The 60,948-nt window shown below is 35.2% G+C and overlaps 6 protein-coding genes and 1 non-coding gene across 8 annotated transcripts in view; 2 read left to right on the forward strand and 5 right to left on the reverse strand.

The window, feature by feature from the left end:
* Positions 1–230, reverse strand: part of LOC107631392 (transcription factor bHLH93) — a 1,967-nt gene extending 1,737 nt beyond the window's left edge. The window contains exon 1 of the mRNA XM_016334821.3: positions 1–230. This exon is cut by the window's left edge and continues 516 nt beyond it. Coding sequence (XP_016190307.1) covers positions 1–102 — 102 coding nt within the window. The 5' untranslated portion in view covers positions 103–230.
* A 6,746-nt stretch (positions 231–6,976) lies between these two features.
* LOC107633809 (uncharacterized) lies at positions 6,977–9,886 on the reverse strand. Its single transcript, XM_088507591.1, has 3 exons — positions 9,586–9,886; positions 7,669–9,195; positions 6,977–7,041 (listed from the first exon to the last, which is right to left on the reverse strand). The coding sequence occupies exons 1-3, from the start codon at positions 9,884–9,886 to the stop codon at positions 6,977–6,979; spliced, it is 1,893 nt and encodes a 630-aa protein (XP_088363717.1).
* A 5,907-nt stretch (positions 9,887–15,793) lies between these two features.
* On the forward strand, positions 15,794–18,808 carry LOC107633808 (putative beta-D-xylosidase 6). Of its 2 annotated transcripts, none has more exons than XM_088507605.1 (6): positions 15,794–16,546; positions 16,705–16,871; positions 16,948–17,045; positions 17,131–17,478; positions 17,585–18,010; positions 18,091–18,808. In XM_088507605.1, exons 1-6 carry the CDS (start codon positions 15,902–15,904, stop codon positions 18,666–18,668), a joined length of 2,262 nt encoding a protein of 753 aa, XP_088363731.1. In that variant the 5' UTR covers positions 15,794–15,901; the 3' UTR covers positions 18,669–18,808. The 2 variants fall into 2 exon arrangements, with proteins under 2 accessions (XP_088363731.1, XP_088363732.1); XM_088507606.1 differs by having other exon boundaries at positions 16,714–16,871.
* A 3,039-nt stretch (positions 18,809–21,847) lies between these two features.
* Positions 21,848–27,781, forward strand: LOC107631391 (nodulation receptor kinase). Its single transcript, XM_016334820.3, has 15 exons — positions 21,848–22,305; positions 22,500–23,010; positions 23,354–23,826; positions 24,010–24,160; positions 24,292–24,363; positions 24,447–24,515; positions 24,736–24,807; positions 24,929–24,997; positions 25,083–25,258; positions 25,514–25,740; positions 25,988–26,114; positions 26,191–26,259; positions 26,414–26,603; positions 26,738–26,870; positions 26,991–27,781. The coding sequence occupies exons 1-15, from the start codon at positions 22,209–22,211 to the stop codon at positions 27,324–27,326; spliced, it is 2,772 nt and encodes a 923-aa protein (XP_016190306.1). The 5' UTR covers positions 21,848–22,208; the 3' UTR covers positions 27,327–27,781.
* Positions 27,782–28,096: 315 nt separating this feature from the next.
* LOC107631389 (organellar oligopeptidase A, chloroplastic/mitochondrial) lies at positions 28,097–34,760 on the reverse strand. The gene is made up of 16 exons (XM_016334819.3): positions 34,361–34,760; positions 33,979–34,102; positions 33,712–33,788; positions 33,164–33,307; positions 32,763–32,993; positions 32,594–32,684; positions 32,175–32,296; positions 31,229–31,336; positions 30,888–31,133; positions 30,335–30,480; positions 29,812–29,929; positions 29,288–29,447; positions 29,168–29,199; positions 28,980–29,045; positions 28,677–28,748; positions 28,097–28,582 (listed from the first exon to the last, which is right to left on the reverse strand). Exons 1-16 carry the CDS (start codon positions 34,643–34,645, stop codon positions 28,502–28,504), a joined length of 2,103 nt encoding a protein of 700 aa, XP_016190305.1. The 5' UTR covers positions 34,646–34,760; the 3' UTR covers positions 28,097–28,501.
* An 18,020-nt stretch (positions 34,761–52,780) lies between these two features.
* LOC107631388 (serine hydroxymethyltransferase, mitochondrial) lies at positions 52,781–57,916 on the reverse strand. Its single transcript, XM_016334818.3, has 16 exons — positions 57,685–57,916; positions 57,543–57,593; positions 57,357–57,443; positions 56,985–57,106; positions 56,761–56,837; positions 56,281–56,405; positions 55,825–55,917; positions 55,454–55,546; positions 55,163–55,360; positions 54,916–55,020; positions 54,440–54,505; positions 54,249–54,326; positions 53,733–53,844; positions 53,546–53,656; positions 53,244–53,413; positions 52,781–53,051 (listed from the first exon to the last, which is right to left on the reverse strand). The coding sequence occupies exons 1-15, from the start codon at positions 57,772–57,774 to the stop codon at positions 53,265–53,267; spliced, it is 1,557 nt and encodes a 518-aa protein (XP_016190304.1). The 5' UTR covers positions 57,775–57,916; the 3' UTR covers positions 52,781–53,051; positions 53,244–53,264.
* A 1,239-nt stretch (positions 57,917–59,155) lies between these two features.
* On the reverse strand, positions 59,156–59,229 carry TRNAN-GUU (transfer RNA asparagine (anticodon GUU)). The gene has a single exon. It is a non-coding gene; the product is annotated as a tRNA-Asn (tRNA).
* Between the last annotated feature and the right edge of the window lie 1,719 nt (positions 59,230–60,948).

Here is a 60,948-nt window from a genome sequence, read left to right on the forward strand (position 1 = left end):
GGAAGAAGGTGAGAAGACATCATTACTAGTACTACTAGTCCATGTGTCTTTTCTTGGAGCAAGCATAAGTTCCTCAAGGAAACCAAGTTGAGATAGCTCCATAACTATCTAACTTTCCACTTCACTCTCTCTGTTTTCTTCTCTTTGTTCTTGTGTGCTGAGACTTGAGACTTGAGACTGTGACTTAACCACACACACACCGGGTGCTCAACTTCCCCACCATTTTCTTTAAATAATTCTAGGTAATACCCTCCCTTCCCCTTGCCTTACACATGCCTTTTTCTTTTTTATCATTTTCTAATTATTATTTAACCTTTCATACAATATATAATATTCAATAGTATAAGTATAATGTTATATTAGTAATTAATTAATTTTTAAGTTTATTATTAAAATATTATTTAAAATTTGATTAAATAATTGTATAAATTTTTTTACGAAAATATTATTTATATACTAAAATCAGTCACTAAAATCAGCTATTAATAAATTTGTGTATAAATACATGTGTGATTTAATTTATTTTCAATATATATTTGTATTCTAACATATATTTTATACTGATAACTAAATTTATTAACTAATTTTAATATACACATAATATAATATAATTTTTTATATTATTATTAATGAATCAAAATTAAACTCTTCAAATATCAATTCATTACTTGTAAATTTCTTTTTATAAGTAGTTAATCTTTTCAATGAAAATAATATATATATATTCTTTTCGAGTTTAAGTTTCATATATGGTCATTTAATCGAATTTGTTCATTTAAATGATTATGGCATAATCAATGGTTATTTTATTGACATGCTGTAAAAAATATATTTGTAAATTATCTTTATATTGAGAATATTTTTTTTTCAACTTATAGATTTTAGCACAAGAAAAAACTACTTATAATTGGAGAAAAAAAGTTAATAGATAAATTAGTCAATTGAAAGATAAAATTTTTTTAAAAGATTTTTTCAATTAAATTGATCCTTCAAAGATTACGAATTAATCATATATATTTTTTAGTTATTCTGTTCACAATTTTCGTCAATAATTGATGATGTGAAATGTTAACTGATACATGACATATAACATGTTCAATTAGACGTTGACTAAATATATTTACGAAAATCTATTAATTTAGTCATTAGGTTATATTAGGAATATGATTTTTATAATTGAAGAAAATGACTAAATTAATAAATTTTCATAAACATATTTAGTCAATATCTAGTTAGACATATCAGATATTATATATGTTAATATGTTATCAATTAATATTTTATAATATTAATTTTTTAAGACTAATTTAACTATTAACGCTAGAAAAAAAAAAGAGAATTCAAAAAAAATAAAAAAATATATATGGAGAGAGAATAATGAGACAAGATAAACATATAAGAGCATTTAACAAGTAATTAAAAAGATGAGGTAGCCTAAGTAAACTTTAATGAAGTTCAATATGATGTAAAATAAAATAGAGGTGTCGGTAAAGGCTTTCTTGAATGTTATTCTTATACTATAATACTATCAGGGTTCAATAATCCCTTCATCGAAGTTTTGATCATTACAGAATGTATTACAGTTGAAAAGTGCATTGTAATAGCACCCAGAGAAAGATTTAATTAAGATTGAAATGGAATCTCAATCTCAATCTCAAGGTGAATTACAGAATTAATGTCCTTTTCATTAAACTAATTACATACGCAGACAGAATTTGTATTTAATTCCCTCTTCGATTCCTTGACAAATTTCTTTGACCTTTTTGTCTTCTTGTATGTTCTTTTACTCATTACTCCCCGACCTTTTCGTTGGATTTTCAAATGAAAGATCATTTTATTTTGTTAAATTGTATTTTTGTCTTTACCTGTGTATTTATGTCATTTGATGCCCGTACCTATATTTTTTATTTAATTAGTTCCGAGCACAAAATTGGCAATACTTAAAAAAAATAAAAAAACAGAATTTATTTTATTTAATATTTATTAATTATTGCGAAGATTTGATTAGTAAATTTATACAATATATATGTAGGTTGTATTGGATAAGTGATGGATGATAAAGTGAATAAGAATATAGCATGCATTATTGTAATATATGATTATTTTGAGGCACTCCCGAGGCAGAGTTGAAGTGTGTGATGGATCACATTGATTGAGGTAATATAATACTATACTACTATTATGCGACAACATGTAGCACATGCATGCAATGCAAGAACCCTAAATTAAATAAAATTGAGGCCAAGAACATACAACATCAATACACAGTTGATTGAAGACCGACCTATGGCTGATTCAGCGTTGTAGCCGGGGAACATGAAAATGAACAAAACCATAGTCACGAGCTCTTTCAAATTCTTTATATGTCCTTAATCCTTATAACAAGAACCACGAGACCCTCTTATGGGACAAGCTTCTACAGTATGTATACTTAGTAGTGAACGCATGTGAATGTGTGATCAATGTAATTTCCTCTCTTAATTCAATTACATACATGTTAATATACAAAAAGTTTATATATTAATGTGTCTTTACTCTTTACCAAATAATCTAAATTTGTTAAGGAGAAATTCATAACATAGTAATCAATTATTATAATGTTTAAAATAGAATTGACACTAGGCCCACACACCACTGGTTTATATATATAGTGAAAATTTATTGGTTGAGTTGGCTACAATAAGTGAATTATTCGTTAGGGAAATAAATTAAAAGTATATAAAATGGTGGAAAAATGAGGAAGATTGGGTGGAATAATGTCTGATATGTCCATTTAATGCTCACATAATTGATACCTCTCATTTTGCCATGACAATAACAACGAATTATTAACCAACTTAGTTCGTCAAGTGGTGAGCTCACTCAACCACTTAAACAAGTGTTGAGGTTTCGTTTTGTATATGCAAAAATTTATTGACTATCGATAAATTTTTTAGATAAAACGCGTTCAGATTCGCAACGGATTAACTCTTAACCTACCAGGTTGAAAAATATCGCAAAAAAAAAAAAAACAAAAAAAAAACAATGAATTATTCAAGAAGAGAATCTGCATTGTTCACTGATATGATGAAGAATGGGTGTATGATGTATGTATAGTTGTGCTTCTGAATTTCTGATTTACATACGGATTCATCATAATCATGCCCTTTCGGAATAACCTCATTTTATTTTGTTTGTAAGGTAAGGACATTGTTGACGGGTTCTTTCAAGTCACAGTTCCAATATTCTTTGTTGGAAATAAAATCAAATTGAGTAGCTAGCGACATATTATACTAAGAGAGGGACAAACAACTGAAACAAGCAGGAAAATTAGTAGTAGTAATGAACACTATTTTTCACGTGCTAATTCATGGTTTGTAAATTAATTAAGACATTCTCTCTCTAGATATATATACAATACGCATAATTAATTAAAATTGTAACATTTTCTTTCATTCCGTCATTACTCTATCTTATTTCTTTCCTCTACTTAATTTTCCTTCTCTTATTTAATTTGAATTTTGAACATATGCGTGATGCATGTATGTGATGCACCACTTCAAAATATAAGAATACATTTTTCCTGAAACCCATCTTTTTAATAGCTTATTAGTGATTAGCCAATGAAGTTTGGTTCAATTAATTGCAGTGTCCACTAATTAAAATACATAATTAATAACACTCTCACTTACAGACTTTTCATATTTTTACTTATCGATTATTATAAAATAAAAAATAAAATATAAAATATAAAAATATAAAACAATTTTAATATTATTTTTATCTGATCATATTAGAATTAACTAATAAAGTATATAGAACAATTAAAAATAATGGATAATACTAGATATAATAAATGTGTAATTATAAATGTTATATGCATGTGACATTATCAATATTAAAATAATATTGTTATACACTTTGCAAATAATATGTTGCATGGAATTATTATATATAATATGTATAAATATGGATGTTATTAACGATATTTTTTCAACAACTTCCATTATATAACTTATGATTGTGTACTAAAAATATAAACTTTTTTTTTGTATATAATTAATTTTTATAATGACCTACAAACATGGTCAAAAAAGAGTTAAGTTCCTCCTAAAAGTATTGGGCTAAAAGAATGGAACCCAAAAGAACACCTTGAGGAGTTGAATTTCTCTTCAGTGAGAACTATATTGGTAGAAATGGATTGGTTGGATTTGCAGTGTAAAGGTGTCATCTAGTTGAAAGAAAACCAAACTAGATGTCTCTTCACTAATGTCACATGTCAAGAGCTTTAGTTTAACGTGTGGGAATCAACTTTCTACCTTTTCAGTTGACAAGACTTGAGGTAACACAAATACCTAAAGATATTTTGAAAAAAGCAGTAAACCAAATGTCAGACTAAAACCATTGGACAATAGATTTTCTCTTCATCATAATTTTACACTATAAAAAAGAACTCAAGTCACCTCTGTAAAGCATCCTTCACTTTCACTTTTTCACCTTCACCTTCATCCTCTTCTGAAAGCTTCTTTTCTTCATCCTCTTCTGAGAGCTTCTTTTCTAGAACATTCACCTTCACCTTCACCTTTTTCTAGACCTTTCTTATTCCTGAAGTTGAAAAGTTAGAAAACCCATCTTTTCCTCTCCCAAAATTTCTCTCATCGTTCTTCATTTTATTTATTCCTTTCATGAGTGAAAACTGGCATTCGGGTGTTCCACCAGAACACTCGACAACCATTAACCAGCCCCTGTCCACTTTAAACAAAGCTCATTCATCTTCTTGTGACATTAGTGGAGGTCTCAATACTTGTTCTCCACCTCTATTTTTCATCATTAGTTCTTGTATTGCTTATTCGTTATTAATAGAAGTGTTTCCCTCACAAGTATACTTACCCTAAATCTCTCATCTTAACTATTATTTTTCACTTAATCTATTTTTTACAAAACTCCCCTGAATCAACTTATTATTTACATAGATGGTTATAAGTAAAAAATAAAATGTAGAAGAAAATTATGAAACAAATCTTAAAATAAATATTGAAAAAAAATAGAAAAAGAAAAGAATATAAAAAATACATCAAAGATTAAACACTTACGAGATTAAAATGAATGATAAATATTTTCTACTGATTATTGGGCGATTTTATGTTTTGGTGCTTGTGTTTTGTTGACATATTAGCCTTTATATAATATAATGAAAGAGAATAGAAGAGAAATATTGATCAAAACAATGAAAAAAAGAGAGAATTAGTCCGATATTTTAGACTTATTATTATTATTATTATTGTTATTACATTATTTCAGCAAATTATGTTATTATTATTATTATTATTATTTTATTATTTTATCTACGGTATTTTTTAGTCCGACAGGCTAAGGACTAATTCGTTGCGAATTTAAATTTCATTCAAGGATTTTATCGCTGACCAATAAATTATTGTATACACAAGACGATATTCGAACATCCCACACTTACTTAAGCTAATGAGTAAGCTGACTATTCGACCAAGGTAAGTTAGTTTCATTATTTTATTTTATTACTATTAATGCATATAAAAAGCATTATGATACATATCACCATTCATATCACATGGAGTGTTGAATTGAAGCTCTAGCGCGTAAGAAGAAGAAAGTTAAGAAAGATGTTATTTAATTAATGAATGTAAAAAAGGAATTTTTGGGTTGTTTTGGGCTGTTATTTGTTGTATCTTAAATATTTCTGCTATAATTATAAGGAATAGAACAAGTTGCAATTTGATGCGTGTGAAGAAGAATTAATTAAGCATAGACAAATAAAAACAGAAGCAGCTATGCTACACGCCGAAAGAGTTAAGTTAATTATAGTTATAGATTTAGAGCACGTTAGAAAAAATTGGAATTAGGCGTAGGGATGAGTCATGTATGATGTTCCATAAATAAATCATAATAATTTTGCTGGCTCCCATGCGTCAAATAATATTCCAATGAATAATGTTGTCTTGTTTACTCAAACTAGCAAATTAGCAACGAGCGTCTACGCTTTCACATGTCATCTATTCTATTTCCAATCACTTCTTCTACGTAACACAAAAATTCATAAATATGAAAGGAGAATAAGAATATATCTCTGTCTCGATTTTTCTTTTTTTTTCTTTCTTTAGCTTAACAAGCAATCATTAAATTAAAGAATTCTATGATAATAACAAGTGAGATAGAAGATAAGCTAATAAGTACTTTTTTTTTTCTAGAAATGAAATGATTATGAGTATGACACGAAAAGGACGAGAAAGGGGCACATGTGTTGTGTGTATGGTAGAAGAAATGAGATTTGCTGAGGTGAAGAGAGAAGAAGAAGAAGAAGAAGAAGTCACAAATCAGGAGGAAGCGCCCACGATATATATCCAAAACCGCTTTTGGGTTTTAACTTTTTTGTCTATTTCGTCTCTGTTTTTTTCTGCTTGGTTTATTTAATTTATTTTCCTTTCTTTCTATTTTACTACTTTCGGTCCCACTCTCCCCTTCTATAGTCTTCTAGATCATATACCACTTGAATCAAATTTGGTTATCCTTCGGTTCAAACAACAATCTTTCATTTTTGTGCTTAGATTTATAAGCATGATCGATTATTGTGGTTATTAATTGATTAAAAAAAATGACTAATTAACAAGTGTAAAATGAATGATGAATAATAAATAAGATGAGAGGAGGGGGCCGGGGGAAGAAGTGGAAGAAAGATAGAGATTGCATGCAAGTGAGGGTAATGTGGTGAAAGTACAATGAGTGTGATGATTCATGATTCCATGTATGTCAGATAATTTGATTGCATTGCATGTGTTATACTCAATGATATAAAAATCACATAAGTGTTGCCTGTTGGGGATGCAAGGTTTGGTCACCAATTAACGTCAGAAGCGCCCCTTACCTTTGGTATTTTGGATCAATCTACCTGAGATACATATATGTGTCAAGTGGGGTACCATGGTGGTTGTCATACATCATCACTCTTATGTATATGGGGTCATCACTCATATCCCTTCCTCATAGCCTCATACCCATCATTCCATTTCACGCCACAGTATATTATTGCTATATGGAAGATTTTCAAATGTACCATCTTACCGGTATGCTAGTAATTTTTAACTATTAATTTTAATTATATATATTATATATATTTTTTATAATTAAGATCAACGGTTAAAAATCACTGAAACATCAGTACGACGGCACACTTAAAAATTTTTCTATATTATTATATAGAAAATTTTACTAAATTAATTGATAAAAGACATGTACATTACATGTGATTTTTTTTGTTATTCAAAAACACTTTTTACTGCAATATTGGGTCGATTTTTTTTATTTAACCTATCTTTTTAATAAATTGGTATATGGAAGGTTACATGTGATTTATTTTGTTAATTTAATATTTTAATTTGACTTTTAAAAATATCAATGTGAGTTAAATTGATCATTTTGATAATTTTCTGTTTCGTATTATATAATTAAATATCACGTGACATGCAGTGACGAATTCAGAAAATTGGATAAAATAATAAAATAATAATTCAAAATAATAACAAATAATTTAGAATTCCATTCTTCTAGGTTTCATATTTTAAAAAAATTGAATAATCTTTTCATTGTCAATACAATCAAATGTCTCTCTTTCTATGTATGTCACTAAACAATCATTTAAAAATTTATCTCCCATACGGTTACGAAGTCGACTCTTTATGATGTTCATAGCAGAAAAAGTTCTTTCAACTGATGCAGTTGCTACAGGCAAAACTAAAGCTAACTTTAAAAGAAGAAACACTAATGGATAAACAATATTCTTTCGAGTCTCAACCAACTTCTGAGAAAGAGTACCAATTCCATTTAAGTCCGAGAATTGATCATCAGAATGCACATCTAGTATGAAGTTCTCAAGTTGACTGTCAAGTACCAAAAGTTGAGTGGAAGAAAATTCTAATGGATAAAATTGAGCTAACTGGATCAACTTCTCCTTATCAAATGCAAAAAATGAGTGTCTTGGATTCAAACAAGCTATGCAAAGAAGCAATTCAGTATTCACCTCTGTAAAACGATTATTGAATTCTTGAAGTTGTCTATCAACTACTTGATAGAATATCTCAACTTGAAAATGATGCAAATTTGATATCTTTTGAGCTTTGCGTCTTGATCTTTCTTGTGACACAAATATATCATCTATGATTGGAACAGTAATATCATGTTTGTCACAAAACAGTGAGACTTCATCAAGTAAAAGAGACCAACCATCATCTCTTATATTTTGCAATCGTTGCTTAGACACTTTGACTAATGCCATAGCATTTACAATATCTTGATTATTCCTTTGTAAGACCTGAGATAACTCATTAGTAACTCCCAAGATATTTTTCATCAAGTGCAAGTTGAAAATGAATTCAAAGGATTGAATGACATTCAATAAATGACATGCTTCAACTCTTTGTTCTGAATTATTTCCATCTTCCTCAACATATTCAAGAACATTAACCACAGAAGGAAATAAAGAAATTAATCTAAGTATAGTTCCATAGTGTGAACCCCATCTAGTGTCTCCAGCTCTTTTTAAAGCTGTTTCTTGATTCAAACCACGCCCACTAGAAATTTCTCCACTTTTTAGTACTTCAATTGTCTTAGTCATCTGACTATCACAAAGCATATCTTTTCGTTTACACGAAACTCCAACAACATTGCACAAATTGGTTAACAAATTAAAAAGCAAAGCAATTTCAACTTGTTTTTTTGCAACCATTATAAGAGCTAAATGAAGTTGGTGGGCAAAGCAATGTACATAGAAAGCATAAGAATTTTCTTTCAATATCAAAGTTTTCAAACCATTAAATTCTCCTTGCATGTTACTTGCACCATCATATCCTTGTCCACGTACTATTGATAAACTTAAATTATATGTTTCTAATAATGACTCCAATGCTAATTTTAGAGATAAAGCATTAGTATTAGAAACATGAACAAGACCAAGAAAATGTTCCCTAACTTGTCCTTCTTTGTTCACATATCTTAAGCAAACTGACATTTGCTCCTTAATAGAAATGTCGCGGGCTTTATCAACCAATACAGCAAATAATTCATCACCAAGATCATCAACAATAACTTTTGTCGTTTCCCTTGCAGCAGCTCTTACAATGTCTTTTTGGATTGAGGGTGCTATTAGTTTAAGAGTTCCATGAGCATTTTTGAAAGCACGATAAATCTCTTCATTATGTGCGCATGAAAGTTTAGAAGTTCCAAAAAATTTCCTTGGTTAACAGAATCATCCGTCTCATCATTACCACGAAAGGCCAATCCTTGTCGCAAAAGAAATCTAATACAATCAATTGTTGCTATCAAGTGAATTTGATAATTCTTTTTAACTTGCTCAGATTGTTTTTCAATAGCAGCAGTGATGTATTGTTTTGGTCTCATAAGTGCTTCACATTTTCTCCAAACTTGATTATGAGTGCCATCATGAATCCCAACATGAATTTGTAGTCTCTCCTTTTTTTTTTCAATTTGAAAAGCTATTAGTTACAAAAGCATCACCACCTTCAGTCTCGGGTTTCATAAGATAACAACAAAGACAAAAAACAACATCTTTTGATATACTATACTCTAACCAGTTGCCATAGTCATCAAACCAATTAGGATTAAATCTTCGAAAAGTAGAACCACAAGCAGTTTGTGGAAAATCATGATTCTTTGGTTGACAAAGACCTTTTTGCAAATATGCACATCTAACTTTGTCTCTGTCATTCGGGTGATAACTTGAAATCTTTGGTCGTTGTCCTGGATCTGCTATAAGACTCTCTACTTCAAATTCTAAAAACCTCCTTTTATTAGAAGAGATCAATAAATTATTTTGAGATCCAATCTCCAATGATGAGGTTCTTTTGAAATATTTCTCCATTACTAATAAGATAAAATTATATATCTAAGTTAATTAATTAATAAAAAAGTTCACAATTCTACACAAATTAAAAACTATAAATACAAAATTGATATACATATGTCATTTAAATAAATTTCCAACAAAAACAACAACAACTAATATCCCAATCTATTCTAAGCTCTTGCGGTGCTGATGCACACCTGATGATGAGACAGAATTGCTATAAGCCTATAAGTCAATGAGGTAATATTACTCATCGAGTCATTGTTCAACATTAGTAGAATAGTAGTCTAGACTCCAAAAACAGAAATTGAGCATATAAACTTATTTCAAAGACCCTGTAATGAAATTTAAACAATACCATATAAACTTATTTCAAAACTCATATAAATAATACCGTACCATATAATGAGTCTTTACATATCAGATATTAGTCTCCATTTTTCCCATCTTAAGCAAGTAGGAAAGACGCAATCTTTATATATCAAAGAAGAAAAAAAGGAGTACAGTCTAAGTGAATAAAATCCAATCACAATTCACAAATTAACAAACAAATTAATCCAAGAAGTGAATAAGTGAATTAACAAACAAATTAATCAAACTAAACTTGCAAAGTTGTAATTACATCAGAACAAATTCAATCACAAATTCACAATTAACAAACCAACTAAATCAATTATCAAACAAATTAATCCAATTAGCAAATAAGTGAATAAACAGAATTGCAGATCGCTGAATCATGATTCATGAATGTACCAAGAAATAGAATAATCTAAGACTGAATCTGAACAGCTAAACTCTAGGAACTAGGAAGCAAAAATGCAGAACCCAATAGGCAGTAGCGGTGCGGGCGTGCAGCGTTCAGCGGCAGCAGGACGAAGGCGAAAGGTAGGCGTTCTCTGCTGAAGTCTGAAGAATAAAAAGTGAAAACCAAAGAGAGAAGAGGAACGCAGATTCGCAGATTCGCAGTATTCGAAGAAGAAGAAGAAGAAGAAGAAGAAGAAGAAGAAGAAGAAGGCACAAGGCAGAAGCCAGAAGGGGATGCGGAGACGCGGCACGGCAGCAGTGACTCTGGACTCTTGAGACAGGAGGGCGGAGACGTTAGCAAGGAGAGAACCGTGACACTGTCTGAAACGCGGAGTGGTGGCACGCGACACGACAATAGCAAGCCAGTAATGGACTAATGGCTCTTAGCCTCTTAGTGCGGACTGCGAAGGCTGGAGCTTGGAGGGAGGGCTGGAGCAGATGAAGAAGATTGGAGAAAAAGAAGGGTTAGGGATTTAGTTTGGGGTGGGTCTGAGCCCTGAGGTCAAAATTAATTATATAATGAGAGCAATTAAGACATTTCACTAAAAACTACTAAGTTATTTTTGGAATTTCACTGGGGCAGTTGCCCCCACTCCCCAATAAATACATCTGTCCTACTGACATGTGACAAATTTTATCTTTAAGTTAAATTAATCATTTTGATTTACCTTATACATACACCAGCATAAATTAATGGTGTGATAAATTTATCTCATGGAAATGTTGATTCTTTTTTGAGAAAAACCAAATCAGCCCCTGACAATTATCTCGAAAGACAACGAGGTCCCTGACAAAAAAAAAATCCCAACCCGGCCCCTGACAAAAAAATAAAACCCAACCCGGCCTCTAACAATTACTTCGAAAGGACAACGAGGCCCCTGTGCCAAAAAAAAATAATGTTATTTTTTTTGGCACAGGGACTAATCAGTCCAAAAAAAAAATTATCAGGGGTCGGATTGTGTGTTTTTTTTTCTTGGGAGCCTCGTTGTCCTTTCGAGATAATTGTCAGGGGTTGGATGGGGTATTCACTCTTTTTTTTTTAAATATAGGAGTGAGATTCGAACTCGAAATTTTTAGGTGAGGATGAGAAGATTATGTCATTTAATTTATAATTTATTGGTGAAAATGTTGATATCTTTTTTTTTACTAAATATAGGAAGATTCGAGACTCCTTAATTGAATATAGGGAGACTATACCATTTGAATTATAATTTATTGAAAAAAATGTTGATATCTTGTATACACCAATACTTAACGATGATATCAATCATCACTAATATATATATATATATATCGCCAAAGAGAACTCTAAACAGAAGCTAGCTACCTATGTATGTGGGTAGCAATAATACCCCAAATAATGATGCCATAAAAGTCCCATAAAATAGGTGAATGTAACGAACATAGATGTAGCTAGGGACACCTGCTCCATTTTCACTTATTATTATTATTATTATTATTATTATTATTATTATTATTATTATTATTATTTTCAATGCCACATTTGATGACATATATAGCTAACTATTTTGTATTGTACCGTGCTATAGCTAGCTCTCTATAGTCTACTCCAATCCCCCAGTCCCATCAATAATTTCTTTCAAGCAACCATGCAAAGTTTAATGTACTCTAATATAGGTTGAAATTTTTGTATATTCGTTAATGAAATGGTGACAATGATGATTAATTTGACTTTGGTCCTTTTTGGTAAACTGAAAATTGGAGATAACATATGTATGACAAATTGGTTGATGATATTATATTTGCTTGAGATGCAAGTCACTTCCCTTGTTCTTCCGTTTTGAGTTTTGACCCTTTCCTTGGTTCTTAGCAAAAATTGCGGTCTATAAGGAACGGAATTAATAATAGTATGAGACAGAATCTATAAAAGTTTTGGGTCAGGAATGGATATATGCTATAGCTAGCTATGATATTCTTAGATATATAGTAACAACAAACACATGAAGACAAGTATATATGTCTATTCTATTTTTTGCTCGGCTGAATTCCCGGGTAAATCAGTTTATAGATTTCATATGCTTCTTACGTTGCTCTGCAAGTAAAATCCACCAGTGTCTCGACAATCCTATTTCTTGGATTTTACATACAACACACCACCTTCTTATACGCCAAATATTGTCTCTCTCTCTCTCTCTCTCTCTCAATTCACTTTAATTTGTCAACGTAACAAATTAATAGATCCTAGTGTTGGTTATTGTATCCCTCTTCAATATTGGGTTTGGTTAAGATGTGGGCATATCTTAAAAAAATAAAAAATGTAACTTTTTCATATTTTTATACACTTTTGAAATATTAAATACATAAAATATATATCAAAAGTTATTATTTTTAGAGAAATGTTAGGAACCAATACTTTTTATCAATATTAATCAACACTTTGAGTCAATACCTTAGTTTTATATATATATTATTAGAATTTAGAATTTAATATTTAAAATTTAGAATTGATTAAAAATAATAAATTTTATTAGTTATATAATATTGTTTTTATTTTTAATGTCCATATCACGTGTTCTATAAACATGTATTAACTAATTTCTAATTATATTCTATGTTTTCACTCAATTACAAAAATATATACGCACATATATATACAGGGCAATTTCATGTGCTAGAATTGAACAATAAGTCCTTTAGCTTTCACTGAATGAGAAATGATAGGGACAAGAGCGAAAAAATGAAAAATTAACTAGTATTTTTTCAAATATAAAATAAATATAAAATAAAAATACTAGTCGCTTAATATTTGTCATATATAATCAAGTGAATATGAGTACGTCACATACATTACAAGAAATAAAAATGAATGAATAATTATTATATATATTACTAAAGGCGCAAATAATAATACTTTATACAAATATATATATCAAATTTATAATTATATGGTTGCTAATTAATATAGCTTATAGCTAGTTATAGATAAGAACCCATACACGAGACATATAGGCACTAAATAATTTATCGCTTATTAGCTTGCAATGCAACTTGTACATTCGCAATAACGGATGTAGAATTTGGAAACCCACCTTGCAATTGAAGTCAGATAGATATATATTTATAGATGGGACATTAAGACAGAAAACACAATGGGAAATAGCTATCATGTTTATCTGGAAAATCTTTGATGGTAGTAATGATAATGTCTAAGGTGATGATTGCATCCATATCGCTTGGATTTAGTTAGGACTTTAATGCTGATCCAAAAAGGTGAATCTCTCAATCATATATAAATATTCTAATTCACAAAGTGACTTTTTTCGTTTGCTAAAACTCCAACTTAGATTTTGTATTTTGGTATCATTTCCGTTTTGTTTCTTGGGCTAAATTGTGGTACCACAAACCACAACTTCCAAAAAATTTCCAACCGTTAGAAACTTTATCTACTATAGTAATTATTAAACCTAGCACTGCATGTGGAGCCATACTCCCAACTGCTTCAATATATATATCAACAAGTTTCCATGTCTTTTTATGTGTATTGTTGCTTACATTTTCTTTTTCATGCCACTATAATTAATTCTGACATTATACCTTAATCATCATTACTGCTGCTAACTTTGTCAAAATTCACACGATAAAGTCTCGATGGGATTTTTTTTATTACAGAAAATTTTCCAAATTAGATCATTACAACAAAAAGCTAACAAAGAGAAACTCTAAATTAGGTGATCACCATATATATATAATAATAAAAAATTAATCATAGGGATATGTGCAGTATAATGGTGATCTTGAGTCTTATTTGGTGTATTCTTGTATGAAATAGAGTAATAATTAATGTTTTGGGTAACATTCGAATTAAATTCGACCACTCCAAAAATAATATTTTCTCTTAATTTTTTTTTAACATACACACAATCTGATATGATGAAAAAAAGAATATTAAGAACATGTATATGATTAATAATCGTCCAAACTCTGATTCAATATTAAATTTGGTTGGTTATTATATTATTGTTTATGCTAGACTGTTAATTATTCGATAATAATTTCGTCAAGTGAGTAGTATCTGGCACTTCAATTAGACTCTGATTGACTATTGGTCAGATTGGGTCAAGATTCCTTGCAGCAACAGCAACAGCATGCAATGCAAGTAGCATAAACTATGAAAATTTCCAGTACGAATATACATTAAGCTAATCAAAATTTATTCATAAGTTATGCTTATCGGATTGGTATTCTATATTAATTAAAGATAATAATTGTAGGTATCCAGATTAGGGGAGAATGTCGTTTCCATATATAATTTTTCTAGGATCAAGATTGTTGTGCTCATTCCAGTCCATCAAACAATTTTATTTAGTTGTTCTAGAAAATTGTGAGGGGAATATGCCAAAAATACTCTCTTCGTTTTTTTTTTGTCGGTGGATTGAATAACTCTCAATCCTAGGTACACCATATACACCCACACACTCCTCACATATTTAGCAATTTTTTTTTTCTCGATTGCAGCTGGTAGGACTCGAATCCGAGACCTTTGATACGGGAGGGGGCAGAATGTCGTATAAGTTATGGCTCATTGGCCTCTCTTCGTCCAATCAAGGCTAGAAAATAGAACCCTATGCATCCATGCGACACAATCCAATTGCTTTTTCTTTTTCTTGTTTTGGGTCAACAATCTGAATATGGTTTCACTCCAGTGTATGGCCCTAATTAAATGGGCCACAAGTTCTGTCCAATGATTGTGAAACTGATTGCAATGCCCAAATAGATTTTTTTTTTGTTTTCTGGGTTTGAAAGTTCAAAACTTGAAATCTTGCAATGCCCTGGTAGTATTAGGTATATGATTGGTCTAGGGTTCAAACCTTAGAGAATGCAATTGAGAAAAAATGTGATAACATACGTGAGGAGTGTGTGGGTGTGTTGTGTATCTAGGATTGGGGTTGTTCATCCACTGACCAAAAAAAAAAAAGGTATATGATTGGTCAAATAGTCAACTCACTCATCTACTTAAGCAAATGTTAGTGTTTTAAATTTGCTTTGTGTATGTACCAATTTATTAATTAGTGGTAGACCCCTTAAATGAAGTTCAGATCAAATTGCCTGTGGAATGGGAGATACCGTTGGCAACCAAACAAATTAAATCTGTTTGTGAGTGAGAAAGGTCACGGGCAGAGTAGTATGTTGTGGATTGGAATGAAAATGAGCATAGTGAAGTAAAAGTAAAAGTAATGAAACATTGAGAAAAAGCAAAGAATAATAATGTGCAAGTTGGTGTGGTTCATCATCCTTGTTCTTCTCTTTGATCACTTGACTTCAGAATCAGAGAGTGTTGAATTCGCATGCAAGCCACCACGCCATAGCACCTACCCTTTCTGCAACACCTCCCTCACCATCTCAGGCAGAGCTCAATCCCTTATCTCACTCCTCACACTCTCCGAGAAGCTTCAGCGCCTCACTACCAACTCCTCATCCATTCCCAGGCTCGGCATTCCTCCCTACCAGTGGCGTAACCACGCTCTCCATGGCGTTGCAGCCACCACTGTTGCTTCCGCAACAAGCTTCCCTCAGGTGATACTCACAGCGGCTTCATTCAATAGGACGCTTTGGTATTTGATTGGTTCTGCCATTGGCGTGGAGGGAAGGGCTTTGTACAATGCTGGACTAGCTGGTTTGACTTTTTGGTCTCCAAATGTCAACGTTTTTAGGGACCCTCGGTGGGGGAGGGGACAAGAGACCCCTGGTGAGGATCCTATGCTTTGTTCTGCCTATGCTTCTGAGTTTGTGAGGGGCCTCCAGGGTGGTCCTCATGATCATGGACTCTTTGTCTCTGCTTGTTGCAAACATTTTACAGCTTATGATTTGGACAAGTGGGCCAATTTCACCAAGTATAACTTCAATGCTCTTGTAAGCTTTTACTTTCCTCTCAGGTACAAATATATTCATATTCAAAACTAGTTTAAGCTGTTAGGTAGAGAGTAGAGACACATGAATGGTTATATTAACTGGCATATTCGATTGTTAGCTCAAAACATATAGCTATTATTTGATTGCTTGTGTTATAGGTAACACAGCAAGATTTGGAGGACACTTATCTGCCCCCATTTCGTAGTTGCATTCAACAAGGCGGAGCAAGCTGTTTGATGTGTTCTTTCAACCAAGTTAATGGTGTTCCAGCTTGTGCCAATGAGGATCTACTTGGACTAGCTAGAACCAAGTGGGGCTTTCAAGGGTAACAACCTTTCTCAAAAGAACAGGATTTTGATTGAAAATGGAAAAATAACTGTCATTGCTTGTTCTGAGTGTAGGTATATCACCTCAGACTGTGATGCAGTGGCCAACGTTTATGAATATCACAAGTATGCAAAATCAGCAGAAGATGCTGTTGCTGATGTTCTCAGAGCAGGTGTTTTATTTCCCATTTTCATTTCAAGTGGATGAATGGTTTCACTGGATTCAATACACAATTTTTGTTATTGGTTTATTTTTAGGTGTGGACATTAATTGTGGAACATACATGCTTAGACATACTCAATCTGCTATCAAACAAGGGAAGGTAGAAGAAGAGGAGCTAGATAGAGCTCTTTTCAACCTATTCTCAGTTCAACTTCGCCTAGGAATGTTTGATGGCGACCCCAGAAAGGGGCAATTTGGGAAATTGGGGCCATGGAATGTTTGTAGCACAGAGCACAGAACCCTGGCACTTGAGGCTGCAAGGCAAGGGATTGTGCTGCTGAAGAATGAGAATAAGATCCTTCCATTGGATAGAGATTTTATTACCTCTTTAGCTGTAATTGGTCCAATGGCAACAGAAACTAAATTAGGTGGTGACTACTCAGGTATGTTATGATTGTTTTTTGCTATCAAACACGGACACACCAATGATGACACGTTATTAGTTCTATACATCTGACTTTGTAGTAAATACTAAATAATAATGGTTAGGAATAGCCTGCTCCTCAAGAAGCATATATGAGGAACTCCAAGAGTTTACAAAGGGATTCTTATCGATTTCATATGCTTCTGGTTGCCATGACATAGCATGCCAATCAGTTGAAGGTTTCAATGAAGCCATTGAAACTGCTAAAGAAGCTGACTATGTTATCATAGTTGCTGGAATTGACACAACACAAGAGGGAGAGGATCTTGACAGAGATAGTCTTGTATTACCTGGTGAACAGATGGTACTTATATCCGCCATAGCCGATGCTAGTAAACGTCCAGTGATTCTAGTACTCACTGGTGGAGGGCCCCTTGATGTTTTGTCTGCTGATAGAAACCCTCTCATTTCAAGTATTCTGTGGGTCGGGTACCCTGGTGAGGCTGGTGCAAAAGCATTGGCTGAGATTATATTTGGACTCGTTAATCCAGGTTTGAATGAATGCAGTAATCTTATTACCTCTGAAAATTTGATGACTTAATTACCTTAAGAGTTGGTATTTTTGCTGCAGCTGGAAGGCTTCCAATGACATGGTATCCAGAGTCATTTACCAATGTGCCCATGAGTGACATGAACATGAGGGCTGATCCATCTCGTGGCTATCCAGGAAGAACATACCGATTCTACACTGGCACTAGAATTTACGGATTTGGACATGGCCTGAGTTACAGTGCTTTCTCATACAAGTTCTTATCATCATCACCAACTAAAATTAGTTTGTACAAAAGTCTAAAGGCAGAGAGATTAGAAGGTGTTGATGAGGTTCTAGTTGATGACATGCAAGATTGCAGCAAGTTGAGATTTGGAATGCAAGTTTCTGTGATGAACCTTGGTGACTTGGATGGAAGCCATGTTGTGATGTTGTTCTCTAGGTGGCCTAAAGTTCTACAAGGTTCTCCAACAACACAGCTGGTTGGTTTCAGCAGTGTGCACACTGTTTCTTATGAATCTATTGAAACAAGCATTTTGGTAGATCCTTGTCAACACTTGAGCCTTGCTTATGAGAGTGGAAAGAGGATATTACCCTTAGGCAGTTACACATTCAGTGTAGGGGATACACACCATATACTTTCACTTCAAATTTATTGATTGCATATTTTTCTGTTTCTTTTCAAGGCAAATTACATGTCTCGCACTTCTCATATTCTAATACCCTTATTAGACAACATGCATGCATGTACTTGTTACACTATGAATTAATAAATGCCATGAAAAATTTCTATTCCAAATTTTCTGTTGACATGACCAAAAAGTTCGAGTAGACAAATTCAACTAGGCTATATTTGATTGACTTTTTAATTAATCAAATTTTAATTACATGCTTGCTTACTCTCTAGATAATTCCTTGAGAAAAAACTAAAAAGTCTTCTGCTATAGATTTATGCCAATTGCCCCTCTCATGATTATTTGTTTATCAAAGATAATGGAGGTCAAGTTTTCCCTCATAAACTTTTTCCTTTTTCTATTTTTTTTTGACAAAGATCTAAAGGGAATATTCCAATAAATTAAATATAAACGAGGCATCAAATTCACTTTGTCGCGTATAGGCAGACCAACTTTAATAGCCTCAGTTTATCATCATAAACTAATGATTAATTAGTAGTGAAAGCAGTAAGGAACGTCTTTAGAGATAGTAGTTATAACAATATATTATACAGGCTAGTAACAACTCTTAGCTATACCAAAGAGCCTTATTTATCAAGATTAATTTTATTATTATTTCAACTTTTTCTCTTTCATGCATGCTGAATTTTAAGGCTTGATTAGAGTAGGGGAGGCATGATCGGTGATCCTAATTAAACTACTAAGTCATGTCTCTATTTAATTAATGATTTGAAACGTTCTGGCTTTGAAAATACCGACAGTATTATGCAACTTCTTATCAAATCTTTTTTTTTTTTTTCTTTAATTAGGAGTGAGACTCGAACTCAAGACTTTTAGATGAGAATGGAAGACTTTTAGATGAGAATGGAGAAATTATACTCGTTGGCAACTTCTTATCAAACTTACTAAAATTAATTAAAATTATTTTATTCGTTTAATAATTCAAATGTGTTGTATACTGTGAATTGAAAATGGACCAAGTAAAAAGTTGTGTGCCACAGCCCACAGTGCCAGAAATATCAAAATTCCAAAATAAATGTAATTTGGCGAGCCAACATGTAATATAGATTCTTATTTCATAGATATCTGATGCTTTATAGCTATAAAATATAACATTCATACGAAACACCACACAATACAAAATACATAAACACATTAATTTTAATCGAGTAAAATATCGTTTTTGTCTCCAACGTTTGGGGTAAATACTATTTGTGTCCTTAATGTTTAAATCGTCCTATTTGTATCCCTAACGTTTGTAAAAGTGATTCAATGTTATCCTACCGTCAATTACACATCATGAGCGCTTTAGTTTGAGTTTTAAAATTTTTTTCTTGAAGTAAGAATACAAATGTCTGGGATAGAATCGATGATTCACTCCCAAAAATAGCTCATCAAATGTTGAAACTAATTCCTACAACATTTACATAATTCACTTTTTTAGGGACATAATTGAATTTAAACACATGGGTATAATATTAAAATCGAAAACATCTAAGTAAGACCTAATTGAGAATGAATACATCCAAGTGAGATTGATTGAAAAATATAATCTGATTTGTTAGTATAATTGATAGTAGGATAACATTGAATCACTTTTATAAACATTAAGGATACAAATAGGACGATTTAAACGTTAGGGATACAAATAGGACTTACTCCAAACGTTGGGGACAAAAACGATACTTTACTCATTTTAATTTCTTGTGAGACAAAAAAATAACGTATATAGATAAATTATAATAATATCTTGATGTTCTATTGATATTAAAATAAAAATTATTATTTTTAATAGTATTTTAATTAGATAAAATATTTTAAATATTTTTTATTTAATAAATAATAATATATATTATTTTTAAATTTTTTTAAAAAATAAATATTAAAAATAAATTTAAACACATTAAAATTTGATAATATTTAAGTATGTTAAAATATGTCAAAAAATGATATTTTTTTATTTAATTAAAATCTAGTTAAAAACATGATGAGAAGTGCTAGGGGACAGCATTTTTGTTAAATTTTGGCCAGCATTTAACCATCAAAAGAAAATTGAATGATTTTACACTATTAGATGCAATCTCACACCAGTAAAAATATCATTGATAGCTAATTGATGGCTAAAAATCACAAAATTTGCTGGTCTTCTAGACTTTCTCAAACAGGATATGGATAAATGTTAGAGTGTTAGATGAATATGTATTCAAGATACGTTTGACACATAGAAGTATTATGCTTCATAACTTTTTTTTTTTTAGTTACTAGATACTTGATAAGATTTATTTTAAGAGTGAAAAGTCAAAACTATACTAAAATACCATAAGGTAAATGTTATATATTACCATTGTTCCTTCACTTCTATAGACAATAACCCACCGAAATGCATGCGTCTCAGTAAATTGAGAGAATGTGGTGGTGGCAGCGTAATCGTGTACGTAGAAGAATACGACACTTTGTTAATACTTTAGTGCACCTCAAAATAACAATAAGAAATCAACTGAGAATGCCGTTTCCAATTAGAAATGGAATTTGTGATGATCTCAGGTTGATGAATATGTATATAACAAATGTTACATTGCCCAACTTTAATTACTTGCAAGTTTAGAATAACGGAAGCTAGGGACAAGTTTTGATGAAGCTCAAAGTATAGCGTCTTCGTTTTAATTTTTAGACCAATTATATACTATACAAAAATACTAACGTAGCTCTTTTTTTTTTTTAAGTTTTATTTACTGGTAACTCCTACTGTCCAAGTCAATGGGGGGTGCATGCTCTTTCTGCCTCTGATTGAGCCACTTCTGATCATCGTGTTGATTTCTCATCAGTTTCAAAGTTGAAAATCTGAAAGGGAATTACTGTTAAGCATAATATAAGGATAGTTGCATTGACACTCTTGACAATACAATTATTTATTCATTTTATATTATTTAACTCTATCTCCACAAAAATACGTACAGAAGAAATAGTTCCTTTTTTTTTGTCTTATGTTTAATATCTTATTTTCAATCATGTTGCATCCATCGTTAGAGTGAAAGGGAGGGGGGAATGAAGGAAGAACAGGACCAATCAAGGACATTAATTACTCTCTCTAATTATATTAAATCACATAATCAAGTAAAGCAACAACAATTAATAAATATGAACCGAAGAAAACATATTTAACTAAGGATTTTGTACATAGTGCAAGCTCCCTAGCTAGCTAACTCCTCTTCTATCTCCTTGTTAGGAAGTTCCTACACGTTTCAAGTCAAACCCTTTATTCTTAATATCCATTCGAGTTCTATGATCTTCCATCTAACATTTGGATAAGTAATGATTTCAAATTCTTCCAATAGAAGAATTTTTATTGAGGTTCATGGTAGTAGTATACTGTAGGGTTGACCAAGGTGCCTTAGTTTTTGTTATCTGAATTAATAGTAGGACTAGTGAGTGTTGGTTGCATAAGGCAGAGAAAGAAGTGAGAAATTCAAGAGATTTGTATAGTGGCATGGCTTCATGTTTAGCAACCCCATGGGGTAACCTATAATGATGGAGAAATCAGATAATTTGGTATTATTAAGACAGGTTGTGCCATATGTCTTATGTTTGTGCATATTTATCAGATCAGCTTCTGCAAGTGAAGGTTAGTATTACACTATGGTCATTATTACTAATGTGGAAAAACAAATCTTGTTTAATAGTTGCATATTTTACCATCCTTAAAATTTTAACAATATCATTTGATAGTTTTAGTCTGATTTTGCTTAAATAATTAGTCTTAAGGGGAAGGGTCAGGTTTGGATAAGATTGTATGATATGCAGTTTTTTTCTCTGCAGGATTTGAGAGCATAGCATGCTGTGCTGATTCAAACTATAAAGATCCATTGACCAACTTAGATTACAAAACAGATTATGCTTGGTTCTCTGATACAAGAAGTTGCAGGCCAATAACTAGTGTGTTAAAACATTCAGCCTATGGAAGATTAAGAGTGTTTGACATAGAAAAGGGAAAGAGATGTTACAATTTGGCCACAACTAAGGATCAAGTGTATCTGATAAGGGGCACATTTCCATCTGAAAATGAACCAGGTAAAGGTTCCTTTGGTGTTTCTATAGGGGTAACAGTGTTAGGTACAGTGAGATCATCATCGCAGGACTTGAGAATTGAAGGAGTTTTCAGAGCCACAAAGAACAACACAGACTTTTGCCTAGTGACAGAAGAGGGTAACCCTTATATATCTCAGCTTGAGCTAAGATCAGTGTCTGAAGAGTATCTGCAGGGTTTGAATTCTAGTGTCCTGAAGCTGATCAACAGAAGTAATCTTGGGGGAAAAGAAGATGACATAAGGTACATAAATCTCTTGAGAATCCTAGGTTTAGGGGGCACTAGGTGGCGTCGCCTACATGGATTAACATTGATTTTTATAGAGAATAAATACATCAGTAGTTGTAATTAGTGTTGTGTCCTACCAGGCTTTAGACCAATTCGATCTAAGTAACTTGATGCATGAACCTATAAAACATGACACAGATTACATGCATCATTTATGATATACATATTTAATGTATTAATATTAAGTGATTTGTGCAATTTATAGTCTGTATCCTTATTTTGTTGCTCTTATGCTGTGAAATCTACAAGGACAAGAAAGACTTAATAATCTTATAATATGGGCCCATACTGGTTTTAGGTACCCAATTGATCAAAGTGATAGAATCTGGAAAAGAACTACTACAAGTCCATACACTCCTATATCATTCAATATTAGCATTTTGGACCACAAATCTAATGTGACACCTCCTCTGAAAGTTCTACAAACAGCTTTGACTCACCCTGAAAGGTTGGAATTCAATCACAATGGCCTTGAGGTTAAGGAGGATTACGAGTACCTTGTGTTTCTCTACTTCCTTGAATTGAATAACAGTGTTAGAGAAGGCCTAAGAGTGTTTGACATCTATGTTAACAGTGAGATTAAGAAGGCTAGTTTTGATGTATTAAGTGAAGGGTCAAATTATAGACACATTGTGTTGAATGCTTCTTCAGCAAATGGATCACTTAATCTAACATTGGTCAAGGCATCTGGATCTGTGTTTGGACCCTCTTGTAATGCTTATGAGATCATGCAGGTGCGACCATGGAAGCAAGAAACCAACCAAACAGATTGTAAGTATCATTGAAGGAATCATACAATGGCAATGATGACTTTAAATGTAAAAAAGAGAAATGCTTTCTAAACATAGATTTAAGTAACAATACTGATTCACTAATGGTTAGCATCATATTGTTCCTTTATATAATTCCACTTAGGTAACTAAAATCTATACTTATTTGTGTATGGTTCACTAGTGGTGGCGATTTTGAAGATAAGAGAAGAACTAATCACTGAAAACCATGATAACAAAGTCCTACAAAGCTGGACCGGTGACCCATGCATGCTTTTTGCATGGCAAGGAATATCATGTGATTTTTCCAATGATGCACCTGTTATCATTAAGCTGTAAGTCCTTTTATTCTTCTTGAAAATATGTTGCTAAGTTCATCAAACTGAGAGCAAGAATTACATCACTGAACTGTGGTTCTTAATGATTTGATAACCGCATAAGATGTATATTATTGTTGGTTTTGCAGGGATCTTTCCTTAAGTAATCTGAAAGGACCACTTCCATCCAGTGTCACAGAGTTGACTAACTTACAAATAATGTATTGCTTCCTTATAATAAGCCTTTGTTCAGTTGCTAGCATGTGTTTGTATTTTGGGACTCATTCCATTGGTGCATGTGCAGGAACCTTAGCCACAACAACTTCAATGGCCATATCCCCTCATTTCCAAGTTCCTCAATGCTCACTTCACTGTAATGACTCTTTCCTCGATGAATTTTAACACCCAATTTTAGTTTTGTTTGCTCTTACCTCTTATTAGATATCGATACTTCAATAGACACCTACTTTCAAATGTTGAAAAATAACTTTTTTTTTTTTGCTAAGAAAATAGTACTTACTTCCTCATCATAGAGCAATGTGCTATTTGAAATTTTTCCAAATATTGATTAATTAGACTTTTTTTTGGATCAGAGATCTGAGATACAATGATCTTATGGGGTCACTTCCACCGTCATATAACTCACTGCCACATTTAAAGTCAATGTAAGTTTTAGATTTTGCATTGTATTTCATCTTATATATTAAGATGTTGCTTCAGAATTCTAATCACTGTAAGTATGTTTGAGCAAACTCCATTATCTTGTATTCTATTATTACTTTGCAGATATTATGGCTGCAATGATCGCATGGACCATAAGCTTTCAGGAAACTTGAACATTTCAATCAATACAGAGTAAGAAGTATCTTCCTAAACAGGAAAAAAAGAGTAGTTTTGAGACAAAGGAAATAAAATTGATTGTGCTGCATTGATGTTTCAGTAATGGAAGTTGTCAGAAAGGGAATGATTTTCCACAACAAGTAGCAATTATTTCAGCCGTTGCATGTGGCTCTTTCTTGATTGCTATGGCTGTTGGAACAATTTTCATTTATCGTTATAGACAGAGATTAAATCCATTGGAAGCATTTGGAAGAAAAAGCAACCCAATGATAACAAGTAGGCATTAATTATTCTCATATCCCCTAATGTTTGGTGTTCTTGGTCTTTTTGTATTATATACAAAATCAAGATTATAATTCATCTCATCATTTTTAAACTATCTCATAATGTTACTTAGAGTGTTCATTATATCAAAGAACATTGCTATCATCATATGATTTATTCTGTGTAGCATACCATATATTTTGGTCCAAGATTCCAATCCAAACTGCAGGATTTATTCTGACATGTATTTCCACAAACAAAATGCAGATGTGATATTCTCATTGAACAGCATAGACGATTTCTTGATAAAATCTATTTCAATTCAAGCATTCACTTTGGAATATATAGAGGTTGCAACCGAAAAGTACAACATTTTGATAGGTGAAGGAGGCTTTGGTTCTGTCTACCGTGGCACCCTAGAAAATGGTCAAGTTGTGGCTGTGAAGGTTCGGTCAGCCACATCAACGCAAGGCACTCGAGAATTTGATAATGAGGTGCACAAAACTTTTGTTTCAAATTTAATTGCTATATCAAAGTTCCAATAGCATTGTTTAATGATGTATAATAAAGTGACAGTGACAGATAAAAGAAAACGAATGGAGTAGTTTTTAGATAGCATAAAATAATGCATATGCCAATGATGAAATTTTGCTACTAGTCAATGATTTCTAACCAAAATAAAATTTGATACTAGTGGTATCTACACAGTGCCATCTAACTAGTCTATGATGGTACTTGCAGCTAAACCTGCTTTCTGCAATAAGGCATGAGAACCTGGTGCCTCTTCTTGGTTATTGTAATGAAAATGACCAACAAATTCTGGTTTATCCTTTTATGTCCAATGGCTCTCTGCAAGATAGACTATATGGTAAGTACCCAATGATCATTTAAGCTGAAATGTTTTGATGGATGGGTTATGTTTCTAAAATTTCACTTGACAACAGGAGAACCTGCAAAGAGAAAAATACTAGACTGGCCAACCAGACTGTCTATTGCTCTTGGTGCCGCCCGAGGCAAGTAAATTTGATGTTGTATTTTTTACCAAGTGGTTCCAGATGCAAATATATAAAATCCATGCATCAGATTCTTACCTAACTGACTACACTACAAATTCATATACAAGATGTTGGGACCACAGGAATATTTACTAGATTTCTGGTTGAACAGGTTTGGCATATTTGCACTCGTTCCCTGAGCGATCTGTAATTCACAGGGATGTGAAATCAAGCAATATACTTTTGGATCACAGCATGTGTGCTAAGGTTGCAGATTTTGGTTTTTCAAAATATGCTCCACAGGAAGGAGACAGTGCTGTTTCGCTTGAAGTAAGAGGAACTGCAGGATATCTTGATCCTGAGTAAGTGCACTTCTAGGATTTTGCCTTAATTTATTCTACTGATCTCTTAGTAACTTTGGGAACAAAATATTTATTTCTGCAGCATTCTGTGTTTATTCATGAAAGTTAAGGTCATCACAAATCTTCCTGTGCAGGTACTACACAACCCAGCAATTATCTGCAAAGAGTGATGTCTTCAGCTTTGGTGTGGTTCTTCTTGAAATTGTGAGTGGCCGGGAGCCTCTCAACATCCATAGACCGCGGAATGAGTGGAGTTTGGTTGAATGGGTACGGAACAACTCCAAAAGCATGAGACTAGTTTCACCTTATTGCACCTACAAATGCATTCCATTTTTGCTTAGACTTTTTCAATTCTGTGATTTTCTAATCATAGAACTTCGTGTGCAGGCTAAACCGTACATAAGGGCATCAAAGATTGAGGAAATTGTGGATCCTGGCATCAAGGGAGGGTACCATGCAGAAGCAATGTGGAGAGTGTTGGAAGTAGCACTGCAATGTGTTGAACCTTTCTCAACAAATAGACCGGCCATGGATGACGTCATGCGCGAGTTGGAGGATGCTCTGATCATAGAAAACAATGCATCGGAGTACATGAAGTCCATAGAGAGCCTTGGATCCAACCGTTACTCTATTGTCATAGAGAAAAGGGTGCCACCCTCGACCTCGTCAATGGTAGAATCAACCATCATACCTCAATCCTTGAACCATCCGCAGCCGAGGTAGTATAAGGAAAAAACACTTGAGATGCACTTTCAGGGACTCCATAACGCATCTGGAAACTAAAATAATAGTTGTCTAGGACACTGGCATTCAAAGCTCCAGTTTTATTGTGACTCAATGTTTTCATCAATGCATTCAAATGGATAAACAAGTGGTAGGGTTGCCACATACAACTAGGAAAAGATGCACCAACTTGCAAGTTTGACAACAGAATGCTCACTGTTTAACACAACTGCATTGACACCCCCTTCGTCAATTGTTTATGGGAGAGTACTAGTAGCAATATAGTTTGTTGAATTGAGCTAAAAGTTCAGACTCGAATTGTTTTCTTACACTTAGAATAGAGGCTGGTATACCCTTAAGTAAATCACGTTCTTGGGTATTGAATTTTTATTTGATCTGAGTAGTAAATAATTGTATGGTAGGTGAATACAGATTAAAAATATGACTAATTTTTTTATATAGATTAAATATGCATTTAATACATTGTTATTAGAAGTGTGGGTGTTTTTCTTTGATATGGAGTTTTTTTTTAATTGATATTAATAAAATCGATTAAAATCTTTTATTTTTGAAAACAAAAATCAGAAAATCTAATTTCAATGTTAAAAATTTTTTAATTTTCAAAAACGTAAATCGCACAGTCCTGATTTGTGATTCTTTTAAAAAAAGGTTAAACAACATAAATCCATAGATACGATTTTTTGAATACCACTGTACAACCGAAAGATTAAACAACATAAATCCATAGATACGATTTTTGAATACCACTGTACAACCAAAAAAGAAATCAGAGGCACCGATTTCTTTAATCCCATAGCATTGCAATCATATCTTGTGTCTCATCTTTTTGTCATACACACTCACATGCAACATAGAAAAAATAATAAGCGTTAAAAATGTACCATGTGACATGTCTGAAAATCAGGTGGTGATTTTAAAGAGTGAAAAATGCTGTTCCTGTTTTTTTTTTTTTTTTTTTTCCGATTTTTATCAATGACAATTGGACTTTTTTATTGATGTTTTCTGATAGATTAAGGAAAGTAAAGGTTACTTTTTGTTCAGTTGCACAGATTTGATATGGCAGTGTGAAACAAGCCATCTCCAAATCTCATGTATTGGTGATAAAATAACATGATGTTCTGCCTCGGATCTTCACCAAACATTAGATACTATACTCAAGCTGCAGCTGACACTAGGCCATTGTGCCTGAGCAATGCATCCGGTGTTGGTTCTCGCCCCCGGAATTGCACAAACACCTGAATACAGCAGCCAGACACGTTTCAGACATGAGATATGGATAAACATCAAGACAAGTGGATATCGAAGATACGTTCAGATGTGTTATCTGACCTCTAGGGGTGCCTTGCCGCCTCCAAGAGCAAGAATCGTCTCGCGGAACTTGCACCCTGTTTCTTTAACAGCCTGTGTAAAGAAGCATCAATCATGTAACTAGCAAAGTAGCATATTCTAACTAAACAAACAGTGAATACCAGATTATAACGGAGAAAAACATTTCATAGGTTTGAAAAAAAAAAAATAGCGTAACTTGCAAGTCAATAGGTAATATAAGAAGAATACTGTTTATAATATTATATGTAAATAACAGGAGATTGGATATTTTGAAATTGACAATTGTTTTGCCATCAAATATACCTTGATGTCATCTAACCCAGCATCCTCAAATGCAGAGAAAGCATCTGCAGACAACACCTCAGCCCACTGCATCAAAGTCAAATTTACAAGAGTTTAGAATGTTTAGTGTTAAAAAACACATAAGTGAACTATATTGGCACCTCAAGATTTGAGAAATGTTGTTTAGTATTAAATCAACATATAAATACCTTGTAACTGTAATATCCAGCTGCATATCCACCTAAAAAATACAAAAGCAGACATAGAATTAACAAGAACTTTTGTAAGATAACTGAGTGATTTCAATAAATACAAGCAGCATGGCAAACCTGCAAATATGTGGCTAAAACTGCAAAGAAACCTGTCCTCTGGCAGTGGAGGAATCACTTGTGTTTTCTCAGAAACTCTCCGGTCAACATCATAGATAGATTCTGGTCCTCCAGGAACATATTTTGTATGAAGCTCTAGATCTACAGTTGCAAATCTTAACTGCAAATACAAAATTGGATATACATTAACAAACATATATAGGATTAATCAGGTAAGACTAGTGTAAGATCAGAATCAGCATAAAATATATATTGGAGTTACATTGACCCATGAAAATAGTTTTGTTAAATGTAATTAATTCTTTGAAAAAAATAACTAAAATAAGTATTTTGCAAAAAAGTTTCACGCTGCAAATAAAGTATGTATTTCTATTAAAAATCTATTCCAACTGGGGTGTGTTTTAACAGTCTTGATCCAACGATGAAAATCCAAGACAACAATCACAAGATGCCATCAAAAAGAGACAACAAATTTCTAAAATAATGAGCAGAAATAAGACGATTAAGTGTTAAATTTTACCAACCTGCCGAAGACTTAGAGACCCAGCACGATAAGTCCTAGCTGCCACAAGCTTCAAGTATACATCTTCGGGAAGAGACTCCCCAGTTTCAAAGTGCTTTGCAATACCCATTAGAGTCTCTCTGAAACAAGAGACGACGTATCAAAATACATAATAGCAGTTAGAAAACCATTTTTTATAAACCAAAAGGCAATGTGAAACAGATGACATATGAATGGTTAAAGATGGCTCCACTGAATAGAACAGTTGAACCAACCTGTCAACGAGCACAATAATTTGGGTGCCCCGTAGATAACAATGAAATGAGAAGAAACGGATGTCAATTCAAGAACATACTTTACAATACCCCAAAACAATGGTAGCAAGGAAAAGATGCACCAGATAATTAATTATATAAAGGGTTTCACATATAAAGTTCACTCTATTTTACTCTAATTTTGCCAAAAGGAAGGCTTAAGCAACACCCATGTACACAAAGACCACAAAGGTATAAAAACCAGTAAACCACACACCGCATAATTCTTACCTATGATAGCACCAATTTTCCATGAACTGAGAAGGTAGCTCAACAGCATCCCACTCTATCCCTCGAATACCAGCAACCAAACCCTCATCCTGCTTGGTAAGCATGTGTTGTAGTGCATGACCAAATTCATGGAAGACGGTCTCAACCTGAGAAAAAGGCAAGTAAAAAGATTTGTTTGTTAGTGTTGTATTAAATGAAAAAGGTAGATTTGAACCTACATGTTATGCCCAATAGTTAAAAATCAATTTTAAACATAATGAGATTACAGTATTACACTTAAAATATGACCAAGAGTACATAGTCAATTGTAAAGATAGTGAGATTACATGTATGTTCAAACCAAAGCTTAAAGGTCAGAGCCAATCAATAAATGTCAATCTATTACAAACTTCTTATAGTCTGGCCCTTGACAGAGTCTAAAATTTGTGAGAACAACATGACTAGATACTCCCAGTTACCATTGCCTAATTGGTTTGTTCCATTGTTTCACATATAATGATCACCGGTTCAAAAATATAACATGGATAAATATGTTAAGTACAGCTGACTTTACCTCACGGAATGTCATTAGGCTAGGCTTGTCCCCTACTGGTGGTGTTTGATTGCACACCATGTGGGCAACAGGTAACCTTGGCGAGATACCATCATGTGATAATACACGACTACGAGCAACAACTTCATCCATCCATGCACCTTGTTTTTTTTCAGAGGGACGACTGTATGGATCAAAATAGAAGTATGCAATTGGACTACCTAAAGAATCTTTAACACGGAAGAACCTGACATCCTTATTCCAAACCTAAATATGAAAAAGAACAATCTTGCATGAGTAAAATTAAAATACATTGACACCTAATATAAGAACCAAAACTGAATAAAAACAATTTAAGTTACCGGGGCTAGGCCATCAGCTGCCTCAATTTCAATACCAAAAAGAGTTTTTGCAAGGTTAAAGAGCCCATCAATAACCTTTGGGAGAGAGAAAAATGGGCGTAATTCTTCCTAAAAGACACAACAACAAAGATCAGAGAATTCCGAGGAATATTTAATAAATTAAATAAAAAAACACAATTAAAACTTAAAAGCAATGGAAACTTGAACGGTCATTTTATCATTCAATTGAAACAAAAGACCAGAAGCTCATATACGGTTGATATTAATAAAAAGGATGTGTATGAGCATATCAGAATTTGAAAAGAACAACAGACCAAAATATAAACTTATCGTATGATCTATATTATGTCAACATATGCTTATTATATAGGAAAATGCCAGAGGGCCAATACTTTTAGTGGAAGAAAATGGAGAGTTGGCCAGTGCTGGCTGAAATGCAAGGCAATGTAAGGAAAAAATGTTGGTCACCTAACATTTCTCAAATATACATCAGAAGACAGAAGTATAATTTTATTTGATTTTATTTTTTATGTTAAAATCACCAGAAGCATAAAATCAACAAAATACGAGTGTGTTCTTGATATATGATATCTCAAATTTAAATAATCTAACAAATTTTAGAATCAATTTTAACTGCAAGGGAATAAAGGTTCCATATACTGAATGGCAATAAGCAAAAGCCAATTGAAGATTTTTGGAGCTTCTTTGGAAAGCCTTGGTACATCAATAAGGTTGATTATGATGCTGTAGTTATGTATGTCTTTTTTCAATATAAATGATTAAACTTTTGGCCTTCCATTTTTTCTTTAAGAAAATAGGCAACGTTTATATCCAAGTAAAAAGGTTTTGCAGTTCATCCAACACTTCCTTTTTTTTTTTTTCGGGTTTTGGGGGGGGGGGGGGGGGAGTGTGTGTGTGTGTGAGAGAGAGAGAGACAGAGAACTACCTCATTAATATCATACTTTGATTCACGTAGCCTCTCACTCCAAAAGTTGATGTCCCAATGTGTCAAATCGTCAGCTTCAGCTGCACCTTGACTTTTGGCAAATGTCTTAAGATCTTCAATATCTGTAAGGAAAAAAGAAAGAATGGAACAGGTACCAATTTTCAAAATGCAACGAGTTACAGGACAATATTTAGAACTTAGTGTTATGCTTTGAATTCCTGCAAGAAGACACCTATGCCTTTTCTTTCTTGGAATATTAAATAAACAATATTGAATGGCTCATCCATTTAGATAAGTAGCCAACAAGCCTATAAAGGATGCCATTTTCCCAGCAAAACTAATGAAGCAACCAGTAAGTAACAACATAAAATTTAAATACCGACATAAGTACTAAATCTGAAGTGCAACAGATAGAATACCTTGCACGGCAGCATCCCAGGAAGCTTTGCGAAGCTTTTCCAGAAGTTCTTCTGCTTTATCAACAGTTGCCATTTTGGTAGCCATGCTAACCTGTGATGGATTACATATCAGCAAGCAACCTACAACAGGACTATATCCTTAATATGAAAATAATATATATACTCATACCTCAGCATAGTTGTTGTAATTGAGAAGCTTGGCCTTTTCCAACCTAAGCTTTAAAATTTGATTAATTATGTCTGTATTATCCAAATCTCCACTTGAAGCACGCGTAACATATGCACGGTAGACTTCCTCACGCAAAGAACGATTACGAGCATGTTGCATTACAGCAATAAAACATGGAGCATCCAATGTGATAACCCATGGTCCATTCTCAGCAGAAGCATTTTCATGTCCCTGCATGTTTCCGACAAGTAAACAACAAACAAAAGAAAGAAGAAAGATAAATGTGAGATAAACATAATGCATGTGAACAAATAATGAGTAATAAATGCTGTTTTGATTCCTTGACCTCTACCCCCTTAAGAACATATGTTAACAAAACCATAATTATCAAAATGATATACCTTAGACACTGCACTTTGAGCTGCCAACCCAAGAGCAGTAGCAGGTAATCCTTCAATCTCTTTCTTATCAGTGATTTGCTTTTCAAACTTTTTTGTTGCATCCAAAACATTCTCCTCAAATTTTTGTGATAACCTTTCTAGTTCCTGTGAATGGAATCATGATAACCAAAATCAATTAAAAAAACCATCACCAGAATCTTCGGGTCTGAATGTCAATCACTTCCGTCAGAATTTGAGAAGCAAACAAAAAAAGAAGAAAAAAAAAACAGAAAAAAGAGGAAGTAGCATCATTAAATTCTAATCACTAGCGAAGCCTCCATTGGAATTGATATTGTTAAAGAATTTAGGAGTTCAAGCTTCCATGTATTGACCCTTTCCTATTAACAATTTTGGAAAAAGTACAGAAGTATTAGCAGTCAATGCAACTTTATCTAGATTATTTTTATGTCAAGCATACTCATAAGTTGAGATTTCAAATTCTGGCTAATCACAAACAAAGCCTTGATTTCATTTTCCCACATCATTTGACAAAGGAACGGTCAACATACCTGTTCAATTTTGTTAAATTGCTCTCTTTTGTCATCTTCAAGAGAAACTCCATTAAGAACCGCCTCCCTTATTTGTGCTGCAAAGGCACAAGCAGTAAAGTGTAAAATGTGATAAAACGGAACTCATTCGACAAGACTGAAGTCAAATGCACGTGCATTATCAAATGAATCTTTCTCATCTAAATTTTAACACCAATAAATTAAGTCAACTTAGTATCAGAACTCACATAGAGAGACAGAACAAAACAACATACTTCAATCACTTACTTTCAACTATACGCTTGCGAGCATCACTTAATGTGTTCCAATCAGGAGACTCCTGAATGGCTCGGAAGGCATTGTAAATGGGCTTGCTTTGCCCTAATCTAAGCTGGAACTTAACCTTCTCCGGCTGCAAACATAACGATAAAACATAAAGCTTAGCTAAAATACCAACAACGACTCTGAATTAGTGAAGTCTGAACTCACACTACAATCAGAGACAGATTTTTGAGAGAAAGCGTTCGGATTTAACCAGTAACGCGTACACATTTGATCAAATTAGAAAATTTACCAACCAAACCAATACGTAATTAGTATAAATGTAAGAATGCGTATCACTCTGAATTAGATGATAAATTGAGCATTTTTTGGAAGATGAAAAGAGTACCTGAACATCTTCAATGGCGGAACGGAGGTCGGAATTATCCTTAACGGACTTGAGGTGGTTGACGATGCCCCAGACAACGGAGAGGCGATCGACAATCTTTTCCAAGGGTTCAACAAGTTTGGGCCAGGAGGGCTCAACAGTGCGTTCAAGTTCGTCCAAGTCAGCTTCCAGCTTCGTGAGGAGGCCGCGGATCCCCGGGCGCACGTGCTTCGCTTCCACCGCATCGAAAGGAGGGAACTCGAATTCCTTCAGGAGTGGGTTATCGTCCTGTGTAGTTGCCGCCATTGTTGAATAAAGGAAATGAGAGTGTGCGTGAAAGAGTGAAAGAATGAGAGTTTTGTAACAAGCATAGAACCGAAGAAGAGAATTGATTCGATGAGTGTTTAAACTTTAAATTGAACTATTTTTTAAGGAGAAAGTATTGGGAACAATATTAAATGTGTACGATGTGTACAATGAATTAAAAAAAAAGTAAAATTAAAATTAGTATTTAAATTCATTCACACTATCTACGGTTATTTCTAATTTTATTGTAATATCTAATACACGTCCAAAACTCACCGTCATCTTTTCCGGTTCTCACGCGTCACTGAATTTTTCGTCGGCCATACCGAGGTCATCGCATCCTCCCACCGACTCCGTCCTCACCTCTGCCGGTCAGCCCGATGCGCTTGGCCCTCCCACGCTCAGCCTAACGTGTTGCTGCTACTGTTTTCGTGCCCTCTCTTCCGAATCAACTTCACTTTTTCTCATTCCTTCAAGCCTCTTCTCACTGAAGATATTACCATGCTCTTCTTCTTTGGATCCAAGCATGATTAGTTTCTTTCATGATTTGAGTCCTATGCTTCACAACAGTGCGGTTTTTGTCCTTTAAAATTATGTTTCACCACAATAATAGTTTCTTATGTTTATTCATCTTCTTCTTCTATTTTAATGGTCAATTTAGGATGATCATTTTAGTAGGTATGCGGATGATTATTTTATTTTTATTTAGATGATTATTTTGATTGGATTGAGTTTAGTTATATATAATTAAAATATGTTACATGTTCAATTCATTAGGTATGCAGATGATTATTTTTATCCTTAAGTGGATGGTTATTTTTATTAAGGGTGAGTGGCGTGTGGCAAGCCAAGTAGCGACCGTGAAATGGGATGATTATTCATGAAGGTGCGGTGGTCGCCGGTTGAAAAAGAAGAGAGTATTGGAAGATTTCAGATAGTTATTTTTTTGAAATAACTAACTGAATTTTTTAAAAATTTAAAATTTGAAATTTGAGAATTTGAAATTTAAAATTTGATGGGGAATAACTGAATAAGAGTTTTTAAATTTATTATTTCGTGGGTAATTTTTATTTTTAACTCATATTGGGCTAAATAATAGCCTATTGTACACATTGTACAAATACCCCATTGGCTTTCTAGCGGAACTCTTTTTTAAAATAAGTTTTCCGCTAGGGAGCCAATGAGATATTTGTATAATGTATACAATGGGCTGCTTATTTATTCCAATATGAGTTAAAAATAAAAATTATTCACGAAATAATAAATTTAAAAACTCTTATTCAGTTATTTCACATCAAATTTCAAATTTTAAATTCTCCAATTTCAAATTTTAAATTTTTAAAAAATTCAGTTAGTTATTTCAAAAAAATAACTATCTGAAATCCTCCAATACTCTCTTCATTTTCAACCGGCGACCACCGCACCTTCTTCAATAATCATATCATTTCACCGTCGCTACTTGGCTTGCCACACGCCACTCACCCTTAATAAAAATAACCATCCACTTAAAGATAAAAATAATCATCCGCATACCTAATGAATTGAACATCTAACATATTTTAATTATATATAACTAAACTCAATCCAATCAAAATAATCATCTACATAAAAATAAAATAACCATCCGCATACCTACTAAAATGACCATTCTAAATTGACCATTAAAATAAAAGAAGAAGACGAATAAACAGAAGAAATTATTATTGTGGTGAAACGTAATTTTGAAGAACTAGTCATGACAAAAGCGGCACTGCTATGAAGCATAAGGCTCAAATCATGAAAGAAGCTAACCATGCTTGGATCCGAAGAAGAAGAGGAGCATGGTGGTATCATCGGTGAGAAGAGGCTTGAAGGAATGGGAGAAAGCGAAGCCGGTTCGGAAGAGAGGCACGAAAACAGCGGCAGCAACGTTAGGCTAAGCGTTAGGGGCAAGGCGCATCGGACCGACCGGCGGAGGTGAGGACGGTGTCGGTGGGAAAATGCGGCGGCCTCGGTATGACCGGCGAAAAATTTAATAACGCGAGGTGAGAACTAGAGAGAAGATGACGGTGAGTTTAGATGTATATTGGAGGTTACGGTAAGATTAGAAATAACCGTATATAGTGTGAATAGATTTAAATACTAATCTTAATTTTTAATTTTTAATTTTAATTTTACCTTTTTTTTAATTCATTGTACACAACTAATATTAGTTTCAATATTTTTTTATTATTATTATTTTTGACAAATTTATAATTATGTTGATTCTTTTAATAATTGTTTGACCCTAATTTTGAAATTGAACGGAACCACCTCCTTGAGCTAATTTAATGTTAAATTATCCATGCTTTTAGACAGCTGAACTACTGAACCCTAAACCAAAAATCTTGCTGCTTCAGTTTTCAATTCAATTGTTTAAAAAATTAAAACATCAATAAACTTATACATTTAAGTAAGGGTGTAGATGGGCCGGGTCACATCGGATTTAGCTTAACTCAGATCCGATTCAAAATATAGATCGGGTATAATTTTTAGACTCTAACTCGATCCTAAACTCGATAAAACCTACGCATCTTCGGGTCGGGTAAAAATCGGGTAAAAACCAAGTCTTTAGCATGTAAAAATCACCTAATCTCCAACAATTATTTCACAATTCACATAGTAAAATTCACTTAAAAAAATATAACAAGAACCAACCATTCTCTAAAATTAAAGCATAACCATAATCAATACCAATATTGTCTAATAATACCAAATATTTAAATCAATACAAATAACACAATATTATGCATTAGTCTAAAGTCTTATGCATTTTAAACTTAAAACATTAACTTATAATCTTATAATGACTAATAACACAAAATATTAAGGTTTACTATATTTAAATTCCACATAAGAATAGTCATCATCCATCACTAATAATACAAAATATTAATTGTGTATGATGAACGGGCCATCGGGCTGAGTTCGGGTGACCCGAGCTATGCGGACCCAATCCGAAATAATGACTGGATCTATTTTTGAAACCCTTACCCGGCCCTAGACCCGATTAAATCACATTAAATTAGCCCCTAAAGTGTTTGGGGTCGGACCGAATCTTCGAACCGGATTATGTACGCCCCTACATTTACACTTTGTTTGGATTTGATGAATTTGGACGGAAAGAAAATAGAAGAGGAGAAAATGGATAGAAAATATGATTTTTCTTCATTTGGATCAAAGGTGAAATTGGATGGAAAATGCAAAAGTGCATGTGGGGCCAACTTAAAGTTTTCTCCTCAAAGTAGCGAAGAAAACTAATATTGGAATGGTAACTTAAGTAAAAATACAAATTTACCCTTTCAATATAATTAAAAATACATTAAAAAAATTTGTCCTTTAAAATACATAAAAAAAAAATAAATTAAAAAAATATTATTAACAAAAATAATACATTAAAATTCTGAAATACAATTAGAATAATTTTTTTTGTTAAAAAATAATTTAAATACATTAATATATTATAATTTATATATAAAATAGATAAGGATGTTAATGTAATTTCACATTTTTTCTCTTTTTACTTTTTCTTCCATCCAAATAAAAAAAAAAATTCACTAACTTTCTTTTTATTCATTTTCTCTCCATTCAAACAACATAAAAAAAAATCAACTTTTCTTTTTATTTTCTTTTCTCTCATTTTTTTTCTTCCTATTTTCTTTCCTTTCATTTTCTATCTTCCATCCAAACAAAGTGTTAAGTGTGCGATATGTTTCCTTTTTACAACTATGCTCAACTACCTGTATACAATTTTTTTATGTACTCATATCAGTTTTGTTCTTCCTAAGGTGGAAATGAATGATTCTTTGCTTGTTCAAGTTAAAAAGAACAAACAGCATCGTTGTCAATGCTCCAAAAGATAAGGATTCTATTCCTATGTCTAAGAAAGATCGATTTTTTATTAGAAAATTTACAACGAAAAAGGTTGAAGCTTTGCCCAAGAATCATGCGAGAACATTCCTTTTCCATCAAACACACTGATTTTAACCGGCTAAAAAAAAAAAAGAAAAAGGTAGTAATACCATTGAGGTTTAAGAATTTATATCAGCACTATTTTAGTGTCAGTGAAAGAGATTTGTCTATCTATTTTTATATAAATACATAAGTTTACTCATGTTACTTTTAAATTATTTCTTTTCTATTAACGCTATGTCAGCAACATCACTTATTTGACAAAATTTTAGAATTAATCACTCAATCTTTGTCAAATTATCTATTATTTTCAAATCAGCAAAAAAATAAAATATACAAAAAATAATACAATAATTACCAATGACAATAATTAAAAATTAATAATGTCTAACCAAATTTATAACTTACAAAAACATTAAATTCATATTCCTATATTTATTATATCTTACCGTTGTAAACAATACAACAAATTTATAACTCCAATAATTAATTTATTAATTTCTATAAATAATTCATTCAATGTAATAAACATTCATATCACAAATGTCATAATAATATTATTAATCATAATAAATTTTACGTTACAAATATTCAAATTCCATACTATTTGAACTACTTATATAAGTTTTTTTTATCACTATTCCTTCAAATTACATCAAATTTAGCACAAAAAATTTAGGGTTTTTTACTTAAATAAATGGGTTTTTTTATTTAAATAAATTATTTGCAACCCTATTTTACGTGAATCCCCTAAATGGTTTTCTTGAACGTGAATCCCCTAAACCATATAATATATAAATCGTCCTAGGCTGGTGTGTGTTAATTAATATATAAAACATTGTACCCTGGGACGATTTATGCATGAATTGCATAGGTGAATAGAGCATAAATCGTCCCACGCTAATGTGTTTTCGAAGTCACACATAAATCGTCCTAGCCTAGTGGGTTTTATGTGTTTTCACCTAAAACTCACTACCCTGCCACGATTTACATGCATCTATGTAACCCTCAACCCCCTAGCACGATTTACGTGCAAATCCCTAACCCCCAACCCCCTAAGACGATTTATGTGCAAATCTTTATCCCTCAATACCCTAGAACGAATTATGTGTTATATGATAAGACACGTTAGTATGAGACGATTTACGTGTAAAAACACAATACCAAATACCATGAAACGATTTATGTGCTTGAAGAGCCTATAAATACAGGAGGAACATCAATGTCGAGCCATATTTCCACTGAGGGTTGTGAGAAGATGGCTGAGAGTGTGTTCTTGTTAGTTCATCATCGGGGAAAGATCGATGAAAACACAAGTGAGGGTGTAACGTTCAGTAGCAAGAAACAGATTGGAGTGTTCATAAATCCATCAACGAATTTAGATGATTTACGAAATAGCATATTACAAAAGTTAGGTAAGTGCGGTAAAAGGCTTGTCAAGCAGATGTTCTTCAGGATCCCTATCTCACTCAGGCAGGGTTACGTGAAGTTTGGAAAATATGAGATGTTAGGTGATGATGACATTTGCGTTATATTTCACAGTCAAGCCAGGTTTCCAGATCTGGGAGCTATGGAGTTGTTCACGAAAATGGCTGATGTGGAGGGTAGCTCCGGTGGATCTGCTCCAAATCCGCCCACAATCGGGGTAGATGGTGCTTCAAGTGCCATTCCAATTCGTCACGACGTCACCGCCCACGTTTCATCTCCGTCATTTGCAGCCGATCTGGCTGTTCATGCCGAAGATGGGGATTGCATGGGTGATGTACGAACCTTCGGGGAGCTTGCAGCGGCAATCAGAGAGGGACCTGTGTTGGATGGTGCAACTACGTTTATGGAGGTCAGAGATGGGGATCCAGCTGCTGAGGCCATTGGTGCTGATGATTCAGATTCGGAACCACCCGTTATCGATGATGAATCTGACGATGAGGATGACACAAGACCAGTTGCACCATCGCAAGGCCAAACAAGTTCTCAGACACAACAGTACCCTCCACACTTCTCTACATTGGATCTTGAGGCGATGAATCAACCAGCATTTCCAGGTCGACAAATGTCAAGTATTCACAGAGACGAGCACGGTATGCATGGGGCAGAGGAGTTTGAGGTCGGGCAGCGGTTCCAGAGCAAGGAGGAGGCAGTGTTGATGGTGAAGAATTATAATATCCGTCGTGGTGTTCAGTATAAGGTGTTTGAGTCGGACCAGTTGAAGTATCACGGGAAGTGCGTCCAGTTTGGGAATGGGTGTAATTGGCTGATACGCGTGACGATGCGGCAGCGAAAAGGATACTGGGAAGTCCGGAAGTACAATGGGCCTCACACATGTCTTGCAACCGAGTTGTCCACCGACCACAGGCAGCTTGATTATCATGTGATATGTGCGTCAATTCTATCGCTGGTCAGGGCGGATGCGGCAATCTCGGTGAAAGTATTGCAGAATGCGGTGTCAACGACATATGGTTTCAAGCCCAGCTACCGGAAGGTCTGGATGGCTAAGCAGAAGGCGATTGCACAAATTTATGGTGATTGGGAGGAATCTTACAACATAATTCCGAGGTGGATAATTGGGGTTCAGATGTACATGCCCGGCAGTATTGCAGTATTGCGTACTTCACCTGTAAGGTCTGGTAATGCGGTTGATGAGTCGAGGGTGTTTTTTCATCGATTGTTTTGGACGTTTCCGCCATGCGTTGAGGCATTCAAGCATTGCAAGCCACTGATATCCATAGATGGTACCCATCTGTATGGCAAGTACGGCGGAACATTACTCATGACGATTGCACAAGATGGAAACTCGAACATACTCCCAGAAGCGTTTGGACTAGTCGAGAGTGAGAACACTGAGTCATGGAAGTTCTTTCTTACTCACCTTCGCCAACATGTGACCCCGCAGCCGGGCATTCTTGTTATATCTGACCACCACAATGCAATCAAGGCCGCGTTAGTTGCAGAGGACGGTGGGTGGCTCCCACCGGCCGCCTATCGTGCATATTGTGCCAGGCACATAGCTGCTAATTTTGCGCTTAATTTTAAATCCAAGGATGCACGGAAGATTCTGGTGAACGCAGCCTACGCAAAGTCTGAACAGGAGCATCAATATTACATGGAGATCCTGAGGTCCGAAGACCCGACTATGGTTGAGTGGTGTAACCGGATTGGGTTAGGGTTATGGACCCAATATCGGGATGGTGGGCGCCGGTACGGTCACATGACAACCAACATATCTGAGTGTATCAATGCCGTCTTGAAGTGTACACGGAACTTACCGGTGGGGTCACTTGTGAAGTCAACATATGGGCGATTGGCTGAGCTCTTTGTTAGGAAAGGAAAGGAAGCGGAGATGCAACTCGGGGCAAGGCAGGAATTTTCGCAGATGCTTATGAGGGCGATTGAGAAGAACCAACAGGCCTCCAGAAACATGCGGGTTGAGCTATATGATAGAGGGAACACAGAGTTTGTTGTGGACGAGATTGCTCCGACGGGAGGGAGAATCGCTCTGACTGCATGTAGGGTATCGCTATCGGCCCGGACATGTGACTGTGGCTATTTTCAGGCCCTCCATTACCCATGTCGTCATGTGCTTGCAGCTTGTTCGTATTGCAGACTGGATTGGAGGACTTACGTGGATGACGTGTATCGCTTGACAACCATCTTCAATGTTTATAAGATGGGTTTCTCCCCTCCAATGGCAGATGACTTGCTTCCCTTGTACGAGGGTCCTCAAGTTATCCCAGACCCCGGCGTGATGCGAGCGACCGTGGGTCGTCCTAGAACTACACGGATAAGAAACAGTATGGATGAGCCCGAACCGGACAGGACGAAGAGATGTGGTATGTGTAGGGTTCCAGGTCATACTAGGAGACAGTGTCCCCTTCGCGCAGGTGCATCCGGTCATCATGAAGGGAGTAATGCGTAGGCCCTCTAGCACCGTTATAGTTTATGTTATTTTTTTTGCCTTAGCATAGTTAGATTATTGCTTGATGTTGTCCTTTACACTTTGCATTTAATGTTGTTCTTTGTCGTTCACTTCTCTTATTGTTAAATAACTCGTGTTAGTCGGTTTAAATTTCACTTTTGGTTTACTTGCAAAATAGTCCTTTAATATTACCATAGTAGTAGATAATAGCATAACAATAACGAAACGGCAAATGTGTTTAATAACAACATAACAATATCGAAACCACAACAATACTAAATAACAACATAACATCAACCACAGTGAGAAGTACTAGATGAATACCATAACAACATAGTAGTAGATAACAACATAACAATACCCCACTAGCTAACACATATGTGACCCGATGCCACACTTGGCTGGCCTGATGATGCGCTTCCTCCTCTAAGTGACCGGTACATATGTCTCAGGTGGATGAACCTCCATACCAGAAGCACGATCGGGCTCGTCAGGCAACTGTGTGTGTGTGTGTCCCTGCACGGCAGATGTCGGAGTACCACCCATGGCAAACGGATCTCCCTGATAAGTAGTCGGCGATTCATTCAGATCGACGTTAAGATCCACTGCCCCTCCCTCAAACTGAGGCCTATAATCACCATCTGTGCTGGCAAACTCCCGTATCTCAGCAAAAAAATCACTCCCCGCACCAAAAACCTGCTCCATCTGGTTCGGACTGCAGAAGTCAGCGAACAGTGTCGTGGTCTCAACCCCCCCTCCGAAACCCCCACCTCCGAACCCACTAGGTAGCGAACCACAACCCCATCCAGACCCACCTGCACCACCCCCCCTACTAGACCCTCCAGCCGCCCAACTCCCCCAGCCAGATCCAGCTGCACCCCCTCCCCGGCCAGACCCTCCCGCACCACCCCCCAACCAAACCCCGATCCACCACCTCGACCAGAGCCTCCAGACTGACTGCCCCAGCCAGAGGGACCTGCACCACCCCCTCGACCAGACCATCCACCACCACCACCCCAACCCCAGCCGGATCCCCCATAGTCTTCATCACCACCATGTGTCTCATCCAACTCCAAGGCATCGTCGCCCCCCTGGCGCAGTGGCTGGCTATATCGCGTACCAACCCACTCACGCGTAGCCCTCCTATGGTTGTCCGGGAAGTTTGGTCCCTGCTGTCTAGCGGGCACAGCGATATTACCTCGAACTGGAACATCTGCAGGGACCCCGGCCTGGCGAGGGTCAACTAATTCCCGGTCATGCGACAGAAATCTACGGGCTACCCGATACCACCAATCAAGATACTCAACCGATGGTCTTGGATCTGGTACCAACTGAAACGTCAACACGCTCTGATGCCTCTGATCCCAACACTCATGCCATGTGGCAAAGACCTCAGGAAACCAGTGGGTAGGTCCCCGCCCATCCTTCGATAACAGAAATCAATGTTGATTGCTGGTTCAGGTATGTGCTGAACTCCTCCTAGCTGGGACAGGACTCGGTCAACCTGGTGCCACTCGATGGAGGAAAAGTAAATCAATGCAGTTGTCGACTTCCATAAATGCATGTGCTCAGGTCTAAGGATATCAGGATGGATAACTTGAATAACCTCCAGTGCCGAGTATGGCATCCAAATAAACTGCAATATGTAGAGTCGTTATGTCAGAAGATACTACGTGATGCATACACCTAACCATCTAAAACGTGAAACTTTAACAAATATCATGGGAGATTATACTTACATCATCTACTCTCAACCTGTCTAATCTGTGACGGGTAACAATGACCCGAGGACCCTTCTCATCTGATGACGGCATGTATCTACCCCACCTGCAATATTCAACGGCACCATTAGACATACGGTAAAAGTGATTCAGTCATTAATAATATACGTTATGTTTAGAGCTAAATTATATCAGACTAAATAATAAGCATTACACTCACCTCGATGCAAGTGGCCAGAGAATGACATCAAACCCTCTCGGCCTGAATGTGGGGAACCTCCAGAATATCCAGGACTGCAGCAATGCTAGTGGCCCAGCTAAGTTTTTTACATTCCAATTGGCCACTCTGCAGAGACACCTATATAACCAAGATAACGTGGCCGAACCCCAGCTATACTTTTCGAGTCCATCGAGATCCGCAACATACGAGAGCCAGCGTAAGTGCACTCTGGCCCCAGACTTGTCGCCAAAAAGCATCGTGGACAACAACATCATGATTTAACCACGAGCATAGACCTGTACCGTGGGCTCTGTAGCATCATTCGGCATTACTCTGAACCTGTTTTGGAACCACCCATATGACACGGTGAACTCATCAATACAGTCCTCAGGAGGAAGTTCACCGAACAACTCTTCAAACCACTGCCACGCAGGCTTACCACCTTCCATCAACTGCTCAAAGTCACTGAGACAACCACTAACTGGAAATCCATCAACAGGGAGGCCGAATTGATATGCCACATCCTGTAAAGTGACAGTGCACTCTCCAAATGGCATATGAAAAGTGTGTGTCTCTGGACGCCATCGCTCAACAAAGGCACTAATCAGTGGCTCATCCAGCTTAAACCAATAATCATTCAGCCTAGCAACATGCAGCAGTCCGGCGCTATCTAAGTAAGGCATAATACGGTCATGCAATATCATCTTTTATTGCCTGCGGATAGTCCGTACACACCGGATTGGTTGATAACAGAATAACAAGCACAGTTACAACTCAACATCACACAACAACCAAAAATATGTATCAAAAATCAACCTCACTCCTAAACCAAACATGACCCTAACCTATCCTAAACATGTTAACCTTAACGTTTCACAAATTTCTAACACAACAACCACTTTTTTTTCCAAATGAATCACATTCTTATAACTAAACACATCAACGACATTGACTATATCAGTTGTAAACCAAATTAATTACTAACCTCTTCGTCGATAAAATCTGCCACGTGCACGATGCCGTTCAATCGGTACATGTCGTTCCTCGCCATCTTGCACCGCCACCCAAAGCCACCAAATCAGCCTCCTACCGCCGCCAACACAACCTTCAGAAGCCACCCTCAGCCGCCGTCAACGCCGTCCACCGGAGGCCACCTCCTCCGACGCCTTAGCAATCCTCCACTGCCGCCGCCCACTACCCTTCCTTGAATTTTTTCCCGATGCTCTCCTCCCCTCCGCTGCCCCTCCTCGCCGCTAATGGAGTCTCTCACAAATGAGACTTTACTCGTGGAAGGTAAGTAGGGTTTTGGTCTTAACACATGAATCGTTCTAGGCTGATGAGGGGTATTTATGCACGTAAATCGTGCTAGGTTGGTGTGGGTTAGGTTTGCACATAAATCGTGCTAGGTTGGTGGGGGTTAGGGATTTGCACGTAAATCGTGCTAGGGGGTTGAGGGTTACATAGATGCATGTAAATCGTGGCAGGGTAGTGAGTTTTAGGTGAAAACACATAAAACCCACTAGGCTAGGACGATTTATGCTCTATTCACCTATGCAATTCATGCATAAATCGTCCCAGGGTACAATATTTTATATATTAATTAACACACACCAGCCTAGGACGATTTATATATTATATGGTTTAGGGGATTCACGTTCAAGAAAACCATTTAGGGGATTCACGTAAAATAGGGTTGCAAATAATTTATTTAAATAAAAAACCCTAAATAAATTGTATGCGTTTCAAAATTACCTGATTCCCCTTAAACAGATTCTGCAACGTGATTATCCTTTTTGTATTATTATATAAATCGTCCTAGGCTGCAAAGGGTTATATAAAACATGAATCATCTCACCCTAGGACGATTAATGCATGAACTTGTGAGGCAAATTAAGAGTAAATCGTGGCAGGGCTTCTTGGGTTATAAGTAGAGTATAAATCGTCCCAGGGTAGTAGGTTTTATGTGTTCATGGGCTAAACCAAACTGGGCTGCCATGATTTATGTGTTATTGGGACCCTCTTCAGCCTGGGACGATTTATGTGTTACTTTGTAACACTCACAGGGCTGGGACGATTTATGCCCAAGTTATAACCTTAAGGACTCAAGCACAATTTATGCAGGCAGAAACTCTATAAATAAACGAGTTTCAAACAGACGAGCCACATAAAACATATGTTGAGGGTGTGAGAGATGGCGGAGAGTATTTTCCTATTAGTGCATCACCAGGGAAAAATAGATGAAAACACAAGTGAGGGTGTAACTTTTTCTAGCAAAAAGCAGATAGGTGTGTTTATAACTCCGTCAACGACGTTGATGGATTTGCACAGTAGTATATTAGAGAAGGCTGGAAAGTGTGGTAAAAAAACGCGTGAAGCAATTATTTTTTCGCCTCCTTGATAACCAGTCGGCACTTCATTCAAGTCGACGTTGAGATCCACCGCAACACCATCAAACTGTGGCCTGTAATCACCAGCTGGGCTCCCAAACTGGGCAAAATCTGCAAAAAACTCTGAACCAGCACCGAATACCTACTCCATCTGGTTTGGGCTGCCGAAGTCGGAGAACAGCGTGGCCGCATCAGCCTGTACACCCCCACTCCCACCCTCAGTAGTACAATGGAATAAACTGCCCTCAACCCCTACAACATCTGCATCAACTTGATGCCCAGTAACATGCCCTCTGGAGGTACTACCACATCCCCGTGCTGATCCACCTACTCCTCCACTGCGTCCTCCCCCACTACCACCACCCCAACCCCAACCAGATCCGCTAGCACCCCCACCCCAACTACCCCCACCACCACCGCCACCCCACCCAGATCCACTCGCACCCCTTCCCCAACCAGAACCCCCACCGCCGCCTCCTCCCCAACCATCTCCACCACCCCAACCCCAACCAGACCCGCCCCCACCATGCCCCCAACCCCCTCGACGACCCTGGTGGCCAGTCCCACCATCATCTCCCCCGTCATCGCCACCGTCATCTCCACCCCCGCCATCATCATCGTGATGCTCTGGATCATTATCCATCCCAATAGCATCCTCGTGTCTTGCCCCAACAGGCTGGCTGTATCGAATCCCCACACGCGCACGGGTCGCTCTCTGCCTATTGTCAGGCACATTTGGTCCTTGCTGCCTAGCAGGTGCAGCAACATGACCCCGAACTGGAGCATCTATGGGAACTCCACCCGCCCGAGGATCCATCAGTAGATGATCATGTGAAAGGAACCTACGTGCTACACGGAACCACTAGTCAAGATACTCAGCAGAGGGACGGGGATCTGGAACCAACTGAAAGGAAAGCACGCTTTGACGTCTCTCATCCCAACACTGATGCCATGTGGCGAACACCTCAGGAAACAACCTAGTGGGTCCTCTACCATCCTTCGATAACAAGAAGTCGATGTTGATGGGTGGCTTCGGGATGTGCTGAACTCCCCCGAGCTGAGATAAAACCCTATCTACTTGATGCCACTCTATTGACGCAAAGTATATCAATGTAGTGGTCGACTTCCATAAAAGCGTGTGGTCAGGCCGGAGTATGTCAGGATGGACTACTTGGATCACCTCAAGACTGCTGTATGGCATCCAGATGAACTGCAACATGGAAATCAGTCAATATTACCAACCGAGTATATGAAAATAGAAATACAAAAAATAGCATTATAGACATTCAAACTTACATCATCGCCAGTCAGCCTATCTAATCTGTGTCGGGTAGCAATCACACGGGGTCCCTTCTCATCCGACGACGGAAGAAACCGACCCCACCTGATCCATTACAAAGCGACCAGAAGTGAGCTTATAAAATACGATACAAACATGTGCATGACAATGATTATGCATCAAAATGATATACCTCGCAGCAAGCAGCCAGAGAATAGCATCAAACCCTCTAGGCCTGAATGCCGGGAAACGCCAAAATATCCAAGACTGTAGTAGCGACAGCGGTCCAGCGAGGTTCTTTACATTCCGATTCGCAACCCTACAGAGACACATGTACAACCAAGACAAGGTGGCCGAAGCCCACCTGTACTTGCCGAGTCCATTGAGGTCTGCAACATACGGGAGCCACCGTAAGTGTACCCTGGCACCAGACTTATCCGTGAATAGCGCGGCGGACAACAACATCATAATGTAACCCCGTGCATAGATCTGTACCGTCTCCTCTGATGCATGAGCGGGCAATACTCTAAACTTGTTCTGGAACCAAGAAAAAGAAACTGTGAAGTCATCGATGCAGTCCTCCGGTGTTCACCAAATAACTCTCCAAACCACACCCATGCAGGCTTGCCACCCTCCATCAACTGCTCGAAGTCACTGAGGCACCCACTCACTGCATGACCGTCAATTGGAAGGCCAAACTGGTATGCCACATCTTGTAGTGTTATGGTACACTCCCCAAATGGCATGTGGAATGTATGTGTCTCGGGACGCCATCTCTCCACAAAAGCACTGATCAGCGGCTCATCAAACTTGAACCAATAATCATTCAACCGAGCAACATGTAATAGGTTCGCACGATCTAAGTACGGGAGTATACGATCATGCAGTATCATCTTCTGTTGCCGATGCACGCTCCTAACGCACCGGGTTGGCTGAAAATACGCAAGCATAACCACATCATTATTTCGGGTCCTTATACACACACACATAGAAAATAACTTAGTCCATGACAAATATCCAACTCACAGATGCCATCAAAATGGATATGTTCATAATAACATTTCATGTTCAAATCGACATTACCAATATAATGTAAGAACCATAAAAGTCGCAACCGAACCGATCAAGTCAACGGGTTAATGGTTCAACCGAAAATTCACCGGTTGAACCGATTGACCCGGTCCTATATAATTAAAAAATAAAATATATAAAAAATTCTCAAATTTAAAATGTAAATACATATTTTCAGTAATAATCCAACTTCAACATTTTTAAAAAATTTGAAACTCAAGCGGTTTGGTCGAACCGGTCTTACCGAGTGATATCAGTTTAAACCATTTTATTCCGGATTTGACCACACACAACCGGTTCGTTTTCTCATCCGGTCAGATCATCAGATTGGATCGGCTCAGGATCCCATTGCCCGATTTTTTCCTCGAACCGATTCGGTTTGGTCCAGTCCGGTCCGGTCCGGTCCGAACTCAATAGTAGAATCAGCAAATTTCATGGGATTCTACCGTCAGAACCATCACCCTATCATGAGCGAATTCCATAATCTATTAAGAACACTGATTTCTAACGTCTTATACTAAACCAAAAACTAACTAAATCACTATACATGGTATCCGGCAACGTCTTAATCAAAAAATATTCTACCATGTCATATTCACCCTATACAATATCATCCAACATACTATATCATCCAAAATTTAAAAACTTACCTCTTGATCGATAAATCCGGCAACATGCGCAATGCCGTTCAGGCGGTACATATCTCCTTGGTTTGCGGCCATTACCACCACCAGAGAGATTCCCCAACTCCACCAGCCGGCCACCGGCGGCCCACTGCCACCACCCCCGGTGCCACTCAGACGCCTCTGCCCACCACCAGTTGCACCTCCGCCACCGGCTGGTCCCACACCCAAAAACACTTCTCCCCCCAAACTTCCTCTCCGGTCAACAATGGTGGCTCCAAGACCTCCCTAAACCCTTTACGCCGCAGCAACAACAAAGATGACTCGTGCTTGAGTCCTTAGGGTTATAACTTGGGCATAAATCGTCCCAGCCCTGTGAGTGTTACAAAGTAACACATAAATTGTCCCAGGCTGAAGAGGGTCCCAATAACACATAAATCGTGGCAGTCCAGTTTGGTTTAGCCCATGAACACGTAAAACCTACTACCCTGGGACGATTTATACTCTACTTGTAACCCAAGAGGCCCTGCCACGATTTACTCTTAATTTGCCTCACAAGTTCATGCATTAATCGTCCTAGGGTGAGATGATTCATGTTTTATATAACCCTTTGCAGCCTAGGACAATTTATATAATAATACAAAAAGGATAATCACGTTGCAGAATCTGTTTCAAGGGAATCAGGTAATTTTGAAACGCATACAATTTATTTAAGTAAAAAACCCAAAAATGGATTTTCGAACTACACAACATCTCAAACTTACTCAATGGAGATAAATGTGTTGAATGTGAAAAGTGTATGGAAAAAGCATATGAAAAATGAGATAACTACATTTGTGGCACATATAATCAAACACCACAATATCCAACAATAGGCTGCGTTTGTTTGTGAGAACAGGACATGACAAGGCACTGAGAACAGGACAGAACAAGACACTAAGGTAGCGTTTATTTTGAGGTATTGAGACAGAGACTGGGAGACTGAGACTCAGTATCATGTTTATTGGTTGAGAGACTGGTACTAAAATTTCTGTCTCTGTCTCCAAAATTTTAGTATTTCAGTACCTCCAAAAAGTGGAGACACAGGGAACTAAAATTTTTAAAGATGGAGACTGAAACTTTAATAACATTTTATCCTTAAAATACCTTCATTTCAATTAATTATTCCAATTTTACCCTTTGTACAAATTAAATTAGAATTTCATTCTTATTTCAATTTCTGTCTCCCACTTTGCACCAAACAGAATACTGAAATTTATTTTAATCTTTGTCTCTTAGTCTCTGTCTCTCAGTCTCAGTCTTTCCGTCTCTGTCTCTCCACCAAACGCTACCTAATGGACAAAGACACAAAATTTTGTGTTCTTGTATTCTGTTTGGTGATAAACTATAACAAATTATGAAAATATAATTTATTCTCATTTTTTTTCATTCAAAATATTTGAAATAAAAAATATAATAATAAAAAATATAATTATGAAAAATTAACAAGAATAATGAAAGAAAAAATGAAAAATAAGTTGTGTCTCTTGTTAGTGTCTCTGTGTCCTTCCTGTCAGGATGGACACAAAATACACTAATTCAGTGTCTCTGGACACATTGTCTCTGTCCATGTCTCCTCTGCCAAACATGATTTTATGTCTTTGTGTCCCTATCTCAGTGTCCTGTCTTTATAAACAAAGGCAGCTTAAGGTAACTCTATATACTTTTCATAATCCAATCTATCAAATTATTAGTTACTAACACAATACTTATATTAGGTTCAAAATTCAATTAAAGGTTTCAGATCAAAGTGGTACAACAACTTTTGTACTATTTGATGGCGAAGCAAAAAAATTGTTGGGTACAACTGCTTTAAATCTAATGGCACTCCAGAAAAGTAATGACATTGAAACACCACCCCAATTGAAAAATTTGTACAACCTCATTTATATTTGAAGTCAATGTAAATGATTTGAATCTTAAAGAAAATTCTCAACAATATACTATTACCAAGACATTTGTTTCAACAAAAAACATTAAATTTCAACACCCATTTGTTACCAAGACATTTGTTCCAACAAAAAAACTAAATTTCAACACCCATTACAACAAATAAAACAGGTAATACTAAAAAAAATCACTTATTTTAGTTATTTTAGACATCATTTTTATTTCTAATTTAAATTATTCATTGATTATAGGAACCAACTTAGCCAGCACTAATATCATCAGACGAAGATCACATACCCATCAAGAGATTAAGGAGAAAGAAAACTATCAAATTCAAGACACATTTTCAAAAGAAGAACATACTCGCAAATATGGAACAAACAACACAATAGAAAGTGCATATAACTCAATAATTCATAAAGAACATGCTTTCACAAGAACTTACACAAAAAAAAGAAAGTAACAACTCTAACAAAAGGAGGACGAGCGCCACATAAGAAGACTAAGGGCTCGTTTAGATAGCTTCGTAAGTGACTTTTTTTAACTTTTAACTTATGAAAATGTGTAGTATTAATGTCTGGTACAATTTTCAAAACAAAATAGTAACTTTCTAAAAAGTTATTTTGGTGATTAAGGAGAAGTTAAAAAAAATGACTTTTCTCATAATAAAAAGCTTTTTATCACTTTTCTCTTAAAATAAGTACTTTTAGAACTAAAAAACCAAATACAAAATAACTTATTTATAAGCTACTTTTAATATAAACATTTATTATTTAAGTTATTTCTTCAAAAGTAACTTAATTAAGTTGTTTACCCAAATTGGGCCTAAGTTTATCAACTAAAATAAATGCAAAAATCAAACCACGAAATAAAAATGTTATTTTGTACATACAACTCTAATATCCAAATCTTTTGTACTACAAATTATTTTAAATAAAATACCTTTTAAATTTAACTTTAGTTTACACATTTAATTTAATTCTACAAAACATAACAATTTTTAATATTTATATATATTATCATTAATTTACTAACCCGCGCATCGGGCGGGTCTCATTCTAGTTTGATTTATAAGAGATATATTTATTTCCTGCAATCGTATTGTAATCACGTAAAATGAGGAGGGAGGTGTCAACAAGCATCTATTCTGGAAATTTTGTAGTTGAAGCCTTTATTACATATGATATGCATTGATACATTAAGAAGATAATGATCAAGTTTTTCTAGATTCATACGTAGACTAAATTTTTATAAGTTATCCTCTTATCGTCCTGTAACATGAATCAAGAACCTGATCATCTTGAATTGCATGCCAATAAGACCACGGTGTGACCTGTCACAATGCAAACTGAACCCGTGAGAGAAATTTCAACAAGGATTTTGAATGTGCCAGTTTAAGAAACTTGATCTTCAGTTAGAAATGTCAAATGCAAGATTTCTTTATCTTGAAGAACTAAAATACAGTACGAAATCATCAAGGAACTAGAATGCCTGAAAACATGGTTACATCGTCAAAAATGCATACCTATTGGAACATCTTCTCTCCTCAATCTTTGTATTTCATGGTTGCTTTATCGAAACCAATGGTTGGAAATTGCTTTGCATACTCCTCAACATCGTGGCGGAGCTTTGCAATCTCTGACTGAAAGGTTGAAGATGACTCGATTGTGGCCATAAAGTCCTTCAATTTCGTTCCTGATAAAAATATTCAACAACAAACCACAAGTTAGCTTAATTAAGCAGCTGCAATCTCTCAGCAACAAGTTAAAATTTAAACCAGAATTTTCTGAATAGAAAACAATTATGCATATTGAAAGTTTTAAGAACCTTCGCTCTCTGCCTTTATCTTCACAGCCAATTTTACTGCTGCATCAAAAAACTCTGCTACCTTGACAAAATCCTCCTCAACAAATCCCCTAGAAGTAAGGGCAGGCGTTCCTGAAATCAACAAGAGCTATCAAGTTAATGACAAAAGACATTGAAATCTCAATATAAGCAATTGAAGAGTCTGTACCCATCCTGATGCCACCAGGAACCATAGCAGAGACATCTCCAGGAACAGTGTTTTTATTTGCTGCAATATGAACAGCTTCCAACACCTTCTCAACTCTGGAGCCATCAATTCCCTGCACAAATATTTGGGAAAGGCATTGGTCTCACTTTAACATTACTTGATAAGATTATTTAGGATAAAATGCAGTCACAGCTCTAGTTTTTGGATCTGGCATAATATAGGCCTTTTTCAAGGGGATACAAAATGTTCCAGAATTAAAGCACAAGCAAAGCTAGTAACTTCGTGTTTGTGTGGTATTACTATGGGTGTGTACTTGTTTGATAAAAGAAGTGACTCTTTTTGAAAAAATAGGTAGGAGTTTCCTCCCATAAGGTCAATTCTGAATAGTCTCACTTTCTCAAAAGCTTACCAAGTGATATCTAATAACACAAGCAACTAGCATTAGATGCGATAATTATTGTGTTCAAAGTACACCCATCTAAGCTTCTATGAAAGCAAGCCAGATGTGTGCATTACCTTGTTCTTAAGATTCACCAAAACAAGATGATTCTCAGTTCCACCGGAAACCAGCTCATAGCCCCTCTCGCTAAGAGCCTGCAAAATGCCAAAGATTCCATCAGTACATAACAAAGGCTATATATTTGGAACACTTTGTGGTATAGAATCCAATTAGACACAACAAGAAATATTTGTCATTTGTAATGCACCTGTGCAAATTTTGAACAATTGCTGAGAACTTGCTCTTGATATGCTCTATACTCTGGAGTTGTAGCCTGCATTCACACGAGAAATGAATTATAAATACTGCACACAGAGCACATCTGAACATTCTTGCAATAGCAATATTTTACAAAGTTAAAATAATAAAGAACTCAGTATGGATTCAGACAATTTGGTTTCAAGAGTATCATCTAAAGATTTTGAAACTTACTCCTCCCACCCATTTGCATTATCCAATTGATATCATTCAAATTAGGTCAATCTCCAAATCCACCCCCAAGAAACCTTCATATTATGCTAAGATGAAAAAGCAGGCTACTACAAATCCAATTTATTGTCTCTGGCACTTGCAAATATATACATAAACGGCGAACCATAATAATATAATATGAATAAAAATAGACCCTTTCCATCAGAATCTGTCACAACTGAAAAAATATGAATCAAGAAACAAATAGCATACCTGCTTCAATGCAACAGCCAAACCAGTAATGGTGTGGTTGTGTGGACCACCTTGCAGTCCTGGGAAGACAGCTTGGTTGATTCGGTCCTCATAGTCATACAACACCTGAAAAGAAAAAAGGAATTACTGTATCGATGTTTGGCCAATGTCATGAATTTAAAACAGCATAAACCGGACCTATAAATAAAAGTGAAATTTCAGATTGAGAAAAGAACAAAACAAAGTTAAATGCATCTAAGCAATTTACCTCCTGTCCTTGTTTGTTAGTTTCTTTAACTCCCTTCCTGAAGAATATCATAGCTCCACGGGGGCCACGAAGTGACTTGTGAGTGGTGGTAGTCACTACATCTGCATAATCAAAAGGTGATGGGATAACACCAGCTGCAACCAATCCACTGATGTGTGCCATATCTGCCAACAGTATAGCTTTCTGTTTGTCGCACACCTACAACATGCTCATGAATTCAACCTTGGGCCTTCCTGAAAATCATTTAATGTACAACATAAAATCTACAAAAACTAACATACAATATGTTACCTTGCGTACACGTGCATAATCATACAGGCGTGCATAAGCACTAGCTCCAGCAACAATTAATTTTGGCCTGAAGAGTTTAGCCATGTTTTCCATCTGCATTTTGAGATTTTCATATCACAACGATGATAAGATTACACAAAAGGGTACAAAAAATATCGGATTAGCTAGAGTTTGATTTTAAGAGGTTCAAACAATTATTTACGATGAAGTAAAATTGTTTGATTTTTAATTTATATGCATGCAGTCTGTAACTAAACTTGCTATATGTATATCAGATGAATACTTTAATTCGTGGCAGTTGAAATAAATATGATCAAGCTAATTATGCAAATAGCAATAATCTGTTATTAAGGAAGTAGCCAAATCAATACCTGGTCATAGTCAATGTATCCTGTGCTTTCATTCAATCTATATGGCATTGTCTCAAAAAAAATCGAGACTGCAGAAATCTTTTTGGTGTCAGTCTGCATCGTAACAACAGCAACAACGTTAGTCTATCATATATATAATTAAACAGAAGGCAGAACAAATTAATGAAGAGACCTTCTTGGATAGAGAAGAAACAAAGAAAGTTTGTTCACACATGTAAAGAATCTTAATTTACTGTCACAATCACACTAAGCAATGCCAATAGTAAACACAAAGTCTCAACTAATAAGAATTATACATAAATAGATATGTAATAAAAGCATTAAATTTTTATGAATAACTACAAAGTGATTTCTATCTAATCCTTGAAGAAATTGCCAAAAGAAATTACCAATAACCCATGAACGTGATAGATTTCATTATCACAGGAAATGGTGGATGATGGAAGTTGAAAATACCTGGTATCCATGAGAAAGATGTCCACCATGAGGAAGATCAAGTGCCATGATTCTGTCATGAGGTTTTAGCAATGCAGTATAAACTTGAAAATTTGAAGGAGACCCAGATAGAGGCTGAACGTTCACTGCAGTTTATGGGTAATAACATATGAGAAAAATTGACACCTAAATATTTTAAAAGAATCTACTGAATATCAAGAAAGCTCATGAGCATTCATTTTGAAATGTAACCAGCAAAAAGTCTACAAGAGAATTCAACCTAAATGCTACTTCTGAATTCTGAACAAAAACTCGTGTGCCTCAAGTGGTAGAAGAAGAAACGGGAAAAAAATAAAAAAAAGGTAATCACAAAGAATAGATCATGTCCACCTGCAAGCTTAGAACAATTAGAACAACAGGCCAATGACCAACAAGATGAAATAATGTGCAATCAACAAAGCCAAATAAAAGGGTATACCAATATAGTTATTGTGCAGTTACCTCCCCATTTAGCTGGATCCAACCTGAATGCCTCGAGGGCACGCTTCTGACATAGTCTTTCTGCCATATCAATGTACCTTGAGGAAGAAAGGCAACAATTTTTTAATTGGACTAGAAGCAGGAGTCCAATAATAAAATCCAAAAATGCTAGCCACTGTATATTATTGTGTTTGTTGTATTATCAAGAGGTGAACGAACACAAAGAAGAAAAGTGAGTGACATACTCATTTCCACCATAATATCTTGCACCAGGATATCCTTCACTGTACTTGTTTGTCATGACTGAGCCAACAGCTTGCATTACAGAGACTGAAGTGAAATTCTCTGACGGTATCAGTTCAAGTCCCTTCACCCCAAAACAGTGATATTCAGATAAGTCATTCTAATAAGTACAAGCTACTGAAAAAAGAAAAAAAAAATCGAGTTCCATTCCTTATGTAATGTTCTCCCTAGGTGCGGTAATTTTGAACAGAACCACGATTAAAACAGAAATAATTTTGTTGTTCCATGGTCTCTGCAATCACATTGCACGCAACAATTGTGGCTGCATAAATGAAGAGTCTCATGACCAATAACATGTATGTAAATAAAATTACCTTCCATTGCCTAGCTTTTTCGAGCTCAATTATATCAGCAATCTGAGGATCAACAAGCTCAAGCGGGGCATTCAATTGCTTTGGCCACTGAAAATCCCAACAATTTGAAATCGAAACCATCACACTACAACCACAATTAACCTTCTTTTTTTCCTATAGTAGAAATGAATTGAAGTGATATCTTACTGTAACTCCTGGTCTCTCTTTGTCGTATACAGCTTCATCAGGCAACGATGACTACAACAACCAATTTTGGAAAAGAAATAAAAGAAAGAAAGGAAATTAGTGAATAAAAAGGGTAGCAACTAGAGAGAGAGAAAGAACAGACCTTGTAGCAAACGGAAGTGGCATTGAAGAGAGGGCGGAGAGGTTTGTCCATGGAAGATGAGAGCCTCCGAAGCGCCATTGCCATCGCCATCTCTCTCTCTCGGACAGAGAGTGTATTTGTGTGATAGTTAGTTGTTATTGTTATCCGTCTTCAGAGTGCCTGTGTGACTCAGTAAGGAGAGCCATGGCGCCACGGTTTGGGAATTGGGACCCACCCTTCACACGTGCACTTCAATCATTCGCTCTATTTATAATATCATTATGTTTAAGTATTCAGATCTTGCTGATAAATTTTAATTCATTAACTATCACATTTTTTTACGTTTATATCCATCATATTTCGTGGACATAAAAAAATTAATTATTATATAAATTATATACTAAAAATATATATACAAATAAATATATAATAATTTATTTTTTATGTATACATAATATTTTTGTATTGATATATAGTTTGCTTTTTAGTATTATGATCTTCTGAGAAAAACGAAAGTTTTTATTCTATTTTATTTATGTTATACGTTAGTAATTCTAACATTTAAATTTTGAATACTGATTTTTAAATAATAAAAAATAATTTACATTACTAATATATATAAGATGAATAAAATAGGGAGAAAAAAGACTTTAGCTTAGACTTGAGACACCTAATTCTCTGGTACCTGCATTTACAGGAGCATGCATGTTAGCATGTATGTATGTGCAACTCATTGTCATTCATATTGATTATTTTCATTATTTTGTGTGAAAATAAAATGAACATAACTTGAAAATTGAGATATTTATGCACACACATTGGAAAGTAAAAGAGGCCATGAAAGGCCTATCCACAATGGCATAATCCTCGCTTCTTGGCCACAACTTGATTAAGTCTGTCTGGGTGCGTTCAAAAGGCGGATTGGGTGTTCAAAATTCTTGAAAGTGATGCTGCCACTTGCCACAAATCCATTCAAATTCTTCACGAGTCATAACAAAGCATAGATAATCCCAAACTCAAGCATGGTTGTTTTCTTGTTTCCCTGAATTCAATATACACCTTCAAACCAAATTGATACTTTAGCTAAGAGGTTAATGTTTTCAAGAGTATAAAATAGTAGACCTTGTAATGCATTAAAAAGTCTCAAAAAAAAATAAGTAACTGATTCTTCTATAATTATAAAACATTACAGTATAAACAATATTTTCAGTACAAAGCTTAACCATTTGTTTTTAACTTTTTTTTTTTTCAATACAAGACAGAACACACACACACCCACACTCCACTCACACACCCATTAGATACTCCTTTTTTTTTAGCAAAAGTGATAACTGGTGTCTTTTTTTTCTTTTTAAGGGTGGACATTCTTTTTGCTTTTCCGTTATTTGGTCTAAGCCCAATAAGATCTATAATATGTTAAATTGGACTAAAACCACAAGCCCACAACATAGCAAACGAAATACATTTCTCGACGACTAAAAGTAAAAAATATCGCTAGAAGGAGGGCTTGAACCTCCGACCTTGTGGTTAACAGCCACACGCTCTAACCAACTGAGCTATTCCAGCTTTTAATATTATTTATAAATAAAACTAATATAATCTTATGAAATACAAAATAAAACATTACACTCCAAAATTTTTCACTCCTAACATTTCATTTGTTTCAATTTTTCATAATATTTAAAATAAATTTTAATTTCTTTATAATAATTAGAATTTTTTTTCCAAATTCCCCCGAAGCAACCTCCTTATAACTCTCTCACCAGTGATGGATCTAAAAAATTTTAATAATAGAGACAAAATATACATAATATAATAATAATTTTTATAATTATGTTATGTTGTTGTAAAATATAATTAGTCTTTGAATTATCTAATTAACAAATTAAAATGATAAAATAATAATTTAAAACCTTTTTGGTCTCTAAGATATAAGCTGAAAATTTTTTTCGTCCCTAATTTTTTTTATATAAAATCATCCCTAAAGTTTAAAACCAAGTTTTAAAATTGTTCTTTTTACTTAAATCTTAAAATTTTAGACCAAATTACCTATAACAAAAAAATTATAAAATTAAAAAAAAAGAAAAATAAGAGAATGAGAGTATTTCTAGTCCTGCGAAGGGAGAAGGAAAGAAGAAGGAGGAAGGGAAGAAGAAGAGGAAGCTGTCTACGATCCACCTCTGTCTCCACTTCTGTCGCCAAAATTTTAAAATCAAGTCAAATCTTAGGGACATTTTTAAAACCAAGTTAAACTTTAGGGACCATTTTGTATGAAAAAAATTTTCGGCCTATACATTAGAGACCAAAATGGTACTTAACCCTAATTTAAAATAATAACAAATAATTTAAAATTTATTCTTTCGAATTTTATATTTTCAAAAATTAAATAATTTTTTTATTGTCAATACAATCAAATATCTCTTTTCATATATGTTACTAAATATTCATTTAAAAATTTATCTCCCATATAATTATGAAGCCAACTTTTTATGATGTTCATAATAGAGATAGTTCTTTGACTTCTTTCAATTGATGCAGTTACTACGAGCAAAATTAAAACTAACTTCAAAAGAAAAATACTAATAAATAAACAATATTTTTTCGAGTCTCAACTAATTTTTGAAAAATAAACACCAATTCTTTTTAAATTTAAAAATTGATCGTCAAAATGCACATTTAATATGAAATTCTCAAGTTGACTATCAAATGTCAAAAGTTAAATGAAAAAAAAATTAATAGATAAAATAGAACATCAATCAAAAGTTAGGGACTTGGAGAGTTAAGATAATTAGAGTAATTATAAAGCTATAATTTATTTTGACTTCTAATTTTTTATGTTTTTATTATTATTTTTTTAAATTTAATATTAAAATAAGTTTAATAAGATAACTTTTTTAATTTGGGATTAATTAACACAATAAATTTATATATTAGTAGAGTTAAATTTAATAAAATAATTTTTATAATAATTTAATATAATGGGATCAATATTAATAATATAGTGGGGACAAAAAATTTTTTTTACTAAGAATTATTCAAACAAATTTAAAATTCCACCGAAAGCATTTGCCCCACTCCCTTGTGAATGAATCCGTCCCTGCGGCTCCCACACACTCTCTAAATCTCTCCCTTTCACTCTCTCTCAACGCATATCAGCACCACCACTACCACCCTCGCGCCTCTGTCATGTTTACTTCATCCTCCTCCTCATATTAATATTCCTTTCACCGCATCTTTCCTCTACGCATCATAATTGTCATCGTTTTTTTCTGTTACCGTTTTTCT

Source organism: Arachis ipaensis, chromosome B3 (assembly GCF_059453495.1).
Source record: "Arachis ipaensis isolate K30076 ecotype BB chromosome B3, ASM5945349v1, whole genome shotgun sequence".
Lineage (NCBI taxonomy): Eukaryota > Viridiplantae > Streptophyta > Magnoliopsida > Fabales > Fabaceae > Arachis > Arachis ipaensis.

Bases quoted from the DNA above. Each gene is read 5' to 3' on its own strand.
- LOC107631391 (XM_016334820.3), top strand. From the start codon at position 22,209: ATGATGGAGAAATCAGATAATTTGGTATTATTAAGACAGGTTGTGCCA. The intron at 24,364-24,446 runs GTATTGCTTCCT...GTGCATGTGCAG, and splicing joins TTGACTAACTTACAAATAAT to GAACCTTAGCCACAACAACT. The intron at 26,260-26,413 runs GCAAGTAAATTT...CTGGTTGAACAG, and splicing joins TGCTCTTGGTGCCGCCCGAG to GTTTGGCATATTTGCACTCG.
- LOC107633808 (XM_088507605.1), top strand. From the start codon at position 15,902: ATGTGCAAGTTGGTGTGGTTCATCATCCTTGTTCTTCTCTTTGATCAC. The intron at 17,046-17,130 runs GTGTTTTATTTC...GTTTATTTTTAG, and splicing joins TGCTGATGTTCTCAGAGCAG to GTGTGGACATTAATTGTGGA. The intron at 17,479-17,584 runs GTATGTTATGAT...AATAATGGTTAG, and splicing joins ATTAGGTGGTGACTACTCAG to GAATAGCCTGCTCCTCAAGA.
- LOC107633809 (XM_088507591.1), bottom strand. From the start codon at position 9,886: ATGGAGAAATATTTCAAAAGAACCTCATCATTGGAGATTGGATCTCAA. The intron at 9,196-9,585 runs GTATATCAAAAG...CACATAATGAAG, and splicing joins TGGCAACTGGTTAGAGTATA to AGATTTATCGTGCTTTCAAA. The intron at 7,042-7,668 runs GTATGGGAGATA...TCTTCCATATAG, and splicing joins AAAGAGTCGACTTCGTAACC to CAATAATATACTGTGGCGTG.
- LOC107631389 (XM_016334819.3), bottom strand. From the start codon at position 34,645: ATGGCGGCAACTACACAGGACGATAACCCACTCCTGAAGGAATTCGAG. The intron at 32,297-32,593 runs GTATTCTATCTG...TTTTCCTTACAG, and splicing joins CTGGGATGCTGCCGTGCAAG to ATATTGAAGATCTTAAGACA. The intron at 29,046-29,167 runs GTATTTATATGT...ACTTTGATGCAG, and splicing joins CTGGATATTACAGTTACAAG to TGGGCTGAGGTGTTGTCTGC.
- LOC107631388 (XM_016334818.3), bottom strand. From the start codon at position 57,774: ATGGCGATGGCAATGGCGCTTCGGAGGCTCTCATCTTCCATGGACAAA. The intron at 57,594-57,684 runs GTCTGTTCTTTC...TGGTTGTTGTAG, and splicing joins CCACTTCCGTTTGCTACAAG to TCATCGTTGCCTGATGAAGC. The intron at 53,845-54,248 runs GTAATGCACACA...ATATTTGTGCAG, and splicing joins TGGTGAATCTTAAGAACAAG to GGAATTGATGGCTCCAGAGT.